At 37.5% G+C, this 72,089-nt stretch overlaps 1 protein-coding gene across 2 annotated transcripts; it reads right to left on the bottom strand.

The window, feature by feature from the left end:
• Positions 1–18,873: 18,873 nt before the first annotated feature.
• LOC131990156 (tetraspanin-18-like) lies at positions 18,874–69,928 on the bottom strand. Of its 2 annotated transcripts, none has more exons than XM_059355556.1 (9): positions 69,780–69,928; positions 53,724–53,811; positions 32,454–32,549; positions 30,162–30,356; positions 28,959–29,033; positions 26,245–26,343; positions 25,409–25,576; positions 22,483–22,566; positions 18,874–21,084 (listed from the first exon to the last, which is right to left on the bottom strand). In XM_059355556.1, the coding sequence occupies exons 2-9, from the start codon at positions 53,724–53,726 to the stop codon at positions 21,037–21,039; spliced, it is 768 nt and encodes a 255-aa protein (XP_059211539.1). In that variant the 5' UTR covers positions 53,727–53,811; positions 69,780–69,928; the 3' UTR covers positions 18,874–21,036. The 2 variants fall into 2 exon arrangements, with proteins under 2 accessions (XP_059211539.1, XP_059211543.1); XM_059355560.1 differs by having other exon boundaries at positions 53,733–53,811.
• Positions 69,929–72,089: the final 2,161 nt, after the last annotated feature.

Here is a 72,089-nt window from a genome sequence, read left to right as displayed (position 1 = left end):
AAAATCTAGCTTCAACAATATATCTCTTAATAACTGCAATAAGATAAATAATAGAAGTCTCACAAAGATACTAACTTAACAAACAAAAAGGATCTATACTTTTCATCTTTAGTTGTCTTTGAGCTTTGAGCTTTGAGATCTCCAGCACCTTTATTAGACACTGAGACATATGTGCCAGCATTGCACACGGTGCACTCCGCCTCCCACCTGTGACGGTACGTCGGAATTTTTTTTTGCAGTTCATCTGTGAAGCTGCACTTACGCTTCGGCATTTCCCGTGCAATGCTGCTCCGCTGTTCGATCTGCCCTCTGTCTACTCTGCTCTCTGTCTCTGTGTGTGTGTGTGTGCGCGGCGCTGACCCGCCCACAAGGCAACCTCTTGGTAATTACGTCTCGCAAAATTGTGTGCAAAGCGCCGGTCAATTTACGTGCACGTGTACTGGTCCTATGAAAAACAGTGAACACCGGACATTTTCGTGAATTTATAAAACCCGGCGGGACACCCCGGACAGGACGTAAAAAGTGGACATGTCCGGGCAAAAGAGGACGCTTGGTCACCCTAGATAAGGGCTAGCGCTAGTGTCCTAACATTAGCGAGCGATTGATATTGTGCTAACGTTAGCGGCTGATCATAGTGTGATAACATTAGCCGGCAATCGATAGCATGCTAGTGTAGCGGGCAAGCAAGACCAAGGCCAACTCGGCCCCGTTGAGAGAGACTAATTAAAATGTGTATCATTCATTTATTTGATTTGTTTAACTGCAATGTGATTGATACGGGCCATCGGGCCTACTAACAAGTCCAACATTAACATCTTGCGTTCAGTGATAATAAGAATGTATTCAGTGTCCATAGTGATCAAGATGAGCAGCACAGATGTGTTGTAGAGACATGTAGTCTGCTGTTGTTATTATATTATATTTGCCGAGAGGGCAGAGACATATACAGATGTTAACAGTAATGCAATGATGTGGCTCTAGAGCCTGTGGAAAAGCAAACAGGTTCGGAGCTGGTTCACAAGTTGAACTAACTGCGAACCACACAAGCACTGGGCGGGCTCTGGCTCTGAACCCTGGTCAAAAACCCCTATTAATCACAACAATAACAAAAGATGGAGTTTGATGTTGTGAAGTCAGGATTCCTTCAGTGTTCATCATTAAGGAGTTTTTTAAACGGGAGCCGAATTATCCACAGAGGTCTCCTACTCTTCTACAGAACAAACTGTCCCACTGATTAAAATCAATATAAACACTGAATAAAGCAGTTTTACATTTAAAATCAGTGTTTCTCTAATAGTGCTTGGTGGACACCAGACTTCGAGCCCAGCCGAGCTGCTGCTAATGTTTGTTCGGCTCATTTCTCTAATAACTTCAGCTCAGTATAGACATGTCTGTAAATCAGTGACTTGTTTAACTTTCATTATTTGATAAATTTGTTCAAATAACGTTTGGAAAGTCTTCTTCTAACCAGGAAGAAGCTGGCTCGGCTAGTAGAAGTCTTTTGTGTGCTGTACTCTATGGGCCCCATTGTTCAGAAGAGCCATTAAAGATCCAGGTGCCATATTTTTTTGCACAAAAGACAAACTATTTTATCTAAATATAAAAGAACGGGGCCCTGTCTTCAATGTTGTATCCATTTTTTTCCCTCCCCATCCATGGTTGAAAACATTTGGGATAATATAATTTCAGATCTCTATATATAATAACATGTTTTAATGAACTTAATGTGGAAAAGTTAGATATTATCGCCTTAAAAGTGATTGTGTCGATCTTGAAGTAAATTCCACAGACAGCTTATTGGCTGACGCTATACTTCATTATGATGATTAACTAAGACACCTCATTATTGACGAGCTTCTAAATTAGTTATTTGTCTGACTAATTCATGGTGAAATCTGGCAGCATCACTGGGGACGAGCTTCAGGTTCAAAACAACAACAATAAATGAGGGAAAACATAAAAATCTGCTGCGTCTGAGAGCAGAAATCTACTCCTGAGCTACAAATCAGAGTCACAACGCTGCTGTGAAACATGTTATCACTTGTGATAGATGAGAGACTCTGTATCCTGTAAAACATGCTGATTATCGTCCTGTTCAGTGTTTAAAAACAAACAGTAATATGAGCCGGAGCTGAAAACAGCCTGCAATGATTCTCTGTTGATGGTGGTGGAACATAACTATAATCAGATGAGTTCTTCTTCTCTGAAAGCCCTCAGAAGAGTCTGCCTTGTTCTGCTGTCCATCTGTGTGCTCACTCAGCGTGTTTCAACTTCTGTTTCTGTGCAAACAATGGATCAAATGACTTTATGTAATAGAGTGTTGCAGGAGTGAGTCCTAAAACTCACATTTATCCGTCCCTGGTTGTCTCGTCTCAGAGTCAGTGTTTTTTTACTGGGTTTTTTGGTCAGACACTTGAAATAAGGTCCGTGGTTAATACAAGCTTAAATGGCGGTTTGTTTTCTTTGACATGAAATGCATCAGTAAATACGTCACTTGTGAATTTTGATGCTTTAATGTGTCTTAAAAAAGGTGGTTGCTAACAAGTGGTTACACATTAGCTTTTTAGTCCTGGCCATTGCCTTTACGCATCAATAATGCAGAGTTAATTTGTGAATATGATCTTGCTGATCTTAACGTATAAGTATCATAAACGCTTGTTTGCCACATAGTTTATTTTTTGCAATAATCCAAAACTGATTAAGGGAAAAAAAGACCAAAATTAACTTCCAGGCTGCCTTAAAAAAAATGTTATTATCCCCGCAAGACTTTGAGGGCCTTTTAAAGCGCTATATAAATCAGATTTATTATTTTTATTTTTATTATTAAGACTGATTGTTATCAAGTTTATTCTAATTATGTATATTCGAAATTGTGAGACAGTATTTCATAGTTCCATTTTGTCCCTCTCAAAGCTACAAAATTCTGAGAATAAAATCACAGTCTGTATAAAAGCAGTGGACATAGCCAACATTAAGTCGAAGTTGCCTATTGGTTTGTGGGCGGCTCTTTTGAAGCCTAAAGTTTACATTTTGGCTGCTGCCATTTTTTTGGAGCCAGAAGTCAACAATATTCTTCTACACAGTCAGACTTCTTTTGTCAACCAGTAGGTGTGGCCCTCTGCTGGCCTTTGGAAAGAATGCAGATTCTCCCGTCAGACTTCTATCTTAAAGAGTAACATCTTATTATCATGACATGGCCTGCAGCTCTTCTGTGTGGAGTTTGCATGTTCTCCCCGTGTCAGCATGGGTTCTCACCAGGTACTCCGACTTCCTCCAAAAGTACAAAAACATGCACTTAGGTACTTCTACATTGCCCATAGGAGTGAATGAGAGCGTGATTGTCTCTATGTGTCAGCCCTATGATAGTCTGGTGCCTATCGCCCAATATCAGCTGGGATTGGCTCCAGCCCCCCACGACCCAAGTGCGTGACTGAATATATTATTATTATATTCCATATGGTGTAGCTAACTTACAAAAACATTTGCAGCTCGATTTGTATGACATCCTACAAAATATACTTACTTTTACACTTACACTTACTTTTTTAAATATGTCACAATTGCAGTTTTTTCAGAAAGTAATTAACGCATTGAACAGTTTGGTTAAGGCACCAAAAACACTTCCTTCAGGTTGAGGTTAGGATAAAAAAAACACTATGATTTGTTTGGGACATCCATCTTCCCTCCTTTGGGCCCGATAGTTACATTAAAAGCCAACTCCAATGGCATTCTTTTCAGTCTTTTTAAAAATGGAAACACCCACTCAACCCAAGCAAAAAGCTACAAATGCTAGCACCAACTGAGTCACCCTCTGGCACAGAAGACACTGCTGTGAACGCTAGCTACAATAACAAACAAAGAAACAGAACAAGGGGGTAGCAACATCAGACCTGTCACTGAGTTAACGTAGCGTGTCGGTACTCTCCAAACAGGGAACATACCAGCTGCCCTCTGTAATGCACGCTGGCTATGGATAAAGATTTATATGCAGCAATATCATCACCCAGAAACCTACATCAAGTCAAGTGGGAAAGGTATTCAGAAGGGCTTGTTGGGAAATTGCATTTTGATGCCAAAACAAGGAACACAACTGCAAAGCTACAGGAAGATATAAAAACCTAAAATAATAATAATAATGGAGCTGCCCTTTAAGTAACTTTGCCAGCAACACATTTTGTATGATAGCTGCAGTTCCACTGTATACCTTAGGAATAACTCAGACTTGTTCATGAGAACAGTTTTGTTTTATCTGTCACAAAAAGATTATATTTTATAAGGTGATTCAATGATTTCTAACTGCAGCTGTTAGATAAATGTAGTGAGGTAGACGTATAAAGTAGCAGAGAATGGAAGTTAATCCAGTAAAGTACACCATGTGGGTTTGAAAGAGGACACAGGGAAAATTCCCCCCATCCATACATGCAGCAGCCTGAAGAGTTCACACGAGGACCGAGCTGTGTGTACAATCACAGACTGCAGAAAGAGTAGATCCCTTAATTTTCACTAGATGTGACTCCAGGACAGAAACGGTTGGATTGGCCTTACTTGCCCTGTGAGGTGCAGCCAGCTGTGCCATAGATTAGAGCTGAAGTATGTTGCTCACTGTATATATAACATGAGGTTTCATTCACAGCTCTGGCAGGCGTCCAGCTCGTCCTCAGGAAACCCCACATCCTGCTGTTGACATAAGGCCATTTATCGTGCATTCTGGGCCGGGCCGACAGTGGGTTTTGCAGACGCAGATAAAATGGAACAAACAGACGTGATCCAGAGCTCCATTAAACAGAGACGACGGCTTTTTATGGCCTTGCTGTGACAGCAGCTATAACTTTATCAAGATACACCATTCTTGTCATCTGTTTTGATTGTGTGTGTGTGTGTGTGTGTGTGTGTGTGTGTGTGTTTTCTCATGTTACATTACTGAAGTGTTAAACCAGACTGAACACCAAAACCATTCCCCATCTTCTCTTTATAAACTTCAGTTCGTGCTTCAACTTCAACATGTGGTAAAAATTGACTAAAAAGGTTTCTCATATCTTGAGTGATAAGAGAAAAAAACTCTCCACTGATTTTACACATGACGTCAGTGGTGGGGAGTAACAAAGTGCATTTACTCAACTCAACAATTCTGTGTGTTTTAAGGACATCTGCTGCATTCATGTGCTGTGGGAATCATCAGAAAAATTGCATCAACAACTCGGATAATCTGCATCAACAGATAACCTCTGTCAACAACTAGTTTGGAAGGCCTGTTTTCTCAAAATAATTCAATAAATTGCCAAAATACCACCATTTATCATATACATAAACTGTAAAAACAGAAAGCATCTTCATATTATCTAATTTCCAACAGTCCTTAAACACATCATGTGTGAAGAATGCTTTCATCATGAAAAGTAATAAAATCAAAGCTTAAATAGTGATATTTCATCAACATGTCTTGTTTAAAAAATGTCCAAATATTAACAGTTTAGAATAACCAAATCCTGTTAAAAATATTAAATTCCGCACTTCTCAGCGACACTGTGAAGTTATAAATTACTCTCCTGAGACCAACAGCCACCTGACAAAAAATTAGTGAAACTTGGACAGAACTGCAGGCTGTTTACACAGAGCAGAGAGGAGAGGGCAAGAGAAGTTGGAATTAGATGTATATATTTAATTATAGGGTATATGTTGTTTTTAAAAAAATGATTTATAGCATTATAACTGTGTCATACTACACATTTTTGAGTTTTCTATACTTCTAGCCCTGAGTGTGCTGTTTAAATAGAGCTGCAGGACTTATATACTGCTGTGAAAAACAGACCACAGACGGTAAAATGTGACAGGAGCAAAAAAACACCCTAAAACTGCTCTGTGTTTAGAGGGTTAAACGCTCTAAGGAATAACATACAACACATATTTTTTGTAGAAACCATGTTGTTTCCACATTCCACAGTCCCACACATAACATTAAGAGAATGTTGCTCAAATTAGTTCTTCCTTTGGGGAAAAAAAAACTTTGAAATGTTGCCATGTTTCCTATAAATACTTCCCAGTTTCCCAATGCTGTTGCAGTGAGAATCATCTATATTCTCCTGGCAAAGTCTCAACACATTCCTGTGAACCGTCTCAGATTCTTTTTATCTTAAAGACGTTAGTTGAAGAGTAGACATCTGACGGCCAGAGGTCAGGATCCAATATCTGACCCTTTCTCTGGACTTTAACTTTTTATTTGATGTAAGGTGTAAATAAACTTTAGCTTTCGCTGCCCAGAACGTTCAAAATCCTGCCGCCTGGAGGAAAATCCCTCTTTGATGTATATTTACACTGCTGTTGAAACCGTTATTGACCCTGTGTGAGATTAAAACGTGAGGCTTATCATAAATCTACATGTTTGACAGTGGCACTGATTAAACTGGCTGTGTGATGTGAAAAGAGGACACCAGCAGTGATGAAATCACAGAACATTTCACAATAATGTGGTGGAAGCTGTGGAGCAATCTTGTCAGTTTGTTATGATGTTTGTTTGCCACCTAGTGGACGAGAAAATCAATGAATGCAGCTTTAAAGGAAGTTTAAAGTGATATAAACACTTTAAACTTCCTTTAAAGTCAGTTAAAGGCAGTGGTGGAAAAAGTATTCAGATCTCTTACATCAGTAAAAGTACTTATACCACACTGCAGAGTTACTTCACTACAGTAAAGTCCTGCATTCAAAACTTACTGAAGTAAAAGTCAAGATAGGGCTCATTTTAACTACTTATTATACTGTTATGAGGTTTCATTTATAAACAGAGCTAATCACTTGAAATTTAACATTTTTTTAATGTTAAATCTCGACCTGATATATATATATATATATATGTATATATATATATGTATATGTTATATATACAACAACAACAACCCTGACATATATCTTTTCCTCCTCAATACAGCTAAAGCTGCGATATCCTTTGTATTATGATAATGATTGTATTATAAAAATCTGCTTGGGAGAATAGCTTCTGATATAAGTGAGTATCCGTGGGAAGATGCCTCTGCAGTGTCTAAATGCATTAGGAATGGACTAATATGATTCAGGATCCATCGTACCATTATTACAGTAAAAGTAAAATATATCTTAATGTAGAGTATTTGTGATGATTGTAGGCGATTCTGGCTACATTTTCTGGCTCTGTTGGGCTGCCTACTGTCCCGGGAGAGGACAGGCTTCTTGGTGGAGCTGAATACAAAATAACAACCCTTTGGAATGAAAAGCACAAAAAACCTCCCAGTTACAAGTCATGATCAAGAAGCATCACACAGAAGTTAAAACTAGAGAAACTAGAAACTGCTGACGAATTTGAGAAAATGTGGCGTCCCTTCTGGAAAAATGCTGAATCACACCTTTAAATCTAGTTATATGTACCTCCAGAGCTTGATATTGCACCAGTCCATGTAGTGATTGTCATAAAATATGACTACCTATGCAGCCCGAGGTATTTGTATTGAACACACAGTAAACACAAAAAACAGGTGCTTGTTTAAGGAAATTACTGAGCTTTATAATATAATATAATTTTATATTATTATTTATTTCTATTAAAGAACCTACATATTTTTGAGCTGTTAAGATGTGATCTTTTGTGTGATAATATTATATATATTTTTAAACAAATATTTGTTTGTTTTTTTCATCTTCAGCTGCATTTAATTGTATGACTGACAGGAGCTGACTGGTCACAGCAGGTTGTGATAACGGCGCCATCAAGTGGAACATGTAGTGTATCCTTGAAACAGTGGATTTCATCTATCTAGAAAAAGCAAGACTCTCTCAAGTGTCTCTGTCTCTCTCTCTCTCTCTGTGTGTGTGTGTGTGTGTCTAGGGCATAACTCTCTGATCGTTAATCAGACTGATCTCAGATTTTGTATTTGGCTTGTGCATAGCGTGAAGGTGTGCATCCTCGATTTTGAAGATTTTTGAATTCATTTAAAAAAATATCATGATTTACGTAGGACATGTTGCGGCATTGCACTGTTTCTGATCGGACACCGTTTAGGGGAGCTACACCCCCTTTTAGGGGAGCTCCGCCCCATTGTGTGATAGGCCTACACCTGGTCAGTAACACAATTCACTCTGGATTTCCACCCTGACTCATCTCATCTGTAAGTCTATTTAGCCTACCTACCTTTCAGAGTTTTAAAGTGCGCTACAAGGTTTGATTTTCCAATAATATTTTAATAGTCTCCAGTGAATATCAATGTTCAATGTGTATGTGCTGGATGGTGTGGTACCTTATGAAAAGTAAGTGTTTTATGGAGTTGCAGACGTTGTAGTGGTCTGCATGTAATGTGCAAATTCTGTTATTCGTGATTAGCATGCTAAGCGGAGATTTGGCTTTATTCACTTCTTATGTTGCATTATTATGTAATTAATTCAGGGATGACATTCATGTTGCTCAGCGTAATGCCCATAATCATTTGATATGAGATACTTATACATGCAATATAGTAAATCAGTTAATTGGGTTCATGTTAATGTACTTTTAGTGCAGCATACTGTGTAATGTGCTATCTCACGATTAGCATGGTAACAAATACATGCTTCCTTTGGCCACTGTGGTTTAGACAGAAAACAAATAAAAGCTATCATTTTCACGTTACGTTAGGCAGATATTTACAGTATATTACAGTTTATTTTGGTCCATGAGAGCAGCCATAAAACAGCATCTACAGAACATAGTTAGTAATGCTGTTCAACAATAAATAAAACGGGAAAGAAACGGTTGAACTTTTCATTTTTAAGGTCTTGAACTTAGACGTGAATTCCAGTGGTGGGCTTAAATATTTCAGAGCGCAAATGTACAAGAGACTCCACTACCAGCCACTCCCTGTCTAACAACTCAGACATAAATCTTGAAATATTTATGGGGTTCGGTTAATACTTTTATTATTTTGTTGCTTATTTTATGTGTTTCTGTGTTCTTAATATTTGATAGTTTATTTGCAGATTTACTAATGCTGATAGACAACTACAGGCTGTGAAATTCTTTCTGTACCTTTATGACCCTCATTGGAGCCCATCCCACATGCTCAGTGGTCTGTGGACATCTGCAGTGTGTATCAGGCCGCAGGAAGCTCCGTTATGTAACCTGGAGCCTCCTGCAGTCTTTCGAGGAATGATCATCCCCCAGCTATTCCAGGAAACGTTACCGGTGCACGTAGAGTGCCGACTGTGAGCTGGAAAACTGCAGAGAGAAAAGCTTGCATTCATGTAGAAAACATGGATTCAGTCTCACTTAATGGATTTATATAAACTGAATAAATATTTTAATGTACACCGGGGCTGGGGAATAATCACATTTTGTTTTCAAGTACGATTTTTTAACATTTATGAACACAAGACAATTGATAAAAAATGATTATTCTGCCACATTCAGTTTCACAATTATGCTCTTGTTTGTCATGATATATATATATATATGTATACACATTATATATATATATGCACACACACACACACACACACACACACACACACACATATATACATTATATATATATATACATTTTATATATATAGATATCTATATATGTGTGTGTATATATATATACACACATACATACACACACACACACACACACACACACACACACACACACATATATATATATATATATATATACAGACCAGACAAGAGCAGGTTATAGCAGTGTCTGAGAGCATTTTCGATCTGATTTATATTGGTCTAATTTTATTATTTAAAATTTCTATATATGTATTATATACTTAATAGTATTTTTTATTTAAAAAAAAATCTAAATTTTAATTTTAATCTAATTTATCTTCATTTTTTATAAGTATATATATTTTTTTAACGTTTACTTTTTATTCATCAGTTGATTTATATTTGAAGTTCAAGAAAATCCAGTGTTTGGTTCAATAAATGCATGATATTGAGGTCATTGAGGCCCAGCCTTCACTGTCAGCTTACACAACACACACAGACACACAGACACACACACACACACACACACACACACACACAGACCGAAACATTCTCTCTCTCTCCCTCTCTCTCTGTCTCTCTCTCACACACACACACACACACACACACACTGTCCAATAGGAAGCTCTGAATTCCCCTGATGTTTCCACACAGCACAAACAATGATGCACTTCTCATGTGCAGACATGTGAGAGGCTGCATCCTTACACACAGACACACAGACACACAGACACACACACACACACACACACACACACACACACATACGTCATGTACAACACACGGCCCGTACCATCACAGGTTTTATTTTATTTATTTATTTACATGTCACACGTGAAGATTATTTGAGGATTTAGTTGTTTTTCTTCTTCAAGCTAAATGAAGCGTGTTTGTCTGCAGCTGCATCAACATTTACTGAATAAATACTGTATTTATGTTTCTACTGTTCATCTCCTACGCGAAAACGAATAATAAAGTGTGAAGAAGAATGAGCACACGTGTCCTGGTGGCACCTGAAAATAAAAAATAAATACATTAATTATTCAACCTTAAAGCATGACATATTCCTTGAAATATTGCAACTTTCTTTCTCGAAAAATTATAACTTCTTTTACGACTTAATTCTGAAACAGACATCAATAGACATTTTATGTTTTTATAATAGTACCAGTCATTTTTAAAGACCAACATTTAACTAAACAGGCAGTAACCTTTGTATTTTACCTATAAAATTTTAACTTGATGTAAACGTACCTGGCTGTGTCGCTCCACTCTTTGGTGCTGAAGTGACCGACTCTATAGAAACAAACACAAGCTGTTACCTCACAGTATCAGAGCTCACACTCTTTAATAAACACAGATGTCCCACCCCTCACCTGTCAGACTCACCTGTCATCCTGGCCAGCTCCACGCTGTAGTCGGAGAACTCGTCTCGTATGCTCACAGAACAAACGTGAGCCCCAAAGTCCTGCGTGCTGACGTGCTGGATGGCAAGCATGATGCTGCCGGGGCTGTAGGTGATGGTGTACCCCAGGGTGCAGTTCTGGTACCCCTTGTGTTTGATGAAGTGACACAGCAGCTTGTTGTGTGGACTCCTCCACTGCACAGACAGCTGGGAGACATGAGCCTCTTCCTCATAGTGGTACGTACACGGCAAAGTGACCCGCTGACCGGGCCGACTGAGCACTCTGACAACACTGCCTGGAGACACCAGAGGGAGGAAGAGGTCACTGCGCTGCTTTTGAGCCTCTTTTAGCTCATCATTTCAGTTTACACAGTGGAAGAAGTATTCAGATCTCTTAATAAAGTTCTACTATATTGAAGACAAGAAAAAGTCCTGCTTTCACACAGTTCATGTCAGGAAAAGAAGTGACATCGTCTATAAAAATCATGGGAGGTTTCTCCTCCTAGTACTTTTTTAGTTGTACATTTTTTAAGTTTGACCCTTGAAATCTGAGTTAAATTTAATATTTTTTGTGTATTCTGAGCTTAATTTATTTTTTACTGGATTAGTTTGTACTGAACATCCTAAAAACCTAGGGGTTAGATTTAAAAATTCAAAGTAGTTGTTCAGTAGTTGTTGTTAAATATTTCAATCAAATGAATAAAAAAAATTGTTTCACTGAACAATCTTGCTGCACTAGTATTCACTTTCTTGCAGCTAAATTTTAGCATTGTTTTATCTCTTTATATATATATATATATATATATATATAAAATCTACAAGTTATTAGGTTCAACATTTTTTTAAAGATGTTTTTGCTGCATATTTTCCAAACAAGGATGATTTCAAGTGTTAATAATCATTGAAGACATGTAAAACGTATGGGACCAACTACAAATAGAGGAATAGAATAGAGCTATAGGATTTTGAATTGAATGTTTGAGTTCTTGCATTTATTAGATGTTTTAAAATTAATTTTATGAAGAAAAATCCATGATCCAGGTCAGCTGGTATGGAATGACTCTTAAGTATGTAAGTATTATCAGCTAAACTTATTTAAAGTTGGTAAAATGTTACCCGTCAGTGTTATTTTATATTTTTAAGTTTTTGGAATAATATTTTACTGCCGTAGATGTATGGGGTTACTTCAATACAATTACATAAATGTTACACTGCAAGTAATAAAATTTGTGATTAAAAATGTATTGACGTAAATGAAAGACATTTGCTTGGAAATCCAAAAGTTATTTAGTTAACTTGTATCTCAGTACAGTATTTGAGTAAATATTTGAATAAAGTGATGCACCTAGGCCTGTTGCTTGACTTGCTTCTTTGGAAAATGAAACTGAACTACCGGTATATATAACTACAGTGACTCTGCAGAAACCATCAACAGGGAGACAAACTAAAAGACACCATTGTTAACTCCCAGTAACTTATTCCTTCAGTTTTAGAGCTGTGATATCTTATTAAAAACAACATCACACATTTCATACATTTATCTAAAAAAGACTTCCTATAAAGTTATGTTAACTGTCTTTGTGTTGGTAAACGTACCTTCTCCTACCAGATGTGACAGAACCAGTCCCAGGTACAGAGCAGCCGTCCCAGTCTGAGGTGTTCTCCACATTTGGTGACGGATAAACTTCACAGGTTCAAACAAATGAAGACATGAAAAGAACTGTGACCATCAGGAGTCAGCAACACAGCAGGCTTCAGCTGGACGCCTGCTTCTTTTCACTTTTGCTTTCACAGTTAGGTCAGCTGTCAAGCGGTGATATATATAGTGTGAATGTCACCAGGTTACCAAAGAACTCTTTGTTATGTAATCCGAGGGTTTTTTTTGTTTTAGATATCTGCAGTATCTCTGCGATGAGGAAATGAATAACTGACCTGCCAGAAGAATTTTGTTTTACAGAATTAGTTTTAAAAATTGCTCATATATAAAACACCAGATGGCTGAGTCATTTAGAATGAGAGGTAGAAACAGAGAAGGGCAGCCTCTAAAGGATATTGTACCCCAGACTTCAAAATAAAAGCCGCAAAAGCCTGCACAGCATTACTCTAATTGATCCAAACTGCACTTTAAAAAGTTTTAAAACATTGTTTGCTTGTCATCTGGCTGACAGACCTGACAAAGCAATAATTTACTTGAGCTGTGTGCACCTCTAGAGGATATTATTAATCCATAAACAACAGTGTTTGGTTTTCTGACGGATCGGGGACTTCCACAGCAGGTACAAAGCAGCAGTACTTTTTTTTCAGCAACAGTTGATATTGGGAAGTAACCTTCATACTTACTGTTGTTTTCATTGGTGCATATCTTGCAAGTAACATGAATACACACAAATGTTTGCCTTTCATTACAAAACAGCAGCAACAAAAAGCGACACAAAAGAAACCTTTGCCCCGAGCACTGGTCCCTACAGATATAATATATCCGATTATATGGGACCAGTGCTCAGTGCGATTGCCCCGTGGCCCTAATAATATACAAGGAGCACACCTACAACAAGCATTCCTTTTCAAGTATTTATTTATACAGCAATCTATGCCCTTTAACCTCAAAATGTGTGTGTGTGTGTGTGTATGTGCGCGTGTGTGCGTGTGTTTGAAGCATGTGTATCTGGAGGGGTGTGTGCTTACGCGCATGTGTGTGTGCATGTATCTGTAACTGTAATCACATCAAAGGATCAAAGGCAATCAGATCAAAGCAATCAACAGAATTAACTGCCACCTGAATGTCCCGGCACAGTGACAGCAGAGGTGGACAGATTGGAATTTCTGGCCTCGAACAGAAAGCATTTTTGGCAAAACCATAATACCTATCATTGATCCGACTTCACTTTGAGCATCCTGAATTCTTCCTGAACGTCTACATATGGGTTTTTTTTTAAGAAAAATGAAAAAATAGCTTTGTTAGAGCGATCTAAAAAAAACTGTTACATCTCCCTTTTTCAGAAATCTTCCTGCGTTTTTAATATGGGAGCCAATGAGCTGTTGGTGCGTGTTGGTGGATCATCTGTGCGTCCTACGCCCAAACTGTAACTCTGACAGCTTTACCAGAGGATTGGGAGTGAGAAGACAAATTTTCCTACGTTTCTATGCATAAATTATTTCTGTAGAGTGGAATTTGCGGCCTGGAGCGCAGTTTTCAAATGTATTTTTTGACAATTTTTTCTCTCCCTCTGCACTCTAGTGATGATGTCACACACTGTGACATGAACATTCCGTGCAATACACACCCATTATAATCTCAGAATTTCTCCAAAAATGATCATGGTAATTGAACAGGGATTGATAAAAAACTATATGACCTATCGAAACGTGGATTAATACACCAATTCACAAGACTTGTGTCTACTGTTTAAAGTTTAAATGGAGTCTCTAGGTGAAATTATGCCAGAGAAGTAGACGTTTAAAAATCTCCAATTATTGTTCTTTTTCGCTCATTTTTTGTCGGCCGTCCCATTCACTTCAATGCAAAATTTTGGGCAGTTTTTCCGACTGCGAAAAATTCATATTATATATATATATATATATATATATATATATATATATATATATATGATTATATATATTCGTAGAGAAAAATAATAGCACACCGATCCCGATCAAACCGCACGTTTTGATATATAATTTGTCCTGCAACTCTTCAAGTTGTAGGACTAGTAGCGGGACGAAATTGCGTCCGGAAGAGGAAGAAGAAGAAATCCACAGTATAACAGTAGTGCTCGGTGCGATTGCCCCATGGCCCTAACAAGTGGCTGATGGGGACCAAAGTGTTTTATCTCAACTTTAACTTCATAACATATACTTTTAAATGTATGCTGTAGAACAGGGATTCCCAAAGTGTGGTGCATGCACCCCTGGGGGTGCACGAGCTGCCGCTAGGGAGTGCGCGAGATTAAAAATGTAATGGCAGTCTGATAATTACACAATTAAATTTTTTTCTCCACACAATAAAGAAGTGTAAATAAACATTTCCTTTGTAAAATGTAAAATCAAAAACTGTAATATTAATTAATAAATAAATGCAGGCTATTCAAAATGCACTTCATCTTAAAATGAAGCATAGAAGAAGTTATCTTCTTCCATTTTTCCAACCTGTGTTACGATGACACAGGTTGGAAAAATGATGTGTTTGAGGCATTGGATTCGAAAAAGTTTTGTGTGGCTTTGTTCATTGACCTGTCTAAGGCATTTGATACTGTGGACCATGATCTCCTATTGCAAATTCTATTCAAAAATGGTATCTCCAAGCAGGCTGTTTCTTGGTTTGCTGATTATCTGGGAAACAGAACACAATGTGTTCAGATGGCCGGAGTTAATTCCTCCTTTCTTAAGCTCACAAAAGGTGTACCGCAAGGCTCAGTCTTAGGACCCATCCTTTTTACAATTTACATAAATAATCTGTGTGCCAACATATCAAATGCCTCATATCATCTCTATGCGGATGATACTGTTATTTACTGTTGTTCACATGCCATTGCTCAGGCTTTTGAATTTCTGCAATCTGCCTTTAATACAGTGCAGACTCGTCTGGAAAAATTGAAACTGGTTTTAAATGCTGATAAATCAAAACTAATGATTTTTGCAAATTCATCTACTCCGTTGGAAAATATTCCGTCAATCAAAACTGTCCGGGGTGAAACTCTTGAGCTGGTCATCAATTATAAGTATCTGGGCTTCACCATTGATGAAGAACTGTTCTTCAAACTGCATGTGAAAAATTTGATTTCAAAATTAAGGGTGAAGCTAGGTTTCTTTTACAGAAACAAATCATGTTTTTCCCTCAGGGCTCGGAAGCTTCTGGTCTCAGCCACCTTCTTGTCTGTACTTGACTATGGCGATGTTGTATACATGTCAGCTTCAGCCTCCTGCCTACAATCTTTAACTCCTGTGTACCACTGTGCCCTGAGATTCATCACTGGCTGTAGCCGCCTCACCCACCATTGTGAACTCTACGCTAAAGCTGGCATGCCCTCCCTTACTGTAAGACGTCATACGCACTGGATGACCATGATCTATAAGGCTCTTCTTGGCCTGCTTCCCATATACCTATGCACTTTCCTTAAGAGATCTGGTAGCCGTTATGACCTCAGATCCAATGATATTGTGCACCTTTCTGTCCCTCGTGTCCGGACCGAAAAAGGTAAAAAAGCTTTCAGTTTCTCTGCCCCCTCTGCTTGGAATACCCTTCAATCTGAGCTGAAACTATCAGAACTTATTCCTTTGGGAGCATTTCGCACAACTCTCAAAAAACGTCAATGTAAATCTTTTGCACAGTGCTCATGTTCCTAATTTGCTACTGTATTTATCACTGCTGCACTTTATACTGCTTATTTATACTACCTATTTATACCGCCTATTCACTCGCACTTTAGTACTTTTTAATATGTTGGACTTTTCGCTGCCTGTTTATTGTTATTGTTCGTCTGTCTTGTAACTTTTGACGTGTGCTGCTGCCTTCTTGGCCAGGTCACCCTTGTAAAAGAGGTCTCGATCTCAATGGGTTTTTTATCTGGTTAAATAAAGGTTAAATAAAAATTAAAAAAACGATGACGAGGTTGTTTAGCTCCACGCTCATTTAAAGTTGCTGCAATTTTTGTTCAACGCGACTCAAAATATTATAACATTTTCCCAACTTATGTGCTTTCTGCCTCTGATCCTGAGCCTGTCATCATCCTCTTTGCTCTTAAAAGTGTAACCTTGTTGCATTATATTGAAACTGTGTTCAGATGAATTCAAATGCGAGCCCGCTTTGTTGTGATGGTGATTATTTAATTATATGTGTGTTCTGGTCATTTGAGCATGATTAACCCTTGTGCACCCTTAGGTACATTTTTTGCACATCTCCATTTTAAATACTTAATAACTTTACCTGTGTTAATGCTATTGGGACCAAATTTTGCAAGGATATCGGCTTTCCATCAACGTTCAAAATTCCAACCTTGGATTAATTGATAGGGCAATATTTCACTGAGTCAAAAAAATAGTTCCTCTGAGTACCTTAAGGACATCTTTTGCACCATTGACTCCCATTCAAACATACGTTTTTGATCCTAGTCTAATTTGGGGATTATTTAAGAAATACATGTTATTTTTATAGTTATGATCAGGACTGTAGTTGGTCAAAAGATTTAATGCATTGAAAGTGAAAAAAAATGCATATATAATATTTTTATAACACTTTTTAAGAGGTGTACATTTTTTGCACCTAATACGTGGGGTACTTTCTGAAGGGGTGCGCAAGGGTTAAACATGCCGCCTTTAATATGGCTATAAAAATGATTATTGCATTTCGTTTTTTGAAGGTGTGGGGGATTAGGGGTGCGTCAACACGGTTAGGACATAGAAGGGGATGCGTAGCTAAAAAAGTTTGAGAACGACTGATGTAGAAGATAATCCACAGTTAGTTCACGGAGACCACATCTTCTTCAAAACAAACACTAACGGCTACTAGCTAACAGTTAATGACGACACACCGAACAGCCAATCAGATTGCAGTTTGCGGTTTTGTTTTCAACGGCTCTAAGCATGCGTAGTGTCGTTCTCCCACACACAGGGCACTTGACTTTGCGAGCGTTAAAACACCATTTAAAACTGTTATATCACCTTGAATTGTTGAATAACGATAAATATCAGGAGCAACTGGGGAATTTCAATTTGCCATATACAAATCTAGTCTCTTTATTACTCGACCATTAAAACCACACTTTTCTCTGTTGCCAGCAGACGGCGCTGTTCGCTCAGCAGTATCTTGTGTATTTTCAGTGTTTTGTCAAGATTTGCTACCTTGTCAAAAAAAATGCCACCTTATGTGTTAACACCTCCAAATTATTGTTGTTGTTATTTTGGCAGTATTATGATATATTTATATGTTTCTTTTTATTACAAAAAAGTGTGTCTACTATAAGATGCGAAAGATATTTTGATACGTTGATAATGTATTATATTTATTTAAAATTTCAGCCATTGTGCATTTCAATAGACAAATTCCCAATATATATCTCCCACTACAGAAGAATGTCATATTACATCTCTATTTGTTGTAATTATTTCTAATTAACGTAAGTTTTTCTTGCCCTCCTTTACACTACTTGCACAACTTGCTTCGTTTTCCTGTTGTGTCTCTGGTCCTTGTTTAATTATGCAAAAACAACAAATTACATATTTCAATGGATCAATGGCCCTATCAAATAGTGCTTCCTTCAAATGGAACTCATGAACTCGGGGGAGGTCTTATACACAAAATGCTTGTGGTTACATTGCGAGGAAGCTGCAATGTCTAGAAGCCAAAAAGGTGAAATACCATAAGGAAAAACTCTATGATTTCTGACGTTGGCAAAAATCCCATTATCTTTTTTAAACAAAACCTCTTCTTTAGGCAAATGTACAAGTCATTTTTAAAGTATTTAATCTAAACCATGATGTTTTTAACAATATCGAAACACACACTTTCTATTTTATGAACCCAAACAGTAGTTTACACAAAAGTGTAAAGAAATCAAGACTGGCCTCCTTCTGCATATACTAAAGGTAAAACATGAACCTTCTAAGCCATATTTATAAGGCTGATAAGGCTCATTTATTTAATGGGCTGATAACATTAAAAACGGGTGCTTGAAACACTCAATATAAGAACATTGTGTTTAGAGTGCATGGAGAAATTAAAACTCCTGTGGAAGAAAACACGAAAGCTCTTTGTCCTTTTTAGAACAGAACATGTGGTAGTAGTGAACTTCCCTCTCTTGTGGTCAAAATTTGTATTACAACAACAAAGAACTTGGATTATCCTGTCAAAACCATTTATTTCATACTTATTCTTAAGTTATAAACACAGCTGAGAAAAAGATCAGACCTAGATCATATATAAATAATCTCACCTGTGATTGGCTGAATAAAACTCCTTTGTGTTTGTGTATGAAGAATAAATTAAACGTCACAGCACTAAAATCACAGAAATCAGTTTAATATCAATCAGTGCCATTTATACAAATCAACTGGAAAACACAACTTACAGTACAATGTTATTTTAGCTTAACTTCCATTTTATATCACTACTGACAACATTAACATGATCACACTGTGCACAAAGAGGGACACACACACACACACACACTGTACACTGGCACAGTCCCACTGAGGCTTATTTACACACACAAACACATGCACTCACTCACATTCACACACATTCAGTCTTGTGTTGTGAAGTTGAATTAATTTACAGGTGCTCCACGACACACTGAAATGAACTTTAATAATATTTTACATTGAACCCTGTGTGAGTGAAAAGACTCTTGTAAACAAACATGTTTTTAAACCTCGACTCTGAATCACGTCTCATGATTTATGAATTGTGTTGTCCACATCAGGCCTCATGCAGGAACATCTCAAACGTGTTGCATTCAGAAATACTGTCAGAATTTTCTCTTAAGTAAGAATGAAATTCATGAGTCCTGTCTCACAAGTCATGGACAGATAACATAAAACACTTTTTATTTAGGTGGTAATTTATTTATATTGGTGCCCTCTTTTGTCTGTTTTTCCCCCTTATTTTTATGTCGTGGCTGGTTTTAATGGACTGCACTTATATAGCGCTTCCATCCAAAGCTCTTTACACTACAGACTGCGCTCACACACACATTCATACTGGTGGCAGAGGCTACTCTAAACGGTGCCGCCTGCCACCAGTGGGAATTCATTCACACACCGATGAACGCAGCATCGGGAGCAATTTGGGGTTCAGTATCTTGCTAAAGGATACTTTGACATGTAGGCTACCATGGTCAGAGATCGAACCACCAACCTACCGATCAATGGGCGACTGCTCTACCAACTGAGCCACAGTCGCCCAGAAAGTACCTACTGAGCTGCTACGAACTATTCCATGCTGATTGGATACGGTCGAGGCAGCGACTTTGCGCATGTGTGACTGCAGCTTGGAGAGACTGCTGCAGGAGGACTGGGCCGCTTGTGAGTGCATTGGGACGGCGCCTGCTTCTCGTGAAGAAGAGTAGGAATGAGTCTCCAAAAGTCTCCAATAACACCAGAAAAAGTCGCTAGATTTGTTGCTATTCACTTTTTAAAAAAAGAGTCACTAGAGGGTCTGAATAGTGGGTAAATATAGAGACAAAGTCTCTAAGTTGGCAACACTGCTTGCTGCGTCGGTCTGTTGTCACATTCGGATTCCGTTGTTCAGCCGTTTCAAAAGTACCTGTATGGGAACAGAGGCCGTGGGGAAATAACTAGTGGGCGGAGCCAAAAAACCCACAGCCTTTTTCCAAAAAGTACTCAGCGGAAACACGGCTATTTCTAGCATGTGTGGACCCAATTTTTGGGGGGGTGTTGTATATATAAATTCCATTTTATTTATAATAAAAATAATACATTTTTTCCAAGAAATTCAACTTGTTCTTTTTCTTTTTTTATGATTTATGTCACTATAACTGTGTTATTCTGCACAAAGACATGTTTCAGGTTCTAGCCATGATTGTGCTGATTCTATAGAGCTGCAAGACTTTAGATTTATATTGATTTTATATATTGCAGTGAAATACAAGGACACAGTAAGGGAAATGTAAAAAGAGCAAAAAGCGGCCTGAAACTGCTTGTGAGGGTTTCTGAAGAGAACAGTGTGTTCCTGCAGGAGGCCCGATGTGTTCTGATTCACATTCTGTTTTAATCCTGAAGCTTCTGAGGCTCACTGCAAGCTAATGCTAATGCGAGCTCTGTGCTGATTGTACCTGAACTGTTTGTGCTGACTCTCCGTGATCACTGAGGTTATAATCAGGAGATAAATCACGTGTGTTTCCAGCTCTGGGGCTCAGGCTGGTCCTGGATCTAGACATCAGTTCTCCCTCCGTGTTGAGCTCTTAGCACCAGTGTTATTCCTTTATGTTTGAGGAAACAGTGAGGACAGTGGATGACTTCCTGTGTGTGTCTATTGTGCCCAGAGCAGCACCTCAAACGCCTCGCTGCTGCTGCTGTGAAGTACAAAATGATGTCACGAAACCAATGAGACACATACACTATCACTGTACAAATACATTTCATATTTTACAGTTCTTGTTTTCCTCCTGCGTGGAGCCTCTCTGACGGCTGCTGATGATCGTTACTGGATGCCTCTGAACAGACACATGGCGAACACCATGGCGAAGAGCTGCGGAGGGAACGACATCATCGTGATGTTAGACACAGCAACACTTTCTGTTTGGTTACTGTTAGAGAGAGAGAGGGCTGCAGCTGATATCTAGACATTTTCCATGGTTTTCTTGATAATAACCAAAATCATTTTCAAGAAAACCATGGAAAATGTCTAGATATCGGCTCTTAAATTCAACTCTTATCAGCTAATTTTGTTGTTATGATTATATTTGTCCAAACCAATGGACCTTTAGTTGTACCAGGCATTAAAATGAACAAGAAATTGACACTGTGAACAACAATCTGAGTCTGTCACAAGGTAATAATAGTTTTGGATTTTTCATCAGTTTTGGTTTTAATTCGTTGTCAATTTTTATTTTCAAATTCAGTTAATTTTAATTAGTTTTTGGAGTGAGTTTGCTAGTTTTAATTAGTTTTTATTTTTTGGAAAATGCTTAGTTTTAGTTTAGTGTTTTATTAGTTTTATTTTTTTGTAATGGGGTATTTGTTGGGTGTCAGATTCAATAAGGTCACAATAAATGTTGCCTTTATTTCCTTTGGCTAATCCATCTCAGCCCCAATAAGTTTATTAAATCATAAAACCAGATAGATTAAATTGATTTCATATCAACCAAAAAGGTTTACGTATGAAAAAAGTAGACACAGATGAAAACTAAGCACATTTTCACTTTAATTTTAGTTAGTTTTAGTTAGTTTTGTAACCACAAAATACAGTTTCAGTTAGTTATTGGTTTTTTTGTTTTTTAAACTCTCGTTTTTATTGTTATTTCAGTTAACGAAAAATGTTTTTTCAATTCTAGTTTGTTATTTCGTTATTTTTGTTAACTATAATAACCTTGGTCCGTCTGTGGCAAAAACAAGCACATTTAATGAACGTGCAATTACTGAACACATTATTTTTTTTAGTGTTGTCCACAATACTCATTTAGAGACAAAAATATGAGAAGTCTCACTCTAAACACACGGAATTCAAAAGATGATTCTAGTTCCTGATCATCTGTCCACCGCTACGACACTTCAGGGTTTTGTTTGAGCAATTTCATAAAATAAACTTCATAATTACGGAACAGACAATACAAAAGAAAATGAAATGAAGTTTTTTAACTTGGCCGATTGTGCAACAAAAGATCTCTGGCTTGTAGATAAACAACATTAACATTAATCAAATCTTCATTTGAAGTTGACAGTGAAGTGAAGATTAAAACATAATTTATTCCTGCAGCTCTGCACAATATCAGCGTCTCTAAAGACTCAGTGAAGCTGCTTGGCTGAACTTAAAAACTTAAATTGTTGGGTGACAGTCTCTATTAAACCTAAACCTTAATCGGTCCCAAAAAAAATTCTTATTATTAAAATCACTTAGTATTTAACTGTAAGAGGACACAGTACTTACCTCAATAGTCAGCACCACAATGGCCAGAGCTCCTGCTGTGTAAATGTACGTCTCAAAGTAGTCGACCATCGCAGAGTAACAGCCCTGCAGGGAGAAAAAAGAGACAGAAATATCAAGAAACCTGCCTTTAACTCACAGCCTCGTTATTAAACCATATTTAATAACTCTGACTCTGTCCTTTGTCTGTTGTCCTGTAATAATACATTTTTACTCTGTATTCAAATGTGCATTAAAACATGATACACATCTGGATGGAAATCATGTTTAACTTTCTGCTAAGTTTTGTTGAATTATGAAACAGTTTCATGTTCCAGAGAAGGCAGAGGCACCTCAAGTCTTTTTTTAAATTAAAATGATAGATTCTGCCACTCGTCAATTATGAAACACTGGAATATTTATAAACTAAAAAAAATGTCAGTAAAATGAAACAAATGAAAAAAGTCTTCATTTACTACTTAGAGACATGAATTGCTGTTGAATGTATTAATTTATCTTTTTTTCTGTTTTTGAGGTAGTTAAATCCATTCATTCATTTATTATCCTTAACCGCTTATCCACACTCGGGTTGCGGCGGGCTGCAAGGTTTCAGTAGTTTTGGACTTCTCATTAGTTATTCTTTTAATTTCGTTGTCGATTTTTTTTTCAAATTCAGTTAGTTTTGATGAGTTTTTAGAGTGTGTTTGCTAGGTTTAATTAGTTTTTAGTTTTTGGAAAGTGCTTAGTTTTAGTTTAGTTTTCTTTAGTTTTAGTGTTAGTTTTAGTTTTTCTGTGCCAGATTTTAAAAAGTCACAATAAATGTTTCCTTTATTTCCTTTGTTTGATCCATCTCAACCCCAATAAGTTTATTAAGTCAGAAAACCAGATAGATGAATTATTAAAAAGGTTTACGTATGAAAAAAGTTAGTTCGTTTTCTAACCACACAATACAGTTTCAGTTAGTTATCGTTTTTTAAAAACTCTCGTTTTTATTTTTATTTCAGTTAACGAAAATGTTTTTTTCAATTCTAGTTTTCGTTATTTCGTTAGTTTTCGTTAACTATAATAACTTCGGAGCCGATCCCAGCTGACATTGGGTGAGAGGTGGGGTTCACCCTGGACAGGTCTCACACGGCTAACACATAGAGACAGAAAATCACACTCTCATTCACTCCTACGGGCAATTTAGAGTCACCAATTTAGAGTCACCAATTAAACCTAAGTGCATGTTTTTGGACTGTGGGAGGAAGCTGGAGTACCCAGAGAGAACCCACTCTGACACGGGGAGAACATGCAGACTCCACACAGAAGAGCTGCAGGCCGGAGTCGACCAGCGACCCTCTAGCTGTGAGGCGAGAGAGCTAACCACTACGTCACCATGCAGCCCCTAGTTAAATCCATGTATTTAATCAATACATGTAGCAGTACTTCAGAGCTTTCATTAAAGTTATTTTACAGATTCAAATTTAACATACAAATCAAATAATCATCTTATAAAAACAATGCATTTGTTAAAAGCAGAATTTAAAAAAAAATCTGCTATAATTTCTACTATTTGTAGACATTTATTGGCGTTTTTTATACCCAAATTATTAATTTCTTTGTTGTCTTAAAGTTGTTATAATTTTTGTGTTTCTATTCTACTTTACATGTTTTATTTAACTTTGCGGTAGCAGTAAATATCTGTTCTTCAGATCTTTTATTAGTGTTATTTTGCATATTAAACAAATAATCATCTTGTAAAAATGATGCATTAGTTAAAAAGCAGATTCAATTATGCAACACTGACCTACAGAACTAAAATGAAGATGATAATCTGATTTTATTTTACCAGATGGATAAATAAATAAATAAATAATGTGGAAATGCATGTTTACATAAGAATGTCTTTAACATGATGCTCTAAAAACAGTGAGTTTTGGAGCCATTTATTGCTGTTTAATCTAATAATTTCTTTGGTGATTTTCAGGTTGGATTTATTTAGTATTTCTATTTTAATCTACTTTACAGTTTTATTTCACTACACTGTAGAAGTAAACGTTGCTGTACTTATCTTGAGCTATCATTTCTGTTACTTTGCAGATTAAGATTTAACATATAAAACAAAATAATCATTTTATACGAATGATGCATGTGTTAAAGACTAGATTATATTATTCAACATTGACCTACAGAGCCTACGCTGTAAAAAATGTTTGATGTTTGTAGGAATTATATTAAATTACAATATATAGGGGGGGGGGGTTCCATATCTGTGTATGTGGAAGTTCTGGGGCCCAACAATAAAATAAAATAAAGGGCTGGGGCCCAATAATAAACTAAAATAAAATGTTTAGGCCCAACAATAAAATAAAATAAAGGGCTGGGGTCCAATAATAAACTAAAATAAAATGTTTAGGCCCAACAATAAAATAAAATAAAGGGCTGGAGTCCAACAATAACCTAAAATAAAATGTTTAGGCCCAACAATAAAATAAAATAAAGGGCGACTTCGAGTGTGTAGGCCTGAGACCTGCCTTTGTCCAGCACCTAATCTGTCCCGTCTCAGTTCGCTGGAATAACAAAAGCGATAGCCTAGACGTTGCTAATTAATGCCATAAAATGTAGAACCATAGTTAGTTAGTTACTGTCAGTTACTCTAAAAATAACATATAACATTTTGTTAAAATTTCCAAAGAAATATCAAAATATCACAAACACAAAATCCCTAAAATACCTCAATTATTCTGTCAGACTTTGCTGATTTACAGTGAACCTGTCACCATACAGCAAAAGCATTTTGTTCTGTTCTCACTGTATTTTACTGTAGATTACTTTTTTTTTTACTGTGTAGTTTCTCTTCCTCTGCCACTAAAAGGTTTCAGCTGGGAGCCTTCAGGTGCTTCTGAGTGGGCGAACATGCCTGCTGACATCCTGTGTTTCTGAGAGGTATAAAGTGTTTTGTGCTGACCTTGTTGTGTCTGAAGACCACGCTGCCGCTCACACACTGCTCCATGAAGACCTCTCCGGGGAAGCTGCTCCTCTGGCAGCAGGCCTCAGGGACCATCTTGGCTGGGCTGAGGAGCCTGAAGAGGCTCTCCTCAAAGTCCTCAGGACCGCTCACACCGCAGCAGTCAAACTGCAGAGACACGTGGAGGCTGTTAGACTCTGAGGTTATTATAAGGTGAGGACAGAAGGAGCATGTAGAACCTGATAATGTAATAAATTCCAGATAATGTAATAACCCTGATAATGTAATAAAAATCTGCACTTGAGTCAATTGAAAATGTAATAAAACCTGATAATGTAATAACTTCCCGATAATGTAATAAAGTGCATTTCCCAATAATGTAATACACTTTTTACGAATAATGTAATAAAGTATAACATTAATGGGAGGTTATTACATTATCAGGTTAGCATTTCGCAAGTCCTGATAATGTAATAATAATGTAATGTAATAATTCCCCAATATTGTAATAATTTAACAGCAGACCACCCATTACTTGGGTTCAAGTGGTGATACTGTGTAGGCAACTCTAGCTCAAGAGTTCTAGCGCCACCAACAGGTCAAAGTTGAATGTTTATTTACTTTTGACCCGTTCATCCGTTTTTCACAAATGAGGTATCCATGAAACATGAATGCATTCAACAGCTTCTTGAAATCTAAAGGTGCTTGGTGATTACATTATTGGTAAAAAGTGTATTACATTATTGGGAAGTTATTACATTATCAGGTTTTATTACATTTTCAATGGACTCAAGTGCAGATTTTTATTACATTATGACTGTAACCCGGACGCTCACCGTGGTCATGATGGCGTTCCATGTGGACGTGAAGACGTCGGTGTTGTTGTGACCTTGGTAGTGACGCTTCAGCTCCCTGCTGAAGTACTCTCTGGTTAGCTGCACACACACACACACACACACACACACACACACACACACACACACACACCTCAGTAAACAGCTAAAACCTCAAGCCAATAACAGTCATGAAAAACATTATTAGACCACCCCTTTTCTTCAATTTCTTGTTCATTTTAATGCCTGTTACAACTAAAGGTACACTGTAAAACCCAATTTGTTGTTTCAACTTAAATATTTGAGTGTCCATGCTGCAAAATAATTTTATATCAAGACAACAAAGACAATCGAGTTAACTCAAATCACAAATCTTTGTTGTATTGAAAAGGAAAAATTAGTTATGATAACAAACAAGCAACATTTGGTTTTACAGTTTTGTTTGTACAAATATAATGATAACAACAACAACACAAATAGCTGGTGAGTTTAATTTAAGAGCTGATATCTAGACATTTCCATGGATTTCTTGATAATGATTTTGGTTATTATCAATAAAACCATGGAAAATGTCTAGATATCAGCTCTTAAATTAAACTCTCATCAGCTATTTTTGTGGTTATCATTATATTTGTCCAAACAAATGTACCTTTAGTTGTACCAGGCATTCTTCTGCCTGTCCTTCACTGCAATTGCTGCTGATGTACCATTTATTTAATTTATATTCATCTACTTATTTTACAAATTTATTTGAATATTTGCAATTCAAATGGACAAAAGAGGATTAAAGGACGGACAAGTTGAGGGAAAGATTCTTTGAAAATGTAGAGGCTTGTTGTATGAACAATGTGTGTGATGCCTGTGTTATTTCTGGCTGCCCATACAAAATGTACATAAAAAAGAATGATTTATAATCTACTGCAAAAGATGTACAGATGATGGAAATAAATCTTCAATGGTATAAAAAAAATGAAGGAACAAACACTAGAGGACATGAGAGAGACAGTCCCTCGAGACAGAATGCCAAAGAAAGTTTGTTATTTTATACTTTATTTTGCAATAAATAGATAGCTCAGGTTTGAAGTCTTGGGGCCGTGAAAAGCCAGGGTTTGACTCTACACTGTGCAGTGGGGAAACATTTGTTTTGTTCAATTTAGTGTGGACTGGTGGGAAAGCGCTAAAGGTTGTTGATCGGTTGCAAAAGATGCTCATGCAAAAATGACTCACAATAGGTAGAAATTAACACTTCTGGATATAATAAGTATTTTTTCTTTATTATTATTGACTTAAACAGTGATACCTTATTATTATTGTTGGCTATGGAGACCTTGGTGCTAACAGCATCTGACAAACTTTACTGTACCTGAAGTGTTCACAGTGCAGTTGTACTATCTACTAACGCATTGAATAGAGACTCTGTATCTGCAGATATTTAATATTAAATGGCTTTATTGGGACATCCCTAATACACTGACCTTTGTTATAATTGCTGTGTTTTTTTGCATTGCATTCATAAATGTTATGGTATTTTGTATTTGCTGCCAAAAACTTTAATATTACAATTTCTTTATAATAAAGGAGATTTCACATCAGTTGCTGTGGAGCAGCAGCTCTAGACTCCACAGCTGATGAACTGATCCAGTCTAAAGTGTATCAGGAATGAGCAGGAATCTGAATATAGGGATCTGATAAAAGCCTTCAGTGACTGGAGTCACAAGAACTATCTCCCACTGAACACCTCAAAGACTATGGAAATGATCAGAGATTTCTGCAGGTTCAAGCCCCCTTTCAGCCAGTGAATACCTGTGGGGTGGACATGGAGGTGGTGCCAAGTTCTAAGTATCTAGGTGTATACCTGGATAATAAGTTGGACTGGTCCCTAAACACAGACGCTCTCTACAAAAAGGGGCAGAGCCGCCTCTTTTTCTTCTTGAAGCTCAGATCTCTGGACATGTGTAGTGTGATGCTGCAGATGTTTTATCAGTCTGTGGTGGTAGTGTGTTGTTTTATGCTGTAGTCTGCTGGGGAGGCAGCATCACACACAGAGATGAAGGCGGTTGGACAGACTGGTCTAAAGAGCTGGTTCTGTGGTTGGAGCCAGGTTGGACACACTGGAGGAGGTGGTGGAGAGATGACCTGTCAACATGTTCCAGGCCATCCTGAAATACCCAGATCATCTGCTACACAAAACCTTTATGGACCAAAAAAACAGCAGTGGACGGCTCCTCTCTCTCTGTTGCAGGACGGAGAGATACAAAAGATCCTTCTCTCCTACAGCCATCAGGCTGTCTCATTCTAACAGAGATTCTACCAGACTAACTGAATTTACCCTCAGTTAGTCAATAAAGTAATTTTGATTTTGATTTGATTTAAAACTTAATACTTTCTGTACATAAAAGCCCAACACAAATATTGTATAAAAACAGCAAAAAAGTCTGGTATTTCTCAGTGAATCAGAGCCTTTAACCATCAGCTGTAATGTGAAGAATCACTGAGGATCAGAGTCAGTTTGGTGCTTTCAAACCCTTGATGCAACTTGATGGATCATTTCACAATATTTTTCTAAAGCTGTTTGAGAAAAATCTGAAATTTGACTAAAGGGACAACAAAAACTCTAATATTACAATTTCTTTATAATAAAGGAGATTTCACATCAGTTGCTGTGGAGCAGCAGCTTTAAACTCCACAGCTGATGAAGTGATCCAGTCTGAACTCACGTGTTCCCTGAAGAGGAAGGCCAGGATGGCGGCCGCCAGCTCGGCCAGGAAGATGAAGAGGATCAGCATGAAGAACTGAGACAGGAACGGAAAATAGTTAGTCAGGGGAATAATACTTCAATAATAATAAACAAGTGCTTCATTTTGACTCCAGACATACAAGTCATAAATATATTCCAACAGATTTTAGAAACAACATTACATACAATAAACAAGCTGACAGACTCAGATTACTAAACACAACACACAGGACAGAATTAAGTAGTCTGATTGTAATAATCACACTTCTCCAGCCCATTTTCTCAGCTCCTCTAGATGGCGCTGTTGTATCTTTTCACTCTGCTCTTATATAACTAGCAGGCAGAGATATAAAGGAGGACGCACACTGACTTACTCTTTCCTTTTTGTTGCAGTTTCACCACTTTTTACAGGCTCATATGAAGTCTGAAGAAATGTTTTTTAGCCTTTTAATTCTTATTTTTTGATCTTTTGGACTGGAATAAATCTTGGTGCAGGTGTGAGTTTTTTTTATTTTTCTTATGTTAAAAGTTGAACCTCAGCTCCTACAATAAGTCTATAATAAACTGACTATAATAAAGCAAAATACAGAAACCCTGGAGGACAAAAATGTCCCATTAAAACCACTTAAAACCAAAATTTTAGCAGAATAAAGTTTGAACTTCAGTAAAGTGTTTGTACTTGCAGCATTATTTCATATATAACAACTACAGTCCTGGAAAAAAATATTAAACCACTCTTGTTTTATCCTTGCTTTCTTGTTCATGTTAATGCCTGGTACAACTCAAGGTACATTTGTATGGACACATATAATGATAACAACAAAAATAGCTGATAAGAGTTTAATTTAAGAGCTGATATCTAGACATTTTCCAAGGTTTTCTTGATAATAACCAAAATCATTATCTATAAAACCATGGAAAATGTCTAGATATCAGCTCTTAAATTAAACTCTTATCAGCTATTTTTGTTGTCATCATTATATTTATATATATTTTATATTTATATCCAAACAAATGTACCTTTAGTTGTACCAGGCATTAAAATGAACAAGAAATTGGAGGAAAAAATGGTCTAATAATTTTTTCCATGACTGTGTATATTACTACCTGTTTCACCTGTTTTCATCTTTAACATTAAACCTGATCTGGACATGACTGACAGTTAAAACTTGTGCAGACTCACAAACAGCAGCAGACATTTGTTCTCGCGGATGGCACCGCAGCAGCCGAGGAAGCCGAGCAGGAAGAGCATGCTGCCCATGGCGAGGATGACGTAGACGCCGGTGAACAGCAGCGGGTTCGCCGCCACGATCTCCCTGAAGCCCATCGGGTCCACCAGCACCCAGATGCCCACGCCCAGCAGGAAGGAGCCGCCCAGCTGGGAGAGGGAGGGTTAATTATTCATTCAGAACCAGCGCAAGAGGAGCTGTGAGAGGCTCCGGGGCCCAGGAGCCGGCAGGGGCCCAAGGAGGAGGTGATTTTTATTTATTTATATAAGAAGTAACTGACAGTATCACAAAAAGTTATTTGAATTGTGATAGCTTTATATTCCACTCTGGTTCTGATAGTTAAAACACTTTTCAGTGTTTCAGTAGCCAGTCGTAGCCATTATTTATGTTGGGTTTTTTTCCTACTTAAATTTCCAAAAACTGCATGTTTTGTTATTAAAATTAAATAATATTTCTACCCAATTGAGTCCTTTCTTCTAAAAAGTAATGCTTGGAAATTCGTATTTGTCTGATAATAAATGAATGAATTCATGATGTTTTTCAGTTTTAGATGTTATTGCATTTTATTTCTTATAACCTTATTTAACCTTATTTTTGTGTCTGTTAGGCGGCTGTGGCTCAGTTGGGAGAGTGGTTGGCCCCCAACCGAAGGGTTGGGAAGGGTGGTTCGATCCCTGACCATCGCAGCCTACATGTCGAAGTATCCTTGAGCAAGATACTGAACCCCAAATTGCTCCCGATGTGCTGTGTTCATCGGTGTGTGAATGTATTCCCAATGGTGACAGGTAGTACCGTGTAGGGTAGCCTCTGCCACCAGTATGAACGCTGTAGTGTAAAGCGCTTTTGAGTGAAAAGCGCTATATAAGTGCAGGTCCATTACCATATAATATTTGAGCTACAGAGTTACGTGCACAGTTGTAATAGTCATGATAGATAGTCTTGATTGCATATGTGTCGTGTTTGTTGAATTTAATACTCAATAAAATACATATAATAAAATAAAATTTCACAATAAAATTTAAAACACCTTTCATACACAGAAAAAGGCCCAAAGTGTTTGGCAATTAGCAGCAAAAATCACATTTCAAAACCAAACTTATTCACAGAAATGGAGGAAATTAGTGTTGCTATGATGTATATATAGTTATAGGCCGTATTGTTTTTGTTTGAAGCTGTCTACTGAGTCAGTGACCGTGCTTACTGACTGCCGTGTGAACTTCCCCGGACATCAATTTTTACTTATTTACGGTGGCCCTGAGAGCTTAACAACAACAACTTAACAAAACACATGCAAATACACAAAGCACAAGCAAATTGAGAAAACATCTTCATCAATTTGACAACACATGCGCAGCATTTAGAAAACATGCTGACCACAACACAACAGGATAAGAGAAAGTGCTGCAAATAGACCACAACACAACAGAAGTGTTTCCAGAGGACATTTAAGAGCACTCTTGATTTTATTACGTTATTTCAAGTTAATGATAATTTAACCTTATAACGTTAGCGGCTAATCATAGCATGCTAACGTTAGCCGGTGATCAATAACATGCTAGCGTGAGCCGGCTAGCAAGACCAAGGTCAACTTGGTGCCGTTGAGAGAGACCAACTAAAGCGTGTATCATTCATTTATTTGATTTGTTTAACTGCAATGTAATGCAATGAAATAATCATTAATCTTGAAATAACGTGATAATATCACATGCTTGTCCAGACATGTGCATCACTTTTAAGTGTCCTCTGGTAACACTTCTGTTGTGTTGTGGTCTTTGCGGCGCATTTTATTAATGCTGCGCTTGTGTTGTCAAACTAATGAAGATGTTTTCTCAATTTGCTTGTCTTTTGTGTATTATATTATTTGTTTTCTTAAGTTGCAGTGCTGTGAGCTCTCAGCGCCACCATACTTAACCCTTCAGCAAAAAGCATTCATGAGTACACAGACAATAAGTTTCCAGCAAAATCTCTCTAAATGACAAACAAAAATGTTCATTTATGTCGCATAAAGTGTGCAGGTTGAATGTTAGATATCACACTCTTTCGAATCATGTTCTGCAGCAGAACTGTTTACCTCATACAGAAAGAAACTAAAATACAACAGAGTCATTCGCGGTTTCATTAAGTGTTATGTTACAACTACAAATAAGAAGGAAAGTCATTCACAGTCTCGTTATAATTTTACGGGATTGTTTTCTGTTTCAGTCTGATGTTAAAACCACAGAAGAAGAAAAATGATTTGAACTCACAAAGATGAAGAAGTTGAAGATGAACATGAGGTACTTCATACAGCTGAGGCAGTCCCCCTCCATGGCTGAGCCTCGAGCTGAAACCTCACCCTGCCCCTATACACACACACACACACACACAGGGAGAGAGAGAGAGAGAGAGAGAGACACACACACACACACACACACACACACACACAGGGAGGGAGAAAGAGAGAGAGAGAGAGAGAGAGAGACACACACACACACACACACACACACAGGGAGAAAGAGAGAGAGAGAGAGAGAGAGACACACACACACACACACACACACACACACACACAGGGAGAGAGAGAGAGAGACACACACACACACACACAGGGAGAAAGAGAGAGAGAGAGAGAGAGACACACACACACACACACACACACACAGGGAGAAAGAGAGAGACACACAGATATACACACACACAGGGAGACACACACACACACACACACACAGGGAGAGACACGCGCGCGCACACACACACACACACACACACACACAGGGAGAGAGACACAGACACAGGCAAACACACACACACAAACAGAGGGAGAGAGAGGGACACAAACACACACGCACACAGGGAGAGAGGGAGAGAGAGAGAGAGACAGACAGACAGACACACACACACACACACACACACACCTGTTAGAAAATGTTTACAGTATTATAGTTAAAAGAAAAAGCTGTACAGGAAGTTGAAGCAGTATGTTACAAATTAAAAGCATAGAAATATGAACAGTGATAGTAATGTGGGACAGATGTGAATCAGTGAGACCACCAGGCTGCTCCCAACCCTAACATACTCACTATCACCCTCTCTGCAGCTCTCCTCCACACAGCTTCACTGTTTGTTTCACTGTTTTCATCAAACACGCTCCAAGATAAACCTGCTGAATGTGTAAATAAGGAACTGTTTGCTGACATGTTCAAATATAACTGATTATATGGTGATAATGTCAAGTTTGTCTTTTCATGAAAAACTACATAATCAGTCTTTGCTGTATTTTCCATCCATGTATTGATACATTATTGCCCAAAAAAATATTGTGTGACTATGCTGTATGTGTTTTCCCTCCTCCCCTAATCATTAATGGTATGGACATGTGTAGTGTTGGGCAAATTTAATCATATAGAAGGAGACTGCATTAATATAGTGGTGGCAGCATCCCATCTTTTGGAGTCTCAGAGAGTATGTTCATTTTTTCCATCTGGTAAATTTCCCATACCTTGCCGCTCCATGTATTATAAGTTGGGGGCTCAGGTTTCAACCACTGGACTGTAATGCATTTAATTGCTGCTGTTAGCAATATTTGTAGTTGTACGTTTTTTTCTTCGCTCAGCTTAAATTTCTTTTCAAGTAAAATGTTAAAGGAATAGTTCGGAATTCCTTAACTATAAGTCCTTATAGTTGCACAAGTCACTGTTGCTAAACTAGTGTTGAGCTAGCGCACGTCAATAGTAACATTCAGCCTGTCACTAAAAACAGCTTTACCTGCTCCGCAGAACACCCGAGACAAATACATTATAACGTCGGACTATCGATGTACATGTCTGTGTTGATAGAATCATTTTAGAAATTAAACCAACCTTGCATTTTCAAAAACTTGTTATAAATAAAATGTTAAAACATTTTGAGGGACTAGTTTCTCAGCAGCAGGTAAAGCTGTTTTTAGTGACAGGCTGGATGATACTATTGACGTGAGCTAGCTCAACACCAGTTTAGCAACAGTGACTTGTGCAAGTATAAGGACTGCATAAAATGTGCTGAAAACGGTCTCCACCGACCTATATCACACCGGCTAAGTTGGAAATGAGGTCCTATTTCCAAAATTCCGAACTATTCCTTTAAACATTTGTTGATACTAGATTCTTAAATTTGAATATTTTCTGCCTTTTACTGTTTTGGTTCTGTCAGACAAAAAAATAATTTTGAACATGTTGCACTGAGCACTGGGGAACTGGAACAAGCTTGTTTAAAATGATTAATCAATGAATTCAGAAAATAAGTCCAGGAGATTTAACTGAAAATGAAAATAACTATTAGTTGCAGCACAAACCCAAAATGTTGAGTCTCTTTTCAGCATGATTCAAGAAAAGATTTGTTTAGATTTTTTAAATATTCTGATGGATAAATTAATGGACGCATGATGTGTATTTATATAGCACCTTTTTTGTTTTCATTTATTTTTCTTAAATTTTTCAGTTCTAGATGTTTTTGCACTTTATTTCTTTATGACCTTATTAGGGCCACGGGGCAATCGCCCCGAGCACTACTGTTATACTGTGGATTTTTTCTTCTTCCTCTTCCCGGATCGGTGTGCTATAACTTTTCTCTACAGAATCTGAATCTTTTGCAACGTAAGCCCAAAATTTTGCATTGAAATGAATGGGACGGCTGAAAAAAAATGAGCGAAAAAGAACAATAATTGGAGATTTTTAAACGTCTACTTCTCCGGCATAATTTCACCTAGAGACTCCATTTAAACTTTAAACAGTAGACACAAGTCTTGTGAATTGGTGTATTAATCCACGTTTCGATAGGTCATATAGTTTTTTATCAATCCCTGTTCAATGACCATGATCATTTTTGGAGAAAAAAATCTGAGATTATAATGGGTGTGTATTGCACGGAATGTTCGTGTCACAGTTTGTGACATCATCGCCAGAGTGTAGAGGGAGAGAAAAAACTGTAAAAAATTAATTTGAAAACTGCGCTCCAGGCCGCAAATTCCACTCTACAGAAATAATTTATACATAGAAATGTAGGAAAATTTGTCTTCTCACTCACAATCCTCTGGTAAAGCTGTCAGAGTTATAGTTTGGGCGTAGGAGGCAAAGATGCACCACCAACACGCACCAACAGCCTCATTGGCTCCCATATTAAAAACGCAGGAAGATTTCTGATAAAGGGAGATGTAACAGTTTTTTTTAGATCGCTCTAAAGCTTTATTTAAAGCCGTCTAATGAGTCAGTGCTTACTGAATGTCGTGTGAATTTATTATATATTACTTATTAAGATTTTAAATATTTTGTGAAGAGCAAAGATGAGAGAATTATCTTAAATGACAACATGAACGTACAGAAACATGAACTCAGTCAAGCAGCTCGGTGCAGTGTGTTGCATAAAGACTCCATGAATTCACTGCGTGTGTTTTCTATGTGTTGATATGAGCAAACAGCAGAAGCAGGACGGAGCGGAGGGAGCGCGATGAGGCATCTCAAGCCAGTTTTTGTCCGTCCTGAGGACGTGACACTGACAGCCTGTCCCTGTGGGATCGTTTGACACATGGAGGGACGCTGGCTGCTGCTGAGGAGGACATGTTGGTGTGAGAGGGGCCGGCGGTGGGGGTGTGAAGAGGACCAACTGTGCACTTATGGTCCCTGATGGTGTTTACCAGCTAAAACTAACAAGCAGCCACCTGTCACATCTGACAGGACATCGAGCAGTTTAGACTAATAACTGAATAATTAATCAGAGTTACTGATTCTTCCCAAATTTAGCTTCTGAAATTATCACGTTAAAGGTCCTTATTGCGTCTTGTTTTGTTTGGTGAAGATGGAATTTTTTAAAACAGCATGATCATCTAATCTCAGACACCTGAAAACAACAAGAAAATATCTGACAGATCTCACTTTTCTAACTGAAGTTGTCACGTTTCTTTTCCTGCAGTTTGTTATCTCTGTTTTCAGTTCTCAAAGTGACCCCTGAAAGATCATTTTTGACTAAATTACAGACATAATTTTCAGACAACAGAGAAGGTTTTGGTATCGTATGAAACTTAAAGATCTGAGGAATGTATTAGTCCAAGTCATGATATTTAAATATTACCTTTGTGCCTTTTATAATATTTGAGCTCCAGAGTTACATGCACAGTTGTAATAGTCATGATAATTAGTATCGATTGCATGTGGAGTGCATTTTGAATTTAATGCTCAATAAAAGACATATAATTAAAAATATATATAGCACCTTTCATGCACAGAAATAGGCCCAAAGTGTTTGGTAATTAGCAGCAAAAACATGAAAGAACAACAACTTTAAAATAATTTAAATTATATTTTAAAACCAAACTTATTCACAGAAATGGAGGAAAATAAATGTTCCTGTGGTCTAAAAATAGTTATAGGCCGTATTAAGTTGTAGTTTAAAGCTGAAAAAACTGAAAGCAGCTCTCTAACCTCAACATATCAGGATAAAAATGGGCTCTACAGGTACCACAAGTCTCCTTTTTACAGACATGCCCACTTTATGCTGATAACATGCAGTTTAAACAAGGCAGAAAACATGCCGTTATTTTCCTGCAGAACAAATGTGTTACTTCCGCCTATTACATATGAATATTTGTGCAGCCTGGGGTCCCTAAACAGTCCGTGAGCTGCACAAATTGAGTCTGACTCGGGTGGATTCAGTGAGCCCAATTTAAGTCATGTGTGATGATGTTTGTCCACATAGTAGCATTTCATTGCAGGGTTGTTAAGGGAACATTATGATGTAAGTATAAAAAGCACATTCCCAAATGTGCAATTATGTCTCATAAGTTTTTTTTAAAAAAAATTTTTATTGGTGGAATGACGTAACAAACAAGGTGACATGAGGGACAAATACACTACACCATGTGGACCACAAGTACAGACAGCAGACATACAGCAAATAAATAAAAATAAATAAATAAGTAAATAAAAAAAAAGATAATAAAATGTAATACATTTATGTCTAATTTACTTACTCTAATTTAGTTACTCGGATCAGGTGTTAAATTTGACCTTTTTCTCCCCTCGAGAATTAATAAAAATGGTCAAAAATCCTTTCAGAGTCCCCCATAAAGACATCATTGGAAGGTTGGTGGTTCGATCAAATTCCCGATGGTGGCAGGTGGCACCAGTGTGTCCTGGTAGCCTCAGCCACCAGTATGAATGTGTGTGTGAACGGGTGAATGAGTGCAGTGTAAACAGTTCGGATAAAAGTGCTATATAAGTGAACTCCATTTACCATTTACACCATAGAAAAATCCATGCTATGATTTGGTTTAAAAAACATCTGATATTTGGTAGATTTTTTTGCAAGAATTGCACATTACTTATTGTGAATCTAGTGTGTCAGCCATCCATACTCTGGATGCTCTAGGTCTCCAGTTTGAGGTTGCAAAGTTTCATGAGGCTGTGATTATCCTAGAGGGCACAGCAGCTCATTTTATACACTGAGCTCAAGTTTAACCACACACCTCTTCATCCGTTTAATCAAGGAACGAAACAAGGAATATAACACACACTGTCTTACACATTGATTCTCTGTCAACCAATTAAAACTAACTAACCAATTATTAACAGATCAAAAGTCTAAAATCAACAGTGTGTTAGTCCATCTCTTAATACGGTCTGATTTTTCTGTCTGTGGCTCTCAGCTCAGCTCTCACCGGTTCCTGCTGAAGATGTAAACCTTTAAAAAACACAAAAATATAGTTTCATTCTTAATAAAGGTTCTTTAATTTCCTCCAACAGCTACTCACTGTAGTTTTTATCAAACAAACAAAAAAAGAGAAAGAGAGAAAGGGGAAAGGAAAAAATGCATTTGTTGGGGACTATTTTCAGTGGCGGATTAATCCACATTTGGTGCTGTAGTGAGTATTTGTGGCAGCAGGACGGTGTGTGTGTGTGTGTGTGTGTGTGTGTGTGTGTGTGGGACTGAGTCAAAATAAACTCCAGTGTGTGTCAGTGTGTGTGTGTTCCTGGTGATGAAGGAACATGTCCAGGGCCTGACATTAACACCCGCCCACACGCCAAATGTGGGCAGGATTCAGCCGGAGAGTAACACACTCACTCTTATTAGCCACTTTGGCGGCTTTCATATATTACAAACGGAGCCGTGGAGGTGCTCGCTGCCGTGCCCTCCGTCCCTGCAGGGCGAGATCGACCTGCTCACAGTGTGACTGTCAGCCGGGCGGCCTGTCCTCAGTGAGTCAGACGGCGGAGAGAACCACATGGAGCAGTGAAAGTGAAGCAAACCGAGTGAATACTTTGGTGGATTACATGACTTTTGAATTTGTTGTATTTCTTTCTTATTGAGGTGAATTTTTTAGGTTTTTTATTCTCATCTGCACAACCTGCTTCTTTTTTTCTGTTTTGTCTCTGCTCCTTGATATATCATGCAATAATAACATTAAAGTTTTTAAATTAGGCCATTCCCTCTCATGCAATGTTAACCATTTGATGCACATCATGGGTCTAAAGTGACCCGACTATGTTTTTATATTCTATATCTTTGCACTATATTAATTTCATCTTTCAGTATTCCAGGTTTTCCTCAATTAAGTTGTTTTTGATCATCATACATCCTATTTTTGTTTTCATTTCTTACTTTTTGAATAAAAGCCTTTTTTTTTTTTATCACTACGCTTCTAATGCACAAGGTCATTTTAGACCCATGTTGTGCATTAGAAGGTGTTTATATGTTGTCATCAATTCACCAATCACCAATTTAAAACCTGACAAACCTGACACAAATATTAACTATCCTATTTTGTTAAATTGGTGTTTTTCCAATGGAAATTATTATTTGGTGGCTCTAATAAGTCTCAAATGTTCAAATATGTGATTTTCCAATGTAATCTGGTGGTTCTAACAACTCTTTTAAAGTTAAACCTTAAAATAAATAAGACAAACATAGTTACACATATACTCACATTGTTAATTGAGTGTATCACTTTTTTTATCACTACGCTTCTAATGCACAAGGTCATTTGTGACCCATGTGTGTAAACTTGATGTAATAATACAAAAAATATTTTTATTCACAAAGTATGACAGGAAAAATGGATATAATGATCTGTTGTAATAAAAAAAGATATATAAAAATAAATAAATAAAATAAAAAGATATAAAAGTTATTCAAACACACAGCAGCATTAAATAACATGGGAAATGAATGCGGGTCATTTTTGACCCATGTCGTGCATTAGAAGGTGTTTATATGTTGTGCATCAAGGGGTTAATAAAAGTGAAATGTGTTCTTCCTCGGCCCATGCTGCACTCTTCCAACAGGCTTCACGATAATCAGGCCAGTAGTTTTTCTATAATCCTGCTGACTAACTGAATTGAAAACTGAGGTAATAATCTGCAAGAAAAGAAATGACAGCTCAGTCAGAAGAGTGACATTTGTCAGATCTTCTTCTTGTTGTTTTCGGGAGATTAAAAGCACCAGCCGTCAGCAGGACAGTTAACACCAGTCACTCCGGCTTATTTACCATGCCGCTCTTTGTCTGCTCTCAGCTGTGTAAATTAGTATTTACGGCTAATTTGAGCGCTCTTTGTGCAGCTTTTACTTTAATGGAGTAAAACGCTGGCTGCTCTGCTCTCACCGCAATTAAACTCAGGTTTTGTGACTGCCGGTGCACTCTGGGTAATTGCTGCCTCTTTGGGGGAGGTCAGGGTTAATAAAATAAAATAAGGCTGTGTGTGGTGCGCACATGCACTCAGCATTATTAGCACATTTTTGCAAATCACAAATCATGTCGGCACAATTACACAAGAATCACAATTACGCAGATGGATGTGTGATTGTGCAAAAGAAACAAGAATACACGAAGAGCTGCCAGAAAAACACCAACAAGCTTCGTCGCCGTGTCAAAGAAAACATGATTACAGACACATTACTGCAATCACAAACTGCTCCGTAATTACAGAGACGTCTTGATTAAACCAACAGGGGTCAGAAATAACACAAAAATGATTAAGTTAATCATAATTAAATAACTACCATTATAATTACATGATTACAGTTACATTTGAAACAGCTGCTGCAGAAAGAAACTGTTTAAGATTCTCCCCAGCTGCAGAAACTTTGCTGAACTTCAAACAGTAACCTTTCCTCAGACTGGCAGGCCTTTTTCACTGAAACATGTACAAAGTGTGAGCAGGGTGTAATTTTCTCCTCGGCGCAGCGGGAGACGTCTCCTGGTAACAGCTTAAGCCACTTTAATTAAAGTGAGAGCGACAGCTTGTTAAATGTGACATAAAAAAGGAGAAAATGGAAATTTTTCCACTGAAGACTGACGGAAATTATTTTTTCTTTTATTTCTCTTTAATCAAATAAAAAGCTCATTATGAAAATATGATACTTTAGATGAATATTTAAGAAAAAGAGTGACTAAATATTTGTAAATTTGACTTTTAGACAATTAAACCCTGTGAACTCTGCAGCAAAAAACCTCCGTACATCATATTTATGCTTATTTAAACCCCATATTGAAAGACTGAAACTAAAATTGGGATTATTTTTTAGAAACAAATCTTGCTTCTCTTATCAGTCAGGGAAATATTTCATTTCTGCAGCTTTCTTGCCTCTACTGGACTACGGTGATCTGCTTTTTATGAATGCAACTAACCAGAGCCTTAAGAAGTTAGACTTAAATGTACTAAACGCTTACACACTCTAACAAAAACATACTGCAATATTTAATGGTAAAATCTTTAATTCATGCGTTTTCATTTATAAAGTATTTTCTTGTCAATTATATGGCAAGACAGTTTTTATTTTGATGGAAAAACCTTTATTTATACAGTAAAAAATTGAATAAAATGGCAATCTTAAACGTGAAATAAACAGTGCCAATATCTTTTTACAGTAATATTAAAAAAGGTTCTACCATATTTATTACGGTAAAGTTCTGGTAACCACAGCTGCTGGTTATTACCATAAAAACAATAGTTTCTTTTTTACAATGTGAAATGTCATCTTTGTATCTCTCATTGGTTAGTTTTTATCTATAAATCTATTGTTGGGCTGCTCCCCTCGTATCTGTGTAGATACATGTGTTGAAACCAAACTCAACATGGTTTACGCTCTCAAAATACTGTACAGATTCTGGTGCCAAGAGTGAGAACTGAGTTAGGTAAGAAATATTTTATTTATGCTCCTTTATCATGGGATAATTTTCAAAAGGACTTGAAACTGTCTGAGCTGATCACAATCAGGGAATTCAAATCCATTCTAAAGGATAAAGAAATAATTTCACTTGGTCAGTGTGACTGCTCCATATAAGTCTCTATAGGCTCCTTCAGTGTTGTTGTGATGCTGTATTTGTATTGAATTGTTTATGATAAGTGTGTTTAATGTTGTAACTTGTCTCTTTTTTTATGCTGCTTTCTTTGCCAGGTCTCTTTTGGAAAAGAGATTTTTTTTTTTTATCTCAATGAGGCTTTTACCTTGTTAAATAAAGGATATATATATTATTGTGAAATAATTTCTTGGAGCCTCTTCAAATGTTTCATATCAATAAAATCTGTTTAACCTCAGCTAAAAGGTTTTGCAAGTCAATAAACCATAATAATTGATACAAGTAAACATTAAAATTGATATAAGTAAACATTAAAATTGATAAAATGTGACATTGAAACAGTCATAAATATTGGCAGTTTACAACCACTGTACGAAACATGTTTTTTTTAATTTTCTTTATCTTCTTTTTGAGTTCAAACTTCGCTGTCTTCTGATTCTCTGTTGAAAATTGGGACTGTGACAATTTTCCCTGTTTGAAGAAAACAGCTCTTTCTATAATGACAACAGTTCTTCCAATTTTTTTTCTGATTTATTTCACTGTAATCAGGACAGCTTGTTGATCAATGGAGTTTTACCTCCATTGTGAAACTGCTGCTACTTTTTTTGCAAAACTAATTTCTTCACACCTCACATCACCAAAATGTACTTGTTTTTTTTGTTTGGTTTTTATTATTTCTTTTCACATAAAGTAATTTTATGTGTTTTTACTCCAAAGTATCAAATCAAATGTGCAGCAGAGAGATAAATATGTTTCTACCCAGGTTTTTAAGTGTTTTTCACTCTGCACCACGTGAGAAACTGTATCTGTAGTTCAGGCTGAACAATCAAAAGTACGTCTGCAGCTTTGTGGTTGCTTCTGTTATAGAAATGCAGATCCGACTCTTACTGTACGTTGAACACACACAGAGCAACACAAAGTAGTGCTCAGGTCCCGTTTAGCAGCTGTGGCTCCTTTCAAAAATAGGTCTGGGGGCAGCTGGGTAATTTCACGCAGCCAGACAGAGAATGGACACAAATAATTCCCTGTTTCTCTTTCTGCAGACGTTGAGAATCGCTCCGGTTGGATTCAATAATCCTGCAGAAGTTTCCTGTTCAGACACTGGAGATCCTTCAGTTGTTCAGTTTGATTGGCTTGCACTGGGACGGTCTGAAACTGTGTGTTTTACTGTAGCATCTGGTGTGTGTTTGCCTAAGGAATTTTTTTTGTCATTAAACTGCCACAAAAAAAAAAAAAACTGGATGTACATCAGCTCCCCCTCTCAAACCTGCTCCACTCAATAATGCTCCAAGCTAAAAATCTGATTTCACTCCACTCAAATCGCTTACCACTCATTCCCATTTTTCCATTTTTCATGAATTTTTGATCCATGAAGGTTTTATCTTTGTAAAAACTCTCCTCGAGCTGAGAAAAACGATTTAAATTTATGACATCATCACTATTTAAAGTCCAGACCAACACTTTTGTCGAATTTTGTCGAATAATTGATTAGTTGACAACAAATCCATTTTTCTGCAGTGAATAATAAAAAGCACCACTTTAATGTGTTTAACAGAGATGTGCTCACAAGTTTCTTGGAAAAAAATTATTCAGCATGAAAAAAGCATGAGAAAAATAAAAGAAATCCTAGCTGACGAAGACGACCAATTAAATAATCGCCAAAGACGGGCACGCCCTAATTCGTAGGCACCAAAAATCCAAACAGTTGACTGTTTGACTGTCTGTTGTTCTTCCTGAGCTTCTAACCTACACTAACAGACTATCTGGCCACTCACTGATGGTGGTCATTAATCAGGAGTCTTTGTATTTGTGTCAACCTGAGGATTGAAGTCCAATAGTCACTCTGTTTCTGTCTCCTGAGGGAAATCTCTTTTGTCTCTTTAGCTGCTGAATGCTGCTCTGTGTCCTCCAGCTCGTCTCTGACTGTCTGTCTACTGTTGGACAGTTTGTGTTCTGCAAGTTTATCAGAAGGCCTCTGCAGGAAACAGCTGCCTGCAGCAGACGGACAGCTGATAGGAGCAGTGACAGTGAAATCCAAAACATTGAGATGAACTTTTTTTCACAACTCTCTGAGCTCAGAGGAGCTGCAGCATCAGGTGAGGGGCTGGATATACAGGTGCATCTCAATACATTAGAATATTAGATTAAATTAGATTCATCTTTATTGTCAGTGAACAGAGTACAAGTACTAGGACAACGAAATGCAGTTTAGCATCTAACCAGAAGTGCAGAGTAGTAAAGTGCAAGGGTATGTACATATGAACAGAGTATATAAATATAAATATAGTTCAGGTATGAATTGAATATGCTATAGGATATATACGGTGAATGAATATGTTATAGAAATATATACAGTAAAGAATGTACAGTATAGGAGCAGTGCACGTACATGAATGGCTGATGGGTCACCATACTTTTCAAAGGCCAACATTTCCATACTAAATATACTTTTTAAAATTGGTCTTTTGTAATATTCAAATTTTTTTTGAGACACTAAGTTTTAGGTCTTCAGTAAATGTAAGCCATAATCATTATAATTAGAAGAAATTGAATACATTAAGACATGAAATGTTTCATTCTGTGTGTGATGGATCTATATTATGTGTTATTTCCACTTTTTGAATTGAAGGGTTAGGGTTAGGGTCATGGATTAAACTAATAAAGTAATAGAAACAAGTCCTACCTATATGAGCTGCAACTTTAAAGTGATAATCGATAAATAAAATGCAAATACTGTATATAATAAACACCAAAATGGTTTATTCTGCAGAATGAGTACTTTCACTTTTGGTACTTGAAGCTGCTACATTTCTACTTTTATTGCAGGACTTTTACTTGTAATAAAAGTATTTCTACATTGTGGTTTTGTTACTTTTATTAAATATTACCACTGGCACACAGATTTTCTATCAGTCAAAAAAGAAGATAAAAACTTATAAATCATTACTATTTTCTTCCAGTGATCTGTGGTCTGTTTCCACTCAGTAAGGGTAAAAAGTAGTAAATGATTTAGTAAAATATTCCTTTAAATCTCTTTATAAAGACTTTAATATTGCTGACGTGAAGTATTTCTCTTCAGTTTTACCTCCACAGCGACAGCTTTATTAGCATTTATAAAAGGTGCACAGAGCTGAGGACTGCACAGTCAGCATCCTGCAGCAGAGAAACCAGATCCCGGAGCTAGTCCCCGGGCTTCCCACAGCCACACTGCGTGACTGTTTCTGCACAGATTAGCCACCAGCGACAGGACGCTCCGTCCCGATAAATCACAGAGTCAGAAGTGCAGCGTACACAGAAGTGTGTGTCCTCCGAGCTGCGGACTCTTCATCCATCAGAGCGCTGCAGAGTAAACCTGCTGGATTTGATCTGTCTGCAGCCGTACGTCACTAATGAGAGTGGAGCAACACTGGTAATGATGCTGCTACAGCTCCGGTTTAACGGTGTGGTTGTTGCTTTTCTGTGTGGCTCCTAAACATATTTCAGTTTTATCCATGTTTTCAAATACGTTTCCACCTCAAACTGTGAGAAGTAGGGTTAGGGTTGGGAAGAAAGGCAATTTTAGCCCACAAACTTTATATTTATGGTGTTCAGTCCGTTCCAGTGGTTATTTTGTCATGAAAAAAATGCTATTTGGACAATTTATTATCTCTATATTGTTAATAAATTCCATTAAAGGATTAAAAACAACGCTGATTGAATCTACTAATGAGTATTGTGTGTGCATCAGAGCCTGATTTATCTTCTTCCTCTGTGCCACAGAGCTCTGCTGTTGTCCAAAAACTATTAAAAACACATTAGTAGGGCGTCCCAGTGGCTCACTGATGGAGCACAGAACACTAAGGCTGAGTCCTGGTTGCAGCGGACCCGGGTTTGAATCTGCTCCAAGGTCCCTTTACTGCAGGTCTCCCCTTCAATTCTCTCTGTTACTGTCAAAGCATGAAAATGGCCAAAAAAACCATCAACATGAGCACACAGTATCTATGTTTAACTGCAAGCTAAAATTCTACTATTTTTATGAAATATTCCCAATTTGATAGAGGTAATGAAAACATCATAACAATAACATTATTCTGAATATTGGAGCATTCTTTTGAGTATAGAGCACATTCAGAATATAGATTTATCAAACGGCAAGCACACATTTATGGTCAGAAGGAAAAGCGTTTTTTTAAACATCATCACATACTTAGATATCAACAGGTTTTGGATATGTGCAAATATCTTCATGAAGTTGTTAGAAGGAGTGAATGAGCGAGGCTGTCGAACACGTCTGACACCAGTGGAAAACTGCGAGACGCTCCAATTGTCCATATTTTGTTACACAACATGTTGGGTTAATCAGAGTGTGCATGGCTGAATGTAAACAAATTAGTAGTGGAATATGAATTTTCATTAGCCATGTAAACAACTTTATCATAAATATATTCTAAAAACATTATATATAAACAGTATATTTTGGGCATGTAAACATCCTGTTGCCACAAATACTCATCAGAGAACCAAACGTGGATTCATCCGCTGCTGAAAATTGTTCCCATCAATTGCACCATTTCCTTCTGTTAGTTTGATAACCACTACAGTGACCAGCTAATAATTTTAGTAATTAGAAAATGACTGAACAAGTCTGAAAGTTTTGAGAGACAGACTTCAATATTGTTGGTTTGGTCTTTTCATGGGATTTGTCGACAATAAAGGAAAAATAAGAATGACTTCAGCCCCATCCTTTAAACCTGCCTCCTGCTTTTCCACAGAGACTTTTTCCAGTTTTGGAAACTAAAAGAGAAGCTTTTTTCACCTTGTGGTGTCAAAATATGGATTAATTCAGCTTTAAAAGACCATAGAAAGGTGGCCATACTAGTGTTGTCGACCAAATTGGCATATGAAGATGATAGCGTCATCGAGAGTCATTAAACTACTCAAATGATATGGACACAAAACCCTCTACAGGGGCTTTAAAATCCACCATTAAGAATCATCATCTTATTAACCGTTTCACCAGGAATAAGTGCATCACGTAGATGTAAAGATAAGTGTGTTCCGGGCGTTTCTGGTGGCACACCTGGTAGAGTGCATACCAAAGAGGCTCAGTCCTCGTGAGTGGCCCGGGTTCAAATCTGACTCGGAGCCCTTTCCAGCATGTCTTCCCCTCTGTCTCCCCCTTTTACTCTGAATCTCTCTGCTATAAATAAAGCTGTAAAATGCCCAAAAATATCTTTAAAAAAAAAGAAGTGTGTTCTTTAACGTTTCATTTATTTTGAATGAATTCTAGGGCTACTCAGTGGTGTAGTGGTTAGCACTCGTAGCAAGAGGGTCACCGGTTTGACTCCAGCCTGCAGCTCTTCTTTGTGGAGTTTGCATGTTCTCCCTGTGTCAGCGTGGGTTCTCTATTGATTCTCCGGCTTCCTCCCACACTCAAAAAACATGCACTTAAGTTTAATTGGTGACTCTAAATTGCCCGTAGGAGTGAATGAGAGCGTGAATGGTTGTCTGGTCTGTCTCTATGTGTCAGCCCTGTGATAGTCTGAGACCTGTCCAGGGTGTATCCCGCCTCTCACCCAATGTCAGCTGGGATCGGCTCCAGCCCCCTGCGACCCGAGTGCTGATAAGCAGTTAAAGATAATGAATGAATGAATAATTCTCTTCTATTTTAGAATCGTTTATGTGTCAGTCCTAGTCTGCCAGTTTTGTCAGTTGCACTTGTGAAATCAGCCTGTGAACCATTAAATCAATCAGAATTGTTACTTTTAAACTCTCAATAAATGCCACCACAAACAAACACCCAGGTGCTCGATGACATTGTGATGGACCATGGTATTGTCCACCAACCCATCACGGGGCCACACTGGAAATCACCAAATAAAGACTGAAACGGTGTTAATAAACACTGGAGTATTTTCTTCTAGTCAAGAGTCTAACGTGCTTCCCGAGTTCAGCTCAGTGAGTTCTGCACTGAATCATATCTCCTTCAACTTTAGCAAACGCAGCGAACGATTTTGACTTTATTTCATTTCCTTTTTTAAGGCAGATGAGAAATAGTGGAGGAGAGGAGAGTTGGACAAAGCGAGCCTTCGGGGTGTTTTCACAGAGGTAATTATTACCACTCCTCTCCTCTCCGTCCGTGCAGAAAGCTACCTGCTCTGGAAGCCGCTCACGTGGCTGCTGCTCCCTCTGAGGGACTGTCGCCGCGCCTCATAACCATAAATAGAGCCGGGCAGGGGAGACGTCAAATTATCTTTTTTCACACACTTTGATTTTGTAAAGGCCCTGAGATGCATACCAAATAAAAAGCAGGTGGATGAAGAATACATAAAGGTGGAGATGGTGTGAGCTAGGAGGGATCCTGCTCTGAATACTAAACACATGGAGGACGAGAAGAAGAAGAAATGAAGCTCTCAAGGGGTCAACAGCAATCTCACTTTAATTAGCCAAATCATCAGCTACCTCAATAAGGCTCTCCAACCAGTTTGGGTCAATAAAGTCTCTCTTCTTTCCCAATTAGCTGCAGTGGAAGCGATTTTAAACACTCAGCACTAAAAACCTGAAGAGGACTCTCACACTGCTGCTGCAAACATGCACCATAAAAATGTGAGAAAGATGATTGAATCCAGGGGTGTGCCATATTGTATCGTTCATGATAATATCAGTATATTTGATTTTTTTTTTATATTTGATTTGATTTGATTTTTAAAAATGCATAGCGCGATAATGGCAACATTCCTACTTCCTGACCAGGCGGCAACCTCCTGGTCTGACCAGTGAGGCAAACCAGGAAGTGCCTTAAGCTGCATTCTACCAAAAATTCCAGCAGGGGGACACTGACGGGGGCTGCAGAAGCATTTGGGTCCATTCATTTCAATACAAAACTTCTCGCTTGATTTATTACCTCAGAATTTTTTGTAGAACAACACTAGGGTATCAATCGCTAGTAAAAAAAAATCTTCAAGACAATTTGATATAAATTGCGTAAATAATGGCCCCATTTAGAAGAAAATAGAAGATAAAGATTGGTATGATTTGGGGCATGGCTACCTTTGATTGACAGGTCACTAACAAGACGAGCCGTCATCAGGAGAGAAGCAGAACAATTCGTATCCACGGCAACGTATCAATAAGTACCAGCAACAAAATGTACTTAAAGTAACTAAAGTAAAAGTACTTTTTATGCAGAATGACCCCACTCAGATTGTGTTATATATTCTATGTATATTGTTGGACAATTATACTTGATGTATGAGCAGCATTTTACTGTCATCAAGGTAGGGCTCATTTTAACTACTTAATATACTGGTTTAATTTATAAAAATGTTTAATCACGTTTTTTAATGTTAAATCTTGATGTGATTTTGGTTTATTTTTATTTTGTTGTATGGTTTTCATTCATACAGACTCGAAAATAATTTTTAAAAATCATGTGTCATATATATTTTTCATTATTTTTGCCATATTTTCAAGAATTTCGTTATTGCAAAAATACCTTGAAATATCATGATATTCTTTTAGGGCCATATTGCCCACCCCTGATTGAAACTATATAAATTTCTACATTTTTCTGCAAAGAAATATTCCTACTTCCCACTATAACCCATTAGGAGCTGAAGTCCCAATTTGGACTGGAATTTTTCTTAGTTTTTGCTGAACAATGTAATTTTTTAACGCAGTACAATCATTTATATAATATTCAGAATAATACGGCATTTATCAGGTTAAGTTCTGAGCTGATTTCAGCACCAGGAGCTGTCTGACAGTCTGACACTGAGCCTTCATTGTTAAACAGCTCAGTCCGTAGCCTCTCCACACAAAGTTATTGATTATTACATGGTAAGTCATGAAAGTGCAGGTGCATGATTTTTTCATGACGTCCCGCTGTAAAACCGTCAGCAGTGATTTTATGTTTTTTTAGGTGTTTTATGGGTTTAAAATGTTGATCCAGTAAGTCAAAGTGAATAAATAATGATCAGGTCATATACAGTCATGGAAAAAAATGATTAGGCCACCTGTGTTTTCTTCAATTTCTTGTTCATTTTAAAGCTGATATCTAGCCATTTTCCATGGTTTTCTTGATAATGATTGTGGTTATTATCAAGAAAACCTTGGAAAATGGGGTGGTCTAGAGTGGTCTAATACTTTTTTCTATGACTGTAGGTGAGGTTGTGCTGAAAAATGATGACCAAATGATGCCATGGTAAACATTTTTAAGCGACATATACAGGCAGAATGAGAAGGAGTCAAAAATGGACAAAATAGCCTAAAACTCCAAAGACTTAAGGTCATTTTACTGGAAATTGAATGAGCCTAACACTTTTATTGTTACATCTCTGGTAAAGTTTTGTAAAATACTGTAAAGGTTGAGATATAACCTAAAATATTCAGCCACAAAAAGGTGAAAATCCACAGTTTTGTATGAATTAAATGTGATTAAAACACAATTTACTGTTGGTTTTTGTGTCTGAGGTCTGAGTGGTGCAGACAGACAGAGAGTGAACCTGACGTCCTCCTGCAGGTTGAGCTGAGGAGAAAGTGACGTAATGAGTGTGCTGACTCTGCACATTCGGACAAGTTGTATCCTAAAAATAGAGTCTGAAGTTCAATTAATTATTCAGCACAAACCTAAAATACTACTGGACTCACTATCGGCAAACATGTGGTGTTTTAGTCAGAGACGAGGTGTTCCGGCCCGTCGGCTCCGAGCCGTTATTAATGCTGACGTGAGGAAGAGGAGGAGGAAGACGTCTTCGCTTTAATTTATTTACTTTATCCTTATTTTAATAATGAGAAGTCCAAACAGCCACAGACAGGAGCTTCAGCAGCAGCAGCAGTGGAGAGAATATTTACTCAGGTTCTGCATTTAAGTACAATTTAAACACACTTACTTTACTGGAGTAGTTCTATTTCATGCCTCTTTATATTTTATACTTTCTGAGTGAAATATTTTACTTTTTTCTGCACATTTACCTGACAGCTTTTGTCACTAACTACTTCACAGATTTGGTTTTTTAAACAAAAAGTTTAATTTATAAAAGACAATATAATTAGGTAGTTATAAAACTCTCTGAACCATTTTACTTTAACTTGAATACGTTAAGTATTAAAATCTTAAGTGAAATTTTTGGGTGTGACACTTTGAGGCACTTGAGGCACTTTAATAAAGTGAACAGAGTGTTTTTACAAGAAATTATTGCTGCTTTTATTGTAGTTGAAGTTAATTTTTTTTTGCATTATGCCACAGTCAGTGTATCACCTGCAGTAGATGATGTTCTGCAAGTTCCCAGTTTAGAGAACCAGGTGCTCCAGGCAGGAATTAGACAGCAGACGGGACTGTCACAAAAAGTATTTTAACCACCTAAACAAAGGCCCACCCTAAAAGTGTTTTAGTGTACCGTATATTTATAATATGTCCACTGGCACTGCATTTGGCACGACTTTTTCTCAACCATAGAACTTCCATGTTTGAGTGGCTCCCATCAGGCCGCTGAGTTTCGCTGCCCCGCCTGCAAGACTCATCTTTGTGCCCAAAGTTGTGCAGCTCCTCAACTAAAAAAAAACTTTTGTAATACATTTCCTTATTAATTATTTGCACCCGTCTGTCTGACTGCCACTTGCACTTGTAATGCACTTAGCTCATGCTAATTTGCACCTACCATGATGGTCTCTAGTATTTAGAATTTTTAGTATTTAATTTCTTTTTTGTTTAATTTGCCTAGATTTAGAATTTTAGCTTTTTAAACATTAGCCACTTATTTATGTTTAATTAGCTTACTTGAATTTTGTGTTGACTGTGTTTTTTCGTCCTTGTTCAGTTGTTTACATTGTCTATATTGCTGCTCTTGATGGATAGAAACAAAAATTGATGGACATATCGTTAATGTAGCTTACACATAAACGAGTAGAACGTGTTTAGGATGGGCCTTTGTTTAGTGGTTAAAATATGTTTTGTGTCAGTCCATGTCTGTAGGAATATATTAATTAGTTTCCTGCCTGGAGAGTCTGGTTCTCCAAGCTAGGAACATTCAGAACATCATCTACTGCAGGTAACACACACTGTCCCTTTAAGTTCCATTTTTATAATATACTCTTTAGATCTTAACATAATATTTAAACTGGATGAAGGATTTTAGTCATCAATTGTCTGGATCTGAACTTGTCAGAGAAGTTGTCCACCAAACTGCATCAGAAAAACACTGATTTTTAATGTGAAACTGCTTCATTCAGTGCTTTTAGTGGTTTTAGTGCATGTGTGTCTGTTTTGGGGAGGAGGAGGCCTCTGTGGAGAATTCTGCTCATAAACCATGACGACTGAAGGAAGCCTGACCTGGAGAAGCTGCCTGCAGTGACAGTATTTGTCCGTCTTTTGTTATTGTTTTGATTGAGAGAACCCTAGTGGCAGAACTGCACGTTGAAGTTGTAGATACAAGAACTTTTTCCACAGCTTGAAACAAATTCTGCCTCCACATTTTTAAAAAAACACAGACCTGCATCAGCAAATGATCCATCTTTAAACAAAAAAAATATTCAAATAAGAAGAAGGAACAAAAAATATCTGATAAATATTTGGTTTGAACATCTGATGAGCGTTAATGATGAAGAGAAATAAACAATCTTTTAAATGTTAAGAGGAGTGAACAGTCACCATCTGCTGAACACACACACACACACACACACACACACACACACAAACACACACACACAAACACTTTCATGTGTGTGTTTAATGATGTGGGCATGACCGTGTGTGTGTGTGTGTGTGTGTGTGTGTGTGTGTGTGTGCTGCATGTTTCACCAGCTGGTTTACTCTCTGTGAGGAGATAAATTAACTGACACTTTAGAGACAGTCGATCATACTTTACTTCAGTAAAAGTGCAGAAATAAACACCAACATGTTTCTACTGAAGTGAATGGAGCTCCTCGACATCAAAGCCGTCTGACAGAGTAAATAAGTTATTTTCAATTGGACTTAATTCGATCAGTCTGACCTCTGTGGGGATTTACATTCATTACTCCGTCTGTCTGCAGAGAAACGTTTGATTCTGATCAGTCGAAGGATTTAAACCAGAACAAAGTGATGTTTGTACTCCACAATTAGAAAAAAGATTAAGTGTTGTGGCATGAAACAGAAACAGGCATCAAAGTAAAATAATTAGAGCACACAGAGAGAGTGTAGCTGTCACTAAAGCTGCACAAATTCATATTAAATCATAGAAAATGTTTAAATAGTGATAAATGAAATATCTTATGATATTCTGCAGTTTTTATTTCTTATTGTCAATAAATCTCATGAAAAGACCAAAATCAACGGTTTAAATATATATTTTAAATATTGTTTGTATGCCGACTTTTCTTTTCTTCATATTTTCCATGTATGCTGCTGTTTTTAGACTAAAGTACTTGTTTTCTTTGATTTATCTTTATTTAAATGTAAAATTTGCTGTTGTGTATTGGTGAAAAAGAACAAATTCCCTGTATTTTAAAACCTACTTGCCAATAAAAATAATTTTGATTCTGATTCCAAACCTAAACAAGCTGTTTTAGGCTGTTTATTTTTGTTGCTCTTTCTACATTTTAAGCAATGAGGATAAAGTGAGTTTGACAGAAATATCACAATTCTAAGCTTAATTTTGGTCACTTTTTCTAACAAAAATGTTTGTAACCAATGATCCGATCAAGAGCTGCTGGAAAGTTGCCTGTTTTTACAGTTTCTTTCAGATTTTTTAAAGAAAACATAAACACTAGTGGGGTTCAGAGAGTAAACCATTATGGCTGCTTACAAAATTCAACAGTTATATGCTATTAAGTTTGCTTAAACAGTATGTAAAATTACTTACTAGTGTGTCAGAAACTGTAGTATGAAACCAAAAGTACACATATTGCATGCTGCTTCTGGTGAAATTTTACAGTATGCAAACACTTGAAACTGGACAATATCCTACAATGCTCTGCAGTGGTGACGATAACTTTCAGAAAAATGCTGACATGAAAACTAGTCTAATTATCAGGCTCATATCCTTAAAAAAGGGAGCCAAGAAAACCAGAACTTGCCTCCAAACTTTAGGAGTTGTTAGTGAAAACAGATTAATAAAATCTACAGCAGTTCACCAAAGTTCATTATAAACAGGTGGATGAAAACAGGAGCTCTGGAGTGAATGTAAAACGTGGGAACAAAGAGAGCAAACAGAGAAAGGACGGCGTGAGTGAGTAGCAACAGGAAGCATCGTACCATATGTACCTGTTTAATGGCTCTTGGTTCAGATGTAGGAGGGAGAACGGCAGTCTGTGACCTTTGACCTCGAGCTGCTTTACATCAGCTGCAGAGAAGAAAAACAGAGAAGTTACTGTCAGGTGGTTGTGTGTACAATCACAAAGTGAGAAACCTTTTGTCTCAGACTCAGACTGAGCTGCAGGTTCCTGTTGATCTAACTCTCTGAACCCTAACGAGCAGCTTCAGGGTGTTTTTTTTAAATGCTCTTTTTACCTTTTACTCTCTGTGTCCTTGTATTTCACTGCAATATATAAAATCTCTATAAATCTATAAGTCCTGCAGCTCTATGGAATCAGCACAATCATGGCTAGAAGTGAGAACAATTCAAACAAGTCTTTGTGCAGAATAACACAGTTAGAAACACAGAAATTAGAAAGAAAAAGAAAAAACACAAGTTGAATTTCTCTGATAAATTTGAATAAAATGGAATTTATATATAAACAATTTTCCAAGTGCTTACAAGTGTCATGAATGTTGGAGAATAAAAAGTTTTCTCCATATATTGTACATATTGAAGTATTGTCATGTTTCAAGCCTCTCATGTCCTCTCCTCTCTGCTCTGTGTAAACAGCCTCTCCTGTCCTCTCCTCTCAGCTCTGTGTAAACAGCCTCTCCTGTCCTCTCCTCTCTGCTCTGTGTAAACAGCCTCCCCCGTCCTCTCCTCTCTGCTCTGTGTAAACAGCCTCTCCTGTCCTCTCCTCTCTGCTCTGTGTAAACAGCCTCCCCTGTCCTCTCCTCTCTGCTCTGTGTAAACAGATTTTCAGTGAATATTTGTCACGTGACTGTTGGTCTCAGCTAGCCTGGGTATACCCAGACTGCCTTGCACGCTCAAATTTAATTTCGAACTGCGGCGGAGTCTGGAAACCAGGAAGGATTCTTAGCCCTGTTTTAGGGATCCAATCACAGAGCGGGGAGGGACGGCAAGACGATGACGCGTACTACTCGGCACTTGGAAGCTTGTAGTTTTCCGGATCCAACATGGCTGCTGCAGACGCGAAACTCTCTTTAGCTGTAGATGGTGTTTTAAGTTTAGAGCGAAAGTTGAAAGGCGAAAGGTCTCTCGGCGGCTCCGCTGAGATCACCGGCGTTATGGTAGCGGGGCTATTAGCGTCGCTAGCGGCTAATAGCTAATAGCCGCTAGCGGCTAATAGCCCCGCTACCGCGGACAGCGGAGCCGCCGAGAGGCCCGCAGCAGCTTGTTTATTGCCCATAAAATCAGTGGATGTGTGTGGCTGAATGACATGAGGGGGAATAAAGCGTGAAAATAAATAATCTTGCAGAAAGCGAGAACTGGAGGAGCAAAGCAGCAAACAACACTCTCTCACAGACACACACACAACAAACATCCATTTCTGTTGCTCTACTACGTCATCTGGTATAACTGATCTGATTGGCTAAGAGCTACCTACAGACGCTTTTGATATCAGATATTTTTGAAGCGTCCAATAAACGGCTCTGGAGGATCGTAAACCACACCTCTACAGAAAAATACATTAAAAAATACATAGCCCTCATTTGAGAATAGTCTGGTGTTAGCCAGGCTAGGTCTCAGCAGAATCAATCATGTCTTCACAGTGTCTCTGAGGAGCAGAATTTAATGTTTTTAACAGGATCTGGTTTATTTTAAATGACACATGGAGAATAAAGAGATTCTGACACAGATATCAACATTTTAAGCATCGTTTTGGTCACTTTTTATAATGGAAACTTTCAGAACCTATGATCTGTTTAAGGACCGGCGTAAAGTTTAAACTCTGACAATAATGCCTGTTTTTACAGCTTCTTTTTATGTTAAACAAGGCATTTATTTATGTTTTTTTTTTTAAGAAAACATACTTTTTAAACTTGCCAGCTTATTGGTGATGCAAAGGATAAATCTGGTGATATTTTGTATTTTTCTAACCGTCAAAATATTTCATAAAATGACCAAAACAACAACAACGGTGTTGCTGATGAGCAGGATTTAATGTTTTTAACAGGATCGGGTTATTCCAAACAGTTTATTTTTTGACACATTTTGAATGACACTTAAAGAGATTCTGACAGAAATATCAACATTTTAAGCTTCTTTTTGATAACTTATTCTGACAGAAATGTTTGAACCAATGACCCGTTCAAGAACATACTTCAAAGAGTTAAATACACATATAATGGAAAATCTAAATCAAATAAAGTACTGCATTGTGTCAGTTGTACTGTGGTTAATATTATAACTCTATCTCCATGCTGAGATGTGACAGTATGATATCTGCAGGCCTCATTAGGTCTCACATGTATTAACATTATTTTTAAGTCATGATTCAAAAGTTTTAAAGCACAGATGATCTCACACTGCGACCCTCGTAGTCTACCTAACGTCTACCTGTTTCCATAGCAACAACAACCGGCTGTGCGCGGCAGTGAAACGATGATGGATGTTGTTGTACAGTACGGGAGCCGTGGGAAACGCTGGAGAAAAAAGGAAGAATTGCCTCAGTAATGGTGGTGATTCATCACAATGCATAGTGTGATTCATGTTGTTTTGTTTGTTTCTTGGATACGTGATTCAAATCTGCAGAAGTGTTTGTCACATTGATGCAGACCGGTGGGCAGCAAACACATGAAGGCAGATGACTAACGGCTTCACTGTTATGCAGCTCACATTCATGCACACACACAAAACGCTGCAGCCAAATTAAAAGTGCACAAACTAATCCTTCAGTACTTAGCTGCTCCTTTGTTTGGGTTTCAGAGCGGACGAAGCTTTTGTTTAATATTCAACACGACCACCGTCCCCCCGTGGGCGCTGTGTATTGATCTGAGCGAGCTGATGACCAGCCGATTGTTCCCGGATCATTCTGGATCAAAGTGACAAAAACAACCAAACGTGCAGCTTTAGGAAGCAGGTCATCTCTGGGTTTCTCTTTGCTTTGATCAAACTGTAATATAATGTGATTTAGAACAACTTTTCTATGTTTAGGATCTGAATTATTTCTCTGCAACATAGGTTCTTGTTACTAAACGTGGAACAATTAGGTTTGAAAAAAGGCTTTTAGTTGTTATTTAGAGTTAAACCCTCTGAACCCCAACGAGCCGTTTCAAGGCGTTTCTTCCTCTTTTTACATTTTACTCACAGTGTCTTTGTTTTTCATTGCAATATATAAAATATTTATAAAATCTATAAGTCCTGCAGCTCTGTGCAATATGCACAATCATTTCTAGAAGTGGGAACAACTCAAACATGTCTTTGTGCATAATAGCATAGTTAGAATGACAGAAATCATAAAAAAAAAAAGAAAAAACACAAGTTGAATTTCTCTGAGTTATTTTATTTTTATTGCAATAAGATGGAATTCATACATACAACACTTGTCCAAGTGCTCACAAGTGTTATAAATATTGGAAAAATAATTGGGTCTCCACATGCTCTACGTTTTGCTCTCCTTTTGTACCAATTAACTACTTCCAGCCTCTCCTCTCCTGTCCTCTCCGCTGTTTTTAACAGGATCTGGTTAGTGCAAATCCTTTATTTTAAATGACACATGTCGAATAAAGAGATTCTGACATAAATAAGACTAAGAGACAGACTTTATTGTCATTCAGTTATACATAAAATATGCACATTGAACAAAATGTCATTGCAAGTGACAAGTATAAAAACTGTAAAAATAGAAGTGTAGCAGCAGAAAGTGTTTTTGTACACAGACAATAGACATAACAAATACAAAAATAATTAAAAAACAATTTAAGAAAATTTAAAAATAAACATTTTAAGCTTTGTTTTGGTCACTTTTTCTAACAGAAACTTCCTCACTATGATCTGTTCAACTACCGTTGGAAAGTTAAGTTTCTTTTCTATGATAAAGGGTGTATTTTTCTTTTAATGAAAACATATGTTCCCAGCAGGATGGTGGGGGTTCAGAAGGTTAGAGCATCATTCAACAACTATTTACCTAAAAATTGCAGCTTCAACATCACTTTTGATGCTGAACTGACTCTTAATATGGAGAATGGTGCCTCTATTATTCCCACTCTGCTCCCTGAACGCCTCTTCCTGCACTCTGTAAGTCTGGTGGGCGAGTATGATCTCCAGGTGAAGAGGTTTTAAGGCACCAACACAGCACCAGACATGTCACTGACTTTGTTGTTGGTGGATCATATATTCACACTCTTTCCTACTTTGTATTGCAAACTGCAGTCAGTCAGAAGAAACACACGCAGAGATCTCACTAACGCTGCATCTAATCTGAATTGATTGACAGTGGCCTGAAAACATCAGCAAACAATCAAACAACTGTCATCACAGTTTGATTCAAATATCGCTAGATCCCGATTGGTGCACAGATATGCATGACATCACCTCTTTCCAACTAAAACCCGGGCCACTTCAAACCAGCGAGACGAGCTCACAAAGACAGAAATCTCTCATGTGGAATATCCCAAATTGTTTGAACTGTTCTTGTGTATCACTCAGAGCAGAAGCTGATTGAGCTGTCGCCAAAAGAACTGTCTCCCCCCCGTCCTCCAGATCTGGAAGGCTGATATGTTTTCAGATGGAAAGACTTCTTGAGATCCAACTCTATAAAAAACTCTTGATTGTCGGGGATCCATTTCTTCTTCATCCAGACGTGACCATGGGAGGAGGAGAAACTCACTTAGCAAATTTCTCCTGGGCTTTGTTTGAGATCGTCAAGTCAAATGAGGGCTTTAGAACTATTAATAAACAGCAGTTACAACTCATTAAATTTTCATGACTCTGAAACTATATTAAATTAAAGAAAATAAAATTTTATCTCAGCATCACAGGGGGAGGAGTAGGAAAAGGAGAAGGAGAAGAGGGGGGAGAAGGGGTAGAAGTAGAACAACGATAACAACAAGAAAGAGGAGATGAAGGAGAAGAAACATCAAGGAGGAGAAGAAATAGAAGGCTGCTTCCTCAGTGGATGTAATACCTGCACTGACATGAGAATATGACTGTTTAAATAATATATTTGTTTGAGCAGCAGGTTATTGTTTTCTAATCATGTGTTCAGGTTCCTGCTGGCAGCTGTGCAGATGATGCAAATGACACAGCTCTGCAATGATGCACCTGCTCAGATGAGGCAGATGACGCAGGTGATGCAGCTGTGCAGATGAGAGAGATAATGTAGCTGTGCAGATTGTGCAAATGACGCAGCTCTGCAGATGATGCAGCTGCTCAGATGATGCAGCTGTGCAGATGATGCAGATGACGAAGATGATGCAGCTGTGCAGATGATTCAGATGATGCAGCTGTGCAGATGATAGAGAGAATGCAGGTGTGCAGATGACGCAGATGAAGCAGCTGTGCAGATGATAGAGAGAATGCAGATGATGCAGCTCTGCAGATGATGCAGCTGCTCAGATGATGCAGATGATCCAGATGATGCAGCTGTGCAGATGATGCAGCTGCTCAGATGATGCAGATGATGCAGCTGTGCAGATGATGCAGCTGCTCAGATGATTCAGATGATGCAGCTGTGCAGATGATGCAGATGACGCAGATGATGCAGCTGTGCAGCTGTGCAGATGATAGAGATAATGCAGCTGTGCAGATGATTCAGATGATGCAGCTGTGCAGATGATGCAGCTGCTCAGATGATACAGATGATTCAGATGATGCAGATGATGCTGCTGTACAGATGACGCAGATGATGCAGCTGTGCAGATGATAGAGAATGCAGCTGCTCAGATGACGCAGCTCTGCAGATGATGCAGCTGCTCAGATGATGCAGATGTGCAGATGATAGAGATAATGCAGCTGTGCAGATGATGCAGATGATGCAGCTGTGCAGATGATGCAGTTGCTCAGATGATGCAGAAATGCAGATGATGCAGATGATAGAGATGATGCAGCTGTGCAGATGATTCAGATGATGCAGCTGTGCAGATGATGCAGCTGCTCAGATGATACAGATGATTCAGATGATGCAGCTGTACAGATGAAGCAGATGATGCAGCTGTGCAGCTGATAGAGAGAATGCAGCTGCTCAGATGACGCAGCTTTGCAGATGATGCAGCTGCTCAGATGATGCAGATGTGCAGATGATAGAGATAATGCAGCTGTGCAGATTATGCAGATGATGCAGCTGTGCAGATGATAGAGAGAATGCAGCTGTGCAGATGATGCAGTTGCTCAGATGATGCAGAAATGCAGATGATGCAGATGATAGAGATGATGCAGATGATGCAGATTCTCAAAAAGAAGGCACATGACGCACGGATGTGGAGGACCTTTCAAATCTGTTGACAGCCGCCGCTGCCCACACAGGGAGAAGCCCTCCTCCCCGGTTCTTATTTGCTTGATTTCCTCAGTGAAATCACATTCATGTGCAGATGAGGTGAGATGGTGACTAATCCTGCACCAGCTGAACATTTTAGGTGACCTGAAAAAACAGTTTTCATCTCTGAAGTGTCTGAAACGCAGATTCAAGCTCCATCAAACGCACCTGAACTCAAAGTGATGAGAGCGAGTTCAAAGCAGACGCCTGCTCCTGCCGTCTCTGAACTCCACCAATCCACCAACGGGTATAACAAGTATGTTTTCTTTCACTGATCACCAAAAATACACTGTTTATCATAGAAAGAAAAGTGTAAAAACAGGCATTATTGGCTGGGTCTGCAATTTCCAAATGTCCTTGAAAGGATCATAGGTTATGAAAGTTTCTGTTGAAAAAGTAACCAAAACAAAGCCTAAAATATTTATATTTCTGTCAAAATCACTTTATTCTGCATGTGTCATTTAAAATAAAGAGTTTGCACAAACAAGATCCTGTTAAAAACTTTAAATTCTGCTCCTCAGAGACACTGAGAAGACATGATTGATTCTGCTGAGACCAACGGTCACGTGACAAATATTCACTGAAAATCTGTTTACACAGAGCAGAGAGGAGAGGGCAGGAGAGGCTGTTTACACAAAGCAGAGGGGAGAGGACAGGAGAGGCTGTTTACACAAAGCAGAGGGGAGAGGACAGGAGAGGCTGTTTACACAGAGTAGAGAGGAGAGGACAGTAGAGGCTGTTTACACAGAGCAGAGAGGAGAGGACAGGAGAGGCAGGAAACATGACAATACTTCAATATGTACAATATGTGGAGACCCAATTCTTTTTTTCTCAGTATTCATGATTTATGACACTTGTGTTGTTTATATAGATTTAATTTCATTTTATTTTTAAAAAATATTTATCAAAGAAATTCCCCTTATGTTCTTTCTTCTTTCCCATGATTTCTGTCATTCTAACTGTGTTATTCTGCACACAGACATGTTTGAGTTGTTCCCACTTCTAGCTATGATTGTGCTGATTCCATAGAACTGCAGGACTTATAGATTTATATAGATTTTGTACATTGCAGTGAAATACAAGGACACTGAGAGTAAAGCACAAAGGCTTGTTGGGATTCAGAGGGTCCGTCAACAGATTCACAGTCTGACAACAAAAATGACTGCTGCAGTGAAGATTTCAGTAAGAGCGTGAAGAGAGTGAAGGTTTGCAGAAGGGACTGACTCCAAAAATACATAAAGTGATCTGCTATTAAAACTCCATCAAAGCCACAGGAGTGTGAACAAACTGACAACACAATAGACCTCGAAAAATAGATCTCCAGCACTCCGACATGAGCTGGTTTCAAACTGAAAGTCGTTATCTGATTGCTTTAAAACCTAAAGAATAGCTTTACTCTCCTGATGGAAGAGTGATGAAAAGAGAATTATTCCCAGTTGCCGCCAACACTTCTGCACCCCGGTGCCATCTGAGAGTGCTGAGCTGTCAGCCGGTCGAGGACAAACCAAACCTTAAAAAAAGATGAAAGGAAAAATTGTCGAGCGCACAGACACGTAATCCTCCAGAGACCCAATTACACCTGAACCCCGAGAGGTGGATGTAGAGGCGGAGAGGAGAGGCGTCCACTCTCCTCAGACAGCTGAGCGCCTGCACACCGTCTGCCCCACTCTCACTTCTATTAACTCGGGTTTATGAAGTGAAATCAGTGCACCAGGTGTGAATAAAAACTACCTTGCATGCAGATGATCTAACTGTCACACTCTGCACAAAGTTGTCTGATGAGGACCACACACACAGCACACACTCTTCTCTCGCTGTAATTGCCTCGCAGTGTAAAAGAAAACGTCACATTCATCAGAGGCGAGGCCATCTGGTTCAGGTTTGGGAGAATAAACTGAGAAACACTGCCTCTGCTCTGAGTTATTGGCCCCCACGTGTTACAGAGTGCATACGGGTGGCTCGGTGCCAAATGCTCGGCTGATTTAGCCACTGTGTTACAGCTGCACCGCTTCTTCTGTGTTTAATAAACCACAGTGACTGAGTTACTGAAGCATTGGGTCGTGGCAGAGTGCACTGAGAGACCGCGCTGCACGCAAAGTTTGATGTGCTGTTGGATATTATGGTTACATTGCACATTCTTTGATTTAATTTGGTAAAGATGTCTTTTATTTCCAATCAGTAAATATTCCACCAGCTACAACAACTTTGTTTTCCATTTCCTCACATCGTCACTATTACAATATAATGTTTACTCAAGTCAATAAGCTACTAAATTAATCTTAAACAGGGCTGGGCGACCTTAAGAAACTCAAATATCACCATATTTTTTACTAAACATCTGGTAACGCTTTACTTGGATATTCAGTTACATATATTTTGATATCATTAGAAGTTGCTTGTGTGTTTAATATTTGTATATACAGTCATGGAAAAAATTATTAGACCACCCTTGTTTTCTTCAATTTCTTGTTCATTTTAATACCTGTTACAACTAAAGAAGAGTTTAATTTAAGAGCTGATATCTAGACATTTTCTATGGTTTTCTTGATAATAATAATATTTTAATATTTTTTATTCTAATATTTTTTCTCATGACTGTATATTGTTGAGCACTTACAGGTTGAGTGAGTACTTAAAGTTTAGCTAAATTATTCTCAGAATATGTAGCTACGAACATGAACTGTCACATATATTCTGTAGTAATGTGAGAAGGAAAACTAACAAGCTTTTGAAATGTTACAAAAATTCTATTACCTATCTGTGGCTGAATATCCAAGTATCTCTATCACATATTGCAGATTATTGTTGCTTTTATTGTATTATTTGTATTAAATAATAATCAATGATGTGGATATAAAGACTGAGTGGGTGAAGGTAAACAATGTAGCTAGAAAATTACATTACTTAACTGTCAGGCAGCCTTCAAATAAGGAAAATACAAAACTTACACCATATCATGATATCCACAATCTAAGTCAATATCTAGTCTCATATCACACTTCGATATAATATCAATATAATGTCAAGCCCGACGACTAAGTGCAAAGTTCTGCTACAGGATTCCTGACTAACTCTAAATGCACCACAAACCAAAAGTCAAACCACCAACAGCCGCCAAAACTAAACTGAAGAAAAAAGCCACGTGAAGTCTTGCTGCTTTGATGTGTTTAAAGTAAAGAGTTTGGTCCAGACAGAAATATCTCAACATTGTTCAGATGGATTGTCATGACATTCTGTGCAGACATTCATGTTTCCCAGAGGGTGAATCCTCCTGACTGTCTTGATCCTCTGACTTTTCTTTTAGCGCCTCCAGCTGCTTCACATTTGTGGGTTCTTTTAGTTAAATTTCTCTCTTCGATTCATTATTTTTTATCGCCCTGAAATGTGGTTCATGTTATCCACAGACTGTATTAAAGAAGTGAAGGTAGTCACTATGATGTCACCCACTGGTTTGTGGACTGCTGCTCTGAAGTCTTGAGTTTAGCATTCTGGCATCTTGTTCTTTTGGAGCCAGAAATGAAGATATTTGGGCATGGCTACACATTAGGGGTGGGCGACATGGCCCTAAAAGAATATCACGAAAGTGCAGGCTATTTTTGCGATAACGATATTCTTGACGATATTATGAAATACTTAAAAAGATAGAAAATATGATTTTTTTTGTAGTCTGGATAAATAATTAAAAATCTAAAATGTAGTTTGAAGTGCAAATCTCAACAGTTGCCAAATACAAAAAAATTTACTCTTGACTCTTGAGTATAAGCAAATAATAAAAATAACCATTTAGGGGTTCCGGGGGCATATTTTAATGAAATTTTGTAAAGGAGAATAAAGGTTATTGTATGTTTTATTTAAGGAATCTTATTTTGACAGTCTTCTTGTAAATTCTGTGGTGGATTCTCTTAACACACTGTGCTCTTATTTTGAAAGCTGCATGTGTTTAGCGACAGGGAGTAAGTAGCTTTTTGTGATTAAAACAACTTTAACCACTACATCAAGAAGTAGGAACATTGCCAATATCATGATATGCTTTTTTTTAACCATAAAAAATCTATATCTATAAATATTATCGTGAACGATACGATATGGCACCCTCCCGTTTTACCGTCTATTCTCCTCCCCTAACTGTGACCATAATTTACTAGACTAACATCATGATGTGTTTAAGAAGACTTAAAACTAATGATAACGGCCATAAACTCATTATGAAAATGTTTACTGAGGTCAGAAAACATTCTCTCTTAGACTTCAATACAATTAAACTTCTTTTTGCACCCAGTGGAGTCGCCCCCTGCTGGCTGTTAGAAAGAATGCAGGTTTAAGGCACTTAAATATAACATGTTTTAAAATGTTTTTCTCATATTTTTGGTGAAATGCTTGATTATTTTAAGTATTTAAAACAGTTACTTGAATGAAACCATCTGAAAAGTTTAAATGGAAAATTACTTCTAACTGACTATCAACTATCAACTGACTGCTTTTTTGTTTGTTTGTAATAAGTCCAAACTTGGACATCACTGCACTAATCTTTAATGATGCATTCAATAATGCTGCCATTTCAAATTTATTGAGAAGCTCTCTGTAACAGAGTTTGAAAAGTCTCTCTCTATCTTAAATATCTTAAAGACAGTCATGGAAAAAAATATTAGCCCATTGTTTTCTTAATTTTCTTGTTCATTTTAATGCCTGGAACAACTAAAGGTATATTTGTACCATTTCCCATGCTTTTCTTGATAATAACCAAAATCATTATCAAGAAAACCATGTTAAATGTCTAGATATCAGCTCTTAAATTAAACTCTTATCAGCTATTTTTGTTGTTATCATTATATTTTTCCAAACAAATGTACCTTTAGTTGTACCAGGCATTAAAATGAACAAGAAATTGAAGAAAACAAGGGTGGTCTAATAAGTTTTTCTATGACTGTACATCTTAAACAGCTTCAGTTAGGATGTGTTGTGTGGTCGACTAACACAAAAACTCACAATGAGTTTTTTAAATAAAGGCCACCAAGTAAAAGAAAAGCTGAAAAAGCTCTTGGTGCAGTGACAGAGCAGAGTTGGAGGTCGGGGGTCACTGTGTGGAGGCCTGACCATCTGCTTTTTAATTCACTTTGACTGAATTTAATCTCGTTAAAACTGGAAATCTTTGAAAGAGCATTATGTGTCCGCAGCGTGTTTGAGAAGAATGGAGTCGTGTTAAAGGCTCCTAATCAAATCAACAAATGAGGGAGACGACCCTCTTCCTTCTTCCTTTCTAACAGATTGACTCATCGCCACAAAAGTCTCATTGCAGACAGAAATGTGACGGCTCATCACATGATTACAGACCAAATCTATTACACTCAATTCTTCATGTTTTCTTACTTTTATGGGGGGATTTCTTGGGAAATACTTGATAGTCTTTAAAGTTTCTTCTATAAATCCTTAAAACAACAAAAATCTGAGAAGCAATAATAAAACTTTGGTTTAGCTGCTCACAACTGAAGTCCAAACAAGCTTCTTCTGGACAAAACCAGATAGGGCTACAACTATAGTCTTCAAATCTAACTGATTGTTTAATCTTTAACTGTCAGAAATGATTTAAAAAGTCCTGTCACATTTCCTAGAGCCCAAGGTGAAGCTTCCAGTTGTTTTTCTTCAATAAACAGTCCAAAAACTCAAAAATATTATACTTATGATATAAATTGTGCAAATTTGAGAATCTGAAAATGTTTTTTTTGGCTGAAAAATGATTTAACCAATCGATCAACTTCTAAAACAGCTGCTGATTTATTTTCTGTGGACCAACTACTTGCTAATGAGTTTTCGACTCATCAAATCATTGTTTCAGGAATAAAATGTAAGAAAATAGTAAAAAATAAAAAAAAACACAACAACATACAACACAACTTTATCCATTTAGGTCAGAGATGAAACAATTGAAAACTGAATATATTTTTATTTTAGATGTTGGTCAAACCAAACAGGTGATTTACAGACGTCTCCTTGAGGTCTGTGAGCTTTTAACAGACAGTTTTCACTATTTTCTGACATTTTAAAGGCCCAAAAAGTAATCAAAGAATGTGGATGAGGAAAGTAATCACTATTTGCAGCTCTACAGCTGTTTATGTATGAAGACCAAGAGCTTTAAGTGTTTAATCCCTTCTGTATTGACTTCACCTTTCTATATAAAAGGTCAAACCGACAGCCTGATATTTAGTATTTCCCTCAGACTCCTCATGTCTGCAGTCCTATAGGTCTCTATTTGTCAGAGACGGTCCACCCCCGAGACGTTCTGTCTGCAGGATGGAAGTAGAGTAACAGCTCGTCCTCGAGGAGCGCTCCCCCTGAGCCTCGTCAGTCCTTTTGTCAGGGCCGCAGCGGCCACGCTGTGATCCACAAATAGACTAAGTGCCTCAGTGCTGCACATGAAGGGACGGGACAGATGGACCCGTGGTTCCCCCTCGACACAACGCCTGTTCACGTCCTCCAGAGACGAGACCTCAACTCTCAGAATGAAAGCAACAGCAGAGTCCAGGAGAAGAAAGAACACTTGTCTTGTGGCTGAACTGCATTTGACAGGGATTTATCTTCTAGTGGATGTTATTTTTTGCCTCTTAGAGCATCATACTCTAAAAACACACCCACCAGAGGAGGACAAACAGCACCACAATATACCACCAAGGGCTGAAAAGTTATCAGATACCTGTAGTTTGCTAAAAACACAAGGTTTAAACATGACAAAGGTAGGGTTGCACATCTCCATGTGATAAACGATTCGATTCACATCTAGATACACAGGTTACGATACGATTCAAAAACAACATAGTTTTATTACAAACCGATTCGATTTAAGTGGAAGAATGATTCGATTTTATTTAATTCTACTGTTAATATTTGTTTTAGATATTTTATAGTATGTCACTCACAAGTTTTAGATTTTATGTATCTTCTGATTGTGGGTCTGAACAACAAAAAGACCACAAACATAATTCCACATGTATAATAATGTAAAGAAAAAAGCCAAATCCATGTAAAATCAATGAGGAGATCACTGATTAAATGGCATTTCCCAGATCTAATGTTTCTCTTTAGTCCCCAGTAGACTTCTCTGCAAGTTTTGTCTTTAAGCTTTTTAGGTTTATTTTCTGCTTTAACTTCTCCATTGTTGTACACAGCTGTGGTAATAATAATGTTCCCAAAGCATGCAAAATTGACGACCCCCAAACATCTCAACAAATACATGCACCAAAGTCTTCCACAAACTCAGCATGATTCATCCTCTGGGGACCATGAATGTCTGAAAATGCCTTGTTCAGTCTTCAATAACAGTCAAAATATTTCACTTTAAACCAAGAATGTCAACCTAACTGTGGAACTAAAAATCAACATGGAAACCAGTTATAAATGTACCAAATTGTGTGGTAATTTATCCAATAGTTGTTGAGAAATTTCAATAAAGTGTTGGACCAACAGACCGACAGACGGACAAACCAACATTGTTCTCTAGACAGTTTTTCCATTTTTTCAATCTAATATATTTCACTTTTATACTGTTGGTTTATCACACTGGGCTTTGGGGACTTATAATGAACATTTTCTCTTATTTTCTGACATTTTATAGACCAAAAGCTTCATCTATTATTCACAAAAACGGACCAAAAGAAAGCCAAAAAGGTGGTTTAGGGTAATGCTTCCCTTTTACTAACATTTGCCTGGTTATGTTACTGCACAGACATATAACACGTCTCTCTTTGGCTCTGCTGATAAACATGTTGCTGTTCTGAACATTATTTTTCATGCAGATGGTGCGCATTAATGTGCCAAACTGATTTACACAAGACAAACACAGAGAAATCTTCACTCAGAACATAAAAAGAGTCCGTGGATAAAAGTCTGGCAGCTGAAGCTCTCAGAAGAAAACAGAATGATGGAAACGGGTCAGCGAATGTGTGAAAGAACCAACAACCGGCAGCCAAATGCTCGTTTGGCTCGTTTGGCTACTCGACTGGCCGCCGTGTCACTTCATCAACTCTCATTTGGAGATTTTTATTTTGCTCTAAAAATAAAAGCTGGCTGGTGATTTGTCAACAAATACAGACGGGAAACATTTCATCACACAAACTGCTCTGATAGCCCTTCTGTCCTTGGTGGGTTATAGTAACTCATTCTACTTTCTTTACAGGGCTTTGAAGTCACATTTTTATAGTTATATTGAATGTATACGGATACTAGATATTTGAAAGTGCAAACATTGGTCACAATATATCTGCATATTCATTCTCTAACATAAACATGTAATATACAACAGAAAATGAATCTGCAACAATATTCAAGACTGTTTCATGATTCTTGAGTCACTTTTTAAACAGGAAGACTCAACATTTCCACATTCTAGCTTCTCCAGTGTAAAGATTTGTTGTTTTTTTTCTACATCTTATGTGACAGTAAACTGACTTTATTTGGGTTTTGAACAGCTGGTGGGACAAAAGGAAACATTTGAGGACAGTTTTAGGAAATAGATATTGGTCTATCACATCAGTATCTTTATATCGGTATCTATCAGTATAAGTGTACATAATATATGCACAATAATATGCACCGACATGAAACATTTCTTACAAAATATGTAACACAGAAAACAAGGCATTGGATGATTCAGAAATAATGATAACTTTTTTTCTTCTTTAACTAAACGGTCAGCATATGACCATTACTGTATTATTATACTACATTTGGTGTTGTCATATATTTAGCCATTCATTTTATGTATACTTTATTACGTTATTGTTTCCAGAACTCACTGACAATACACTGTATTTAGTTTAATGTAAAATGATGTTAAATATGATTTTTTTTTTTAGGTTATTGGTTGGAGAAAGCAGCCTTCTGAGTACTTTTGCACAGTCATATTGGTACAAAATTGTTTTTTTATTATTAAAAAAAAAACTAAATTATACTTTATTATTATATTTATTAACCAATAAATTCTGCACAATCAATTTGGTTAAAAAATATATAAAAAGTTATATAGTATTATTAGTATTTTTTATATAGTATAATTTTTTTTATATAGTATATAAACATATACCGGTAATTTAAATAAAAAGATCGGCCCCATTGTTATGATATTTAATACAGATATTTTTGTCCATATCAGCCCATCTCCAATATTTATGTAATAAGCTAATATCGGCCAATAATATCGGCCAATATAAGAGTCAGGCTGGTTTATCGGTCAGTATGAGACAATTAATGAACATAAACTTAAACAGTGACAGAAAACAGATTGTTTCTGCTCATTTAGATTTAAAAATTGTTAAATTCAACAGAGTAATTTTATTATTTAAAACTTTGTTATTTATCTTTAGACTCTTTAACACCCACAAGGTGTAGCTAATATAAACATTTCTGCAATAAAAGATGCTCAAGTCGTCAAAAAAAGGCCTGATTAATTTTTTCCATCCAAATTTGCCGTGTGAACATTTTTTATTGTTTTAATTGACGTTAAGTGGTATTTTACTCTTTCCTCTAGTATTTTACTCTTTCCTCTAAGTTTTAATGGTCACAAGTCAACACTGAACTGTGAATAAATATTAGCATGATGGTTAATTGAGCTAACAGTGGGTCAAAATCATTAACTTAACGTTTAACGTTTTTCAGGAAACATAATTAAAATGTTCAATAACAAACGCGCTGTTAGGAGGCAGTGAACGCATCCTGCTGTCCGTTAAAATAAAACGCTGAAACTTACCGCTAAAGATGAGCTTCTTTCTTCGATATGTCTATTTTTATCGGTGCTGGAAGTGGATACTATTTTCTTCCTCCGGGCGAACTAATAAATCCAACAAACTCTTACAGTCAACATTCAGGGCTCCAGCAGCTGAGGGGGACTCGGCAGACTTCTGTTCACTCTCCGATGTGAGCTGCTGGCCGCGTTTACGTTCCCATTTAAACCACCATCAAGCTGGACGATGAACTACACACTGCTTCCGGCATTGACTGTCAGAATGAAACTATTTCCGGAACAGGTGCCGATGAATTCTGATTTTAATTACCCTTTTTATTTATATTTTTTTGTACTTGGTACGAAAACATCATCCAAACATAATCCAATAACATAATCTAAACGCAAGTGTGTTTTTCTTATATTCAAGATTATAATTATGTTACTAAAATATTATTATTATTTGCCTACTGATCTTTTAACATGTAAACTGTAATTATTTAAAATATATATTGTATTTATTTGTTTGTAAAATCTAATCTGTAAAATCTACAGCTTTTGTTTTATTAATTAAATTAAATTAAAAGTTAAGCTTCCCAGCAAAGTAAATAAACATAGCTCCATCTTTACTAGCTGCTAATATAACATATAGTATTCTGAACTGAGCTATTGTGAATAAAAAAAGATATAAAATAAAAATATTAGTATTTATTTAGTTTTATTTCTATTTTATTTCGGGGGAGATTTTTTACATATATCTTCACTGTGGGATTACTACTTTTACTTAGATAAAAGTAGTGGAGTAAATAGAAAAAAATATTTTTATTAAGTAATAAACAACATTAAACTCACATAGCCAAGTAAAGTACATTTACCTTGAATTTGTGCTAAATTACAGAACTTAATACTTACTAAGTAAATGCTCTCAGTTACATTTCATCTCTGTCACCTGACACCTGAGCAGTATTCTAAACAACCTGAAAAACAACACAATAAAAGCACCTTTTATGTGTCCACAGGGCCTGTGAATAAATAGTCACTGAGCATTTTCACTTTTCTCTTCCATCATAATCCATAAACCAATCCCTGTTAAAGTATCACGTCTGAAATATTAAACTATAAAGTAACCCCTTTGAATTCGAGCACGCTTCGTCCTTTTCATCTCCTGATCTTGAATTTGCTCTCCGCTCAGAGAACTATGCTAATTTGCAGCAGCTAAATGTGGGAAGCCATCACTCATACGCTGCATGAAAACAACTGAAGAATATGAAATGAGGGCAGAGATAAAAAGGATGACACATCCAGTCCTCCCTCCTCTCCACTCGTGCGAGCTCTGTGTTTCCACCGACGCTCTAATTGACTGCTGCAGATGAAGCTGATGGGCCGGTGCAGCCGCGATGCCTCTGGGCAAGGTGACCCGCTCCATCATTAGAGGCTTTTTCATGAAGCCGCAGCTTAGTTTATTTTGATCCTTTTTGCATCTAACAGAGTAGGTTAATACACAAACACTTCACAAGACAACAACAAAACATCCATTCAACACATGGAAACAAAAAACTAAAACATGTCCAAGGAACAGGCATCAAAAGAGATAACTAGGAGGGCACACCTGTTGATTTGGATCCGCACAAAAAATGTAATGTAATGCTCTAGGTCTCTAGTTTGTCGCTGTAAAGTTTCTTGAGGCTGTGATTATCATAGAGGTCACAGCAGCTCATTTTATACACTGAGGTCCAGAATCAAGAAATGCCCTCTCTGCAATGAACTGGCTACTACTGATGACTAACATCATCCCACATGAAGAAAAAAGGGGGCCCCAGTACACACAAATATTCAAATACAGTAGGCGGAAAAAGCAAATTTGTACTACAAGAGAAAAGCTATGTGGTTGTTGCCTTCAATTGTATGTTATCAGCAGAAATATATGCATGTGTGTAAAGAGGAGACTCGTTGGAACCCAGAGAGCCTATTTTCATTGAGATTGCATGACATCAGAGGTCACATGACCACTTTGAAAATCACCATGAAACATCAAAAAATAGTCTAACTTTGCAGCGTTATTTCGACAACTTCCCAACACGTGGGGCCCATCCAGGTGTCAAACCGATCCAGGAAAGGGCCAAGTGGCTGCAGGTTTTCATTCCAACCAAGCAGGACAAGCAGGAGCACACCTGACTCCACTCATCTAATCACCTGAGCTGTCTTCACTTCACACTTGACACCTCTTTTAGATTCATATGATACCAGTATCTCCAGTATATTCCTAAAATTGAGCCCACTACGGCCACCGGGGGGGAAAAAAACAAAATGGCGTTAGCTTATAATGACCCATATTTA

Source organism: Centropristis striata, chromosome 2 (assembly GCF_030273125.1).
Source record: "Centropristis striata isolate RG_2023a ecotype Rhode Island chromosome 2, C.striata_1.0, whole genome shotgun sequence".
Taxonomy (NCBI): domain Eukaryota; kingdom Metazoa; phylum Chordata; class Actinopteri; order Perciformes; family Serranidae; genus Centropristis; species Centropristis striata.
This window is presented reverse-complemented; position numbering and strand designations above follow the sequence as displayed.

Coding starts and splice junctions, on each gene's coding strand:
- LOC131990156 (XM_059355556.1), bottom strand. Junction 30,357..32,453: donor TCTTCAACTTCTTCATCTTT/GTGAGTTCAAAT, acceptor TCCCTCTCCCAG/CTGGGCGGCTCCTTCCTGCT. Junction 26,344..28,958: donor CCTTCCTCTTCAGGGAACAC/GTGAGTTCAGAC, acceptor GTGTGTGTGCAG/CTAACCAGAGAGTACTTCAG.